The sequence below is a fragment of the Lagenorhynchus albirostris genome, chromosome 12, assembly GCF_949774975.1.
Source record: "Lagenorhynchus albirostris chromosome 12, mLagAlb1.1, whole genome shotgun sequence".
Lineage (NCBI taxonomy): Eukaryota > Metazoa > Chordata > Mammalia > Artiodactyla > Delphinidae > Lagenorhynchus > Lagenorhynchus albirostris.
In genome coordinates this window covers 69,719,893-69,791,981 of record NC_083106.1, presented here as the reverse complement: position 1 = coordinate 69,791,981, position 72,089 = coordinate 69,719,893, and the positions used below count along the sequence as shown (strand labels likewise).

At 41.4% G+C, this 72,089-nt stretch overlaps 1 protein-coding gene across 1 annotated transcript; it reads right to left on the bottom strand.

Annotated features, from left to right (window-relative positions):
- Nucleotides 1-19,291: 19,291 nt before the first annotated feature.
- Nucleotides 19,292-49,567, bottom strand: TBX18 (T-box transcription factor 18). The gene is made up of 8 exons (XM_060168153.1): nt 48,867-49,567; nt 47,448-47,652; nt 45,174-45,275; nt 41,983-42,154; nt 33,271-33,438; nt 29,954-30,018; nt 24,269-24,363; nt 19,292-22,201 (listed from the first exon to the last, which is right to left on the bottom strand). Exons 1-8 carry the CDS (start codon nt 49,171-49,173, stop codon nt 21,477-21,479), a joined length of 1,839 nt encoding a protein of 612 aa, XP_060024136.1. The 5' UTR covers nt 49,174-49,567; the 3' UTR covers nt 19,292-21,476.
- Nucleotides 49,568-72,089: the final 22,522 nt, after the last annotated feature.

Sequence of the window (72,089 nt, the reverse complement as noted above, 5' to 3'; positions counted from 1 at the left end):
ACACACACACACACACACACACACACGTGCACACACGCACACTTCCTTTCCTGAAATCTCCATATCATCTTAATCCCTTCAGGACCTAGTCAATCCCAGTGTCTTCTATGGGGTGGGGGGGTGGGCGGAGGGGAGACAGAGCAGTGGATTCAGGGCTTCCCAGCATGGTTTTTATTTTCCTGAATCCACAGAGACTTCCCTCCACAACTTTTTCCCAGCTGTACTTGGAAGCAGTAACAGATCCAGAGACCATTTTAGAACCTCATTTGTATTATCCTGACACTTAGGAATCCAGTTTCTCTTACAGGGATGTCATCAAAGTTGGTGGGCTCAAAACATGACCTACTTTTTAAAGCCCATCTGTTAGGAGCCTATAGATTTTCTTGGTTTGTTTGTTTCTGACTGTCTACAGAAAGGGCAACAAAAATGTTCTCACTTTCCAAGCCCACCCCCAAATAGCAATCAACTAAATGCTCACCATGAAGGGGATGAATGCCTTCCAAATATGCAGTAGGCCAAAAAAAAAATCCAGAAAACACTGATTTTCCTTAATCTGGAGGGAAATGGGTGAGGGCAGGAAGTAGTATTCAGTTTAATTTATGCACATGTAGACCATTTCCCATCAAAAATTCACTCCAGACCAAAGAGCAGTATTTGAAAGTAGAGCACGAGATCTACCAGTTAGCTTGCCAAGCTTTCACCACCGTGGGGTCATGAGGTTATGGTTGCAGCTAACAGTGAAGTTCCGAACATCATGGTGCCAAAGAAGGAAGATTTGGGGACTGTAAATTGATGTTAATGAACATAACATAACATAAACCACTAATGGCCTTGGATAGTATCTCTTCGGTGTGTCCTATCAATCGATTTTTACCCTAGTTCCATGGCTAAATGTACACATGTGTGAATACACACACACACACACACACACACACACACACACACGTGCATGCAATGAAATCTCTAAGTTCCCCAAAGTGATCATTCCTGGATTTGAATAAAGCTACAAATAAGGAGGGTAAAGAGGAAGTAGGGAGGGAGACAGAGAAGGAGGGGGAACACAAGAAGAAAAAACAGGACTTTCATATATAGTGACTATTCAGCTGAATTGTTCATCTCTACCTAAAAGTCAGGTTCCAGATTCTATTAACAATCAATTTTACATCAAGGGCACCCCAACCCAGTTTTAGTTAGTGATTCAGGCGTTCACCGTAATATGGTTCAGGATCCTAGTTTAGAGTCTTTTGATTAAAGCCCAGCCTCCTCACGTTCCTACCTCCGACCTGCAATTCTGTAGCATCTCCCCTCTCTACAGTTGACCCTACACGCCACTTTACCCTTACGACTCTTACGCTTAAAGCTGTCAGTGGTTCTGTCTGCCCCCCGGGAAATGTCCGCAGTTCTTGGTCTGACATACAAGACCTCTGCATCTTGCTCAGATCTTCCATTTTAAACTTATTTTTAGTATGCCTTGATTTTGATGTTCACAAAATGTCTCTTCTACCTCTGTGATTATATCTGTGTTTTAAGTGAGCAGAAGAATAAAAGTGGAAGGGAATAAGAAATCAATAAGAAATCAAATTTCCTTTGTGGCACAAAGGAAAGCAAAACTTTTTCAAGTTTTTTCAAGCACATCAGTTTATATCTTACTGGCCTAAAGTCTTCACATAGTCAGTAACAGCTGCAAAGGAGTCTGGCAAAGCAAATAATTCCCAAAAGAAAACTGAAGTTCTGATAATGAGGAAGAAAGACAGAATGGTTACTGGGTAGGCAACTTGCAGTGTCTCCCAAAGAGTCAAAGCCAATAGTGCAGAGAGGTTACAATATATTTTGGTAACAGAAATTAGGTAAATACATCAATCGAGCAGGGATAAGCTCTGCATAGCAGCCTGCGAAGTGACATAGGATTTTGTTATAACCAGTCAACTCTAGACAGATGGGATGTAAAAAAAATTATTACATCCAGATATAAATATTTTTACAATCTTTTTGTTCTCTTTTCTGAATTCTGAGACCAAATCATGAATTGCTAAGAAACGGAAGGTGGTATACCCAATGAGCTAAGTTACCAGAACATTGACTACTCAACTATTCTTCCTAATTAAAAGAAACCTAGTCCAGGAATAAAAATGAATGTCAAAATCACTCAGCATTGTAGCAAACTGTTTGAGCTCAGGCACATTGAGGTGATGGATATTTTTGCATTGAGTCAAGCAAAAATTGTATATTTACATAGCATCAGTCTGAAGGAAAAGAATCAGAACGACAATAAATCAGTTTCTATAGGAGAATTTGCATTAAAATGGAAAATAAATGCAAGTGCGGTATTAAAACAAAAAGTATCCTCCATCGCTTTCAGATAGGTCAACCCTAGATATGACGATGGGCAGAAGCAATTGTTTTTGTGATCTGGCCTGCAAGCTCAAGTGAGTCACATTCTCTAAGAACTCTGGTAGACGATGCTGAAATGTGACCTGGAGGGAAAAAAAAAATGGAGTTTTTTCATGACCACCTTGAACTATGCGTAAGCATTCCTTAAAGGAACTCTGGAGAAGTCTTTCCTGGGTATGGCAACAGCAGGAAACCTTCCCATCCTTCTTCCATTCTGTCACCAGTATCTGCTAATTTGGGCTGGGCTTTCTTGCTGGTACTCTTATTTTGGCCTCTGCACTATCTTCTCTTTAAAATATAAGCTCCCAGATGTCAGGGTTTTTTGCTTTGTTTTCATTTCAGCAAGCTTCTAAGCCAACCCCAAAGGTAAGTGTTCAATGCTCAGATCTGAAGAAACGCAGGCACAGCCCAGGGACTCAGCTTCCAAGCTGCACTTTGCGACTGACTCACCGTGTGGGCTTCAGGCAATTCATCTCTTTCGTTCCATTCACTCATCTTTGCAGTGGGAATAATAGCAGCCGTCCTCACTTACAGCGCTGTTTCCTTTGTCATTAAATATTTATTAAGCCTCCACATGCGTGACACAAAGTTGGAGCTGTACAGGCTATACCAGACAGACCCCGTCCCTGGCTTTAAAAAGCTTTCGTGATGCAAAACACAGGCGGAATCTGAGCACTTAAGTACAGGGCAGGAGTGTGCAGATTTGTGTGTGTGTGTGTGCGCGCACGCGCGCATGCTTGTGCACTAAAGAACAATACCTTTAGCTACGTCTCATTGGCCATCTTTCTAACTCCATGTGCTTGCCTTGATTTTAGGTTATCTTTGACCATTAATATATGGAAATATATTTGAATTTCCAAAGCCCTGGAGTTCACAGGAGAGCATAACCAGATTCTGCCTCCTTTTCTATTTGCCCAAAGGGCATTCCCAAAGATGTTCCCAGGAGGTATTCACATAGCAAGTTCGCAAGGTGACCCTCACAGAAGAATAAGGACAGACATTCACAGCACCAACGAGATTTCTCACGCGTTGGTGGCACCTAAGTGCATATGACCACAAGGGCATCATTCTGTATGATAGAGGTCAACATGAGACTGAACTATAACAGCCGTTTCTGCTAAGAAAATACTGTCTCTGGGCAGAAGTGGGCATTTAGGGGAGTGGAAACCAAGAGGGTGCAGAATGGTTGTTGCTATGTTAATAAGTCTCCAGCTACGAAGCTCCAGTCCTTCCCATTAACCTTGGGTCCATCTGTCTTAGCAAGAGACAGTCAATTACACGAGGTACGCTATCATTCTTTTTTTAAGCGAGTAGTTGGAAGTCTTCATCCGGGCCCTAGCTGCGTTTCCCCTGTTTGCTTAATCTGGGCTTCCGCTCTTCCCGAAAGATGAAAGCCTGCCATTTTAGCCTCCATGCCTCCTAATATGTGCGTTAAACCCAGCACCGCCTCATTATTTATTAATGTCAAGTTATGATACTTGAATGGAGGATGGGAGCTGAAGCCGCAATGGTGACAGATGTTCCAACAGATCAGCTTATATAATGAGAAGTTGGGCCAAATCTGAGGAAAGGGGTGTTTTTTAAAAAAACACACTGACTTCAAAGAAATGAGTTGTGGCATCTGTAACATCTAGGGCGCAGCGCCAGCGGAGGCGAACGGGGCTGCAGCCGGGGGGGAGCAACTAGTGCGCTGATTGGAGCTTGTGGCGGGGCTGGAACAACATCTGGGCTGCAGCACGCCGGCCAGGACGTTTTAAAAGAGCTCCTGTGGTGCCTCAAACTTTGATTTTACAGAGCTGCCAGGAAAGAAACAGGCTGCGTTCAAGAGCTCGTGTGTTTTGGCTCACACGTTTGTCCTCGGACGCTGGGACAGGCCAGTCCGCTGGGGAATCAGGGACGGGCTTGGACCGTCGTTCTCTGTCCACTCTGCTTGCTCTGCGGGTCTATGCCTGGGCCTGGGCAAGTGATCCCTGAAAAGGGTATAAAATAAGAAATACCTCTTGCCAATCCATGAAAATGACACTTATTCTTTCTCAGCAAGAAACTGCTCAAGGGATGCATTTGTGCAGGAACTTGACACCTATAGCTGGTTTCGGGTAGTGCGCCAGTTGGCAACGAAATAGGGTATTGTCCGTGTGTGTGTAGTGAGGGAATGAGGACCGTGTCCTGCAGCTGGGAATTAAGAATAGCCATCCATTCCCACAGTATACCTGTATCTATTCCCAGCATCACAATGTTCAAAAAAAAACTTTTTCCCTGCCTCCTTTCTAGAATATTCATTTATTCAACACATATTACTGTGAAAACAACCCAGTGTGACATAAAGTACACAGAGTCCTGGACAGGGACAAGACCTGGGACTGAATCGCAGCCTTGCAGCCCCCCCTGCTCTGCGAGCCTCGATCACTGCTCAGATGCTTTGGAAACCCTGACATTCTCTAACACAGCACAGGTGGTGGGATAGCACGGTGATGAAAAGCATCATTTCTCGGCTTCCCTGGTGGCGCAGTGGTTGAGAGTCGCCCTGCCAATGCAGGGGACACGGGTTCGTGCCCCGGTCCGGGAAGATCCCACATGCCGCGGAGTGGCTGGGCCCGTGAGCCATGGCCACTGAGCCTGCGCGTCCGGAGTCTGTGCTCCGCAACGGGAGAGGCCACAACAGTGAGAGGTCCGCGTAACGCAAAAAAAAAAAAAAAAAAAAAAAGCATCATTTCTGGAGCCAGAGTCCTTGGGTGCAAAACCTACAGGTTGTGTGACCTTGGGCACATTATTTGATCTCTCCTTGATACTCAGTGCACATCTATAAGATGAGGGTCATAGTGATAGTAATAACAGTAACCTATTCCAGAGGTTTATTCTTATGACCAAATGTGTTAATATGTATGATGCATTTAGAATTTTACTTGGCACGTAGAAAGCCTCATATAAGTGATTGCTCCTTTAAAACACACATCTGCACGCTCCTGTGCGCACACACACATACACACACACACACACACACACACACAAGAAAGGTGTTATTTCAGAGCTGAAGCCATCAGATGAGAACATCAAAACTTCCCTTTCTTGTTTCTGCATCCTTCTCTTTTCACCCCTCACTTGGCCCAATTCTGTCCTGGATTTCCTGATTGCCTAGTTTTTACAACTTTGTGTGTGTGTCTTTTAATCAATGTAAGCTTCCTTTGCCAACTTTTTATGCATTATAAATTTTGGAAGCTTTCCATTCCCAAAACACAAGCAGGAGCAGAACCCAAAGGGCAGGTTGTACGTATAAATTAGAGATGGAAAAGGAAGCACAGGAGCCTGGAGAGAAGGCAGTAGGTAGAGGAAGGGGCTGGGGCCAAGGAGACTGAAGTTTAAGACTCTCACTTACTATTCCCTCCTACATTTAAGAACCCTTGATAAAGTGGGCTTTGGAAAGAATCAGACCTGGTATGAGTCTTGTCTTGAATAGTCACTAGCTGTGTAACCTTGGTAAATTTTTTAATCTGGTTGAGTCTTAGTTTCCTCATCTGTAAAATGAGGGTAATGATATTTCCTCCCTCCTAGCACAGTTACATAGGTTATGTGATACAAAGTAGTGGAAGGACTTAAGAGAGTATCTGAAACATAGAAAGTATACAATTAAGAGCAGCTATGACTATTGCTGCTGGCTACCCCTCAGTCAGGGAGGAGTGTAGGGTAGGAATTGCCTCCACCAGGAAGAAGGAAGAGAAAGGAAACCTCCCAGGTCTCTGGCTTTCTTCCTTTCAGATACCGTTAAGCATCTGAAAAAGCCTTCTCCTCATGCTTGATAGAAAAGAAATGGGCTAAGGAGAAACCCCAGGCTGTTTGCTCAGGAAAAGAGACTTACCTTTAATAGAATCAACATGGAGACCAAATTTCAAAGAACTTAGGAAGAAAATCTTGTTTTGTAAAGGCCAGTGACCTCAGTTCTCTGTGCCTGAAACAAACAAGCAAGCAAAAAACCCAAGCCAAATAGCCAATAGAGCGGCAGAGCTGGGGGAATTCAAGAATGACTTTAATAGGATCATAATCTTCACGAGCTATTGCATTTGTTCCATTCTCAAAAAGTGACACTCATCAGGGTTGAATGGTTCAGCTTCACACGCTTCAAGGACTTACAGAATCCTCCCACTGTGGAAGCCCATAAATGAGTCACTTTGGGAACAGCACATTTTTCTCTTCTTCCTACAAATGCAGCAACAGCAGAAAGAGATCATAGTCTCTAGAAGCTACAGTGATAATCCTCCTTATCCCACCTATTTTCACTTCAGGAGGGAAGATGGTGTTGAGACCCAGCAGATTTTTCTTGAAGTTTATGATGGGTCAGCTAAACAGACATAAAGTCCAGCTTCCTCTATGATAGCTGCCTTTCCCCCCTTATCTAATGCCAACTCTACTTTTTATTGGATTTCCATTACTTCAGCGCTCTTCATGGAGACTCAGCTCCTGTAACTGTTACAGCTGAGGGTATTTTAGTACTTTAAACATCATTAATTAACTCTCTGCATCGTGCAGGCTGGACACATTTCCATCAAAAGTTATCATCTTGTCCTCCAGCCTTGTCTTGGCATGGTGCCCTCTCAGAAAGCCTGGATTACATCTAAAACCATGTGGCAGAGAGAGAAGCCAAAGATGGGCTATCCTGGGAAGATTCAGGCTGGGAACAAACCTCTACTGTCCAAACAATAGGGAATCAGAATCAACCACACTCAAAACAGCTCCACTGGCCAGCCCACAAATTTCCACATTTCTCTGAGCAATTTTACTTGCTTCCATACCAGCTGCCCCATCGTGACCCCCTCCACTTCTATTATAGTGGCAAATAAATCCAAAATCCAGTTTCAACTATGTCTTCTTTACAAAATACATACCACTTTAGCATACCAGGTATACCTAACACTTGTCATAAGCCAATAATCATTTTCATGGAGTATAAAAGAAATTCCTCTTTTCTGCAACACTCTTCCAATGGTTGTCTTTATGAGAGTCTATCCTGAGTCACAGCCATTAGTCACCATTGGGATAAATAAGCTTGTTTCTATCCTTTTACTGATTAAGTTATGCATGGCTACTACAATGGATATGAGAAAAGAAGTAAAGGGTATTAACACTTAGTAAGTACCTATTATGTGTCAGTCCCATTCTGTGACTTTAAGGATCTTACATTCATACTATTTATATAAGGCTAACAAATTCACAGTAATGGCTACTGCCTTTTTTTTTTTTTTTTTTTTGCGGTACGCGGGCCTCTCACTGTTGTGGCTTCTCCCGTTGCGCAGCACAGGCTCCGAACGCGCAGGCTCAGCAGCCATGGCTCACGGGCCCAGCCGCTCTGCGGCATGTGGGATCTTCCCGGACCGGGGCACGAACCCATGTCCCCTGCATCTACAGGCGGACTCTCAACCACTGCGCCACCAGGGAAGCCCGGCTCCTGCTTTTTAAGCCATCACTTGCAGTGATCCTGCTGTCTGCTTCTATGAGTTTCTCTTTTCAGCCTTTACTTCCTAAAGAAAAGATGCCCTTTTAGCTCCAAGTCCCATTCAAGCCCTCCTGGGGATCACAATGCTCATACTTCTCATTTTTCCAATAACTTGGGTATAAGACTGCATATGTTCAAGTGTTTAATAGAATGAAATTAAATTCCCAAATCACAGAGATCTGGCTCTCACCGAAGCTTGAGGATTATGCTGTCCAATATGGTAGCCACTAAACACTGGTGACTATTGAGCACTTGAAATACTGCTCATGTAATTACAGAACTAGATTTTAAATTTGACTCAATCTTAATTAATTTAAGCTTCAATTTCAAAACAGAAGCAATGTAAAATATTTTTCCATTAAACAAAAATTTAGTTTTGAAAGGGCTGCCCTGAAAATTTAGCATCCAAATTGAGATGCACTGTTAGTGTGAAATAGATACTGGCGTTCAAAGACTTAGTCCAAAAAAAACAGAATGTAAACTATCCCATTACTTGTTTTTATATTAATTCAATTTTAAATGATAATATTTAGAATATATTGGGCTAAATAGAATACTTAATTAAAATTAATTTCACCTGTTGATTTTTTTAATGTGTTCGCTAGAAAATTTAAATATCCACATGAGGCTCGTTTTATATTTCTATTGGGTAGTGGTGCTCTGGAAAAGAATTATAAAGAGAATTGAAAGAGTAGTTTCTACACTGAAATGTAAGGGGAGAAAGATAGAGGAGGGAAAAATGAGTAACTATTAATTTAGCCCATCTAACTTTATGAAAGGAAAGTAATTTTATTTGAGACAACACCACTGGCTCATAATTCCCTGTAGGGTTAATTTTCCATTCCATGTTCCTAACCAAAACCCTTCACTGGCCACTTCTGAGTGGTGAGATTGTTCTGTGTGACACTGACTAAATGCCTGGACATGACATGTCCCCTCCTCTTATCAAAGTGCTTCAAATGGTATAATAAACACACAGCTTACAGTAATGGCATGAAATGTTTCCCTACAGGGTATCTGTGTGGAGCTTGATTAGATGGAAGGATTACAGGAAAAGTTTGTGTCATAACGATTCTTTAAAGTGAAACCGTAGATCAAAGTTCACCACTGCCAAATATACAACTTGAGAACAAACTCAAGAGCTGCTATTAATCATGGTTTCTGGGGATTTGATGACACAGATTAAACTGCTGTAAAGAATACTGCTGTGCATCACGTTCTTGCAACTGTCATCAACGCTTCTGCCAAGTGTTCACAGAGCAGGAAGAAAAGCTGTTCAGCCTTTGCTGTAGGGGCCTCTCTCACTGAGATTAGTCAAAAATCGGCAGCAGGTTTAAGTTCATGACAACACCTCAAGGGTATCTGCAAAGCCTCTGCTTTCCTAGAAGGAGAGAAAAGTCTTGGACAGATTGAGAGACAAAGTGGAGGTGGAACACAGGGGGACAAGTCAATTGAGATCAGATAACACATTTAATTTCACTTCCATTGAACTTCCAGTCGGATATAAGACTTTCCATAGAGATTCTATAACGTGTTTTAAGTAACTTATAGTGGATCATATTTCAAAGATCTGAGGATATGTAACTTTTTTTCACATTTTGAACATCTTCCAAACAGAAATACTTCTTCGAATTGATGGCATCTTATAGTCGCTGTAGCCAGGCAGCAGCTACGATGAAATCATTGTTGCCTGCACGCCGTGGGCCCATTCAGTCATACTGGTCTTATTTTAATCACTTTCTTTGAGTTCTTTTTTTTTAAGAATTATTTTTTAAAACATTTATTTATTTATTTGGCTGCACCAGGTCTTTGTTGCGGCATGTGAGATGCTTCATTGTGGCACACGGGATCTTGCAGTTGCAGCATGCAGGCTGTTAGTTCTGGCATGTGGGATCTAGTTCCTTGTCCAGGGATCGAACCCAGGCCCCCGGCATTGGAAGCACAGAGTCTTAACCACTGACTGGACCACCAGGGGAGTCCCCCTTTGAGTTCTTTGCACTGTTGGTACAACAGGGGCTGAGTTTAACTGCAAAATAAAATGTCTCTAAGAAGACTACGTAAGGATACCGTGTTGAAACAAAAGGCTATTGCCTTTTTGTTGCCTCGCATTATGTTTTGTAACACAGGGATTACTGCGAAAACAAATCTGGGATCAGATGGATTTGAGTTCAAATCCTGATTTTGTTCCTTTCCAGCTGGGTGGCCCTGACTAGGTGAAACCCTTATTTTGCTTCAGTTTGCTTATTTATAAAATTGTACTAAATAATACTTGTTAGGATTTTTTTTTGTTTTTTTTTGCGGTACGCGGGCCTCTCACTGTTGCGGCCTCTCCCGTTGCAGAGCACAGGCTCCGGATGCGCAGGCTCAGCAGCCATGGCTCACGGGCCCAGCCGCTCTGCGGCATGTGGGATCTTCCCGGACCGGGGCACGAACCCGTGTCCCCTGCATCGGCAGGCGGACTCTCAGCCACTGCGCCACCAGGGAAGCCCCTTGTTAGGATTTTAAAAATTAAAACACGTAAAGGAGCTTTGGGATCATAACTCATGTTAAAAGATTTTCAGGCAATGACACCAACCATCATAATATTTAAATTTGAAGTTGGTGCACTTTTCCTTGAGCCAATACAGCAAGATCAGTGAACTTTGGCATGAGGTCAACTTTTCCATCAAGAAACAAATTGATACAATTCTCCTCCACTCTATCTTCACTATCTCCACATATTTGCTCCCTTTTTTAAGAGATGTAGAGAAAAGACATTTCTCAGATGAAGGCTTGACTTCAGAAATAATGTCCCATAGCATTTTGACATTTTGTACACATATTTCCAGGGGGATCATAAGAGGAAAAGCTGATCATTTCATTTTTCCTCTTTTCAATCCCTTGAATTGAAGTAAACTTAAATTAATTACACAATGAGGCCATTAGACTGCTGTGGCTCTAAGTTCACCTATGTAAGCAAACCCAAATCTAAGCCTGCAAAGTCTTCAAGGTTCCAAAATCAAACTCCTAGGGACAGCCAATCAAACAGCTGACTAGGCTGGGCTGTGAGCTAATAGTCAAGCCATAATTCCCTCCCTTTGCTTTGCTTTGGAGTTTATAAAAGTCTGACCCCGAGGTCCTGTCTGTGGAGTTCTCCTAACCACTTCGGTTTAGCACTGCCAGGTTAGAACTGATTTTCGCTCAGATAAACTCTTAAGACACTTAGTATGCCTCAGTTTATCTTTTAACAACTCTAAATTTAACCAGGACTTTCCCACTGGCTTCGAGCCAGCTCTGAATCCCTTAGCTACCCATCCAAGGTAGGGACTGTTCCCGGGAAGCTGGTGAAAAGAGGGAGGAAAGCTGTGGTGAAGGGTTTGTTTTGGGGATTATTCCTGCCAACCAATTGCTTCCCCTGGCAGGAGTTTCGGTCATGCGGAATCAGCAAGGAGCACTTTCTTTCCCTTTTTTCTCTTCCCTTCCCTCCCAGTCAGGCTTTCCCCTCAGTCATTATTTTTGCCCCAATCTCCTTCCTTCCACGCTGTCAGACGCTCTTCAGGCAACAGCAAACAGGCTGAACCCCAGTTTGTCACCTGATGGCCCGGTGATTGTGGGCAAGTCCTTAACTTTTGTGAGCTCCAGTTTCCTCACTTATAAATTGAGGATCGAAACATCTCACAGGAGTGTTGTAAAGACTAAATGGAATAATGTGTGTGATTATGCAGTATGTTCTATAAAATGCTATGCAAACGCTAGTCATTTTTTAATATCTCCTATGAGGAACATTTTGCATTAATTTTTCCCCATCTTCCGCTAAGAGGAATTGTCTTCTTAATTCATTTAATGGGGGTAAGGCGAGAGAAAGAATCACATTCACTAATAAATGATTATCTGGGCTTTAATCAAGGGAAGAGGATGACAACCTTTCATCCTGTAATTCACCAGTGGGTACTGCACAGAGAGAGTAAAGAGCAGAGCAAGGAGAAAGGGGCCAGGGCACCCAAGTCTCCTCAGCCAGGAAGAGAACCACCGATACCAGAAACTGTCTTTCCTGCTTCAGAATTAATAACCGCTCTCCCCAAAACAAGCCTTGTCAAAGAGAATTACAATGTGTAAATGCCCCCGAAAGGACTCTCTTGGCTTCTTCCTGATAGAAGGGAAATGACCTGAGGCCTGGGTCGTCACCAAATGACTATGCAACCAGCCCAGCCATGTGGAGGACAGAGGAGAACTGTATAGATGCTCAATAAACATGTACATCATGGATGGGTTGCCAGGCAGAGTCTTGTAGCCTACTCAGTTTTCAGTGATGGCACAGTCACCACCTACTGGTAGTAACCCTCCAGAAGTATCATCCACACAGTGGGGTGAACTGCGTATTGAGGAAGATTTATTCTCTCCATTGCCCGGTATCCACACTTCTCTTAGGACGTGCATTGCTTTCTGTTTCACAGAGTTTTCTAGAGCTTCGCTGTTCAACGTGATAGCCACTAGCCGCGTGTGGTTTTTTTTTTAATTTAAATTCGAAATAACTAATATTCAATAAAGTTAAAAATTCATTCCCTGAATCACACTAGCCTCATTTTGAAGTACTCAGTAGCCACAGGTGGCTACTGTATTGGTTGGTGCAGCCAGAGAATATCGTCACTGTTGCAGAAAGTTCTTTTGGACTATTGGAGTATTCTGTTTCAGAATACTCACTCCTCACTTCCACCACCCTTCCCTGGCCTTTATCAAATGGTGCCTCAGCTTCACGGCTTTTCTTGATCCCTTCCTTGTGCCCCGCATAACCTTAGTCACACCCTCCAATGTTCCCACAGCTCTTGGTACTACCTCTATTTTAACATTTACCACCTTGTGTCAGGACTCTGTGTTTAACACGTGGGACCCTCTGATGAGGCTCTGAGCATCCCCCCAAAGAGCAAATTCTTCTTGCTAATCACATCTCCAGCCACAGAATCTGGCATGTGGCAAGTGTTCCACAAACACTAAATGCAGGGATGAATTAATGATTGAACCACATGTAAATAAGCAAACACATGTATTAGGAGGGCAGGGTGTCATTCACAGTCTTCTCCCTGGGGTTCTGACAGATGCATCATACACACACAGGAAATTAGAAAAAACACAGAAACAAAGTACAATTTTATCAATCTGGGCAGATAGCTGGTACCCCCAAAGCACAGCTATGGTAGAAGTTACTTTGTGGACACAGTGGGGCTGCCTGCTTTATGGTTGCTCCCTTCCCCTAGTCTCTGCTTATGTCAACCTCTCAGGTAGATCTTACTACTAGAATCAGAAGAAATACCAAGCCAAGTTCTCTCCTGTATACCAGAAAAAAGGAACGGGCAGAGAGCAAGAAAGGGCATGTGTGCCCCGATATGCAGTGCCTCACTCATCTAAGCTGTTCACCCCTGTATACCAGAGAAAAAGGAACAGGCAGAGAGCAAGAAGGGGCATGTGTGCCCCGATATGCAGTGCTATTAGGTCAACAGTCATTGTTACAGGTTTCCTCACAGCAAAGAAGTTTTTCTCCAAGGTGTCTTGGGTCTCCACCAACAGAGAAAACATTTTTATCCTGACGAGCACCCCCTAATCCATGTGAGTTGGAGAGATCTCTAGGTACTCTTCTGTAATTTTATTTTTTAATCTTACAAAATAGGTGCTTTTTCTAGATGAAATGATATTTATTGTAATATCAACTCACTTGCACAGATGTACAACTAATAACCTACAAGTAACTATGTTAATAACCTCATATGGCAATCCCTTTAGAGCCACTGGGCCCATAGCTCCCAGGATACAATACATCCATCACCTGTGAAGCCTGGACTTCTCTACCCATCTCACTTCAATCAACAACACATCTGTGTCCAGCTGGGTGTCCTAGGATGTAGAAAGCCCCACTTTCCTCCTCTTATTGCTAGACTCTAGGGATGCCTGCAACTCTAGGGATGCCTGCAACAGAAACAGTCAATTCCTGAAAATATAGCTTTGCCTGCTGAAGCTCCCTAGAATGAATGATCTCCATGCTGCATATAATACATTCTCCCCTTAGGAGTATTTCCCCTTTGAATTCATATAGTATCCTAATAGCTTTTGAAGACAGTCATGATAAAATACATAGAATATGGGGAGGAGTATCTTATGTAGGTGTCAGCCACAATGCTAACAGGAAGGAAGGAACAAAGGAACGAAGGAAGGAAGGAACAAAGGAAGGAACGAAGAAACGAAGGAAGAAACAAAGGAAGGAATGAAGGAAGGAAAGAAGAGAGAAAGTCTTTCCTTTCCTGTCCTTTTGTGAGGAACTACTGACCTCTGTGTCTCTGCTGATAATGGCAAATTGGCAGCTCACCAAGCAAAACCTCCAGACCTATCAAATTTTAGGTTCCTTTGTAGGCCTACAAAATTTATTCAATTTTTTATTAATTTATTCACATATTTACTCATGTATCCGCTCCTTCATTAATCACTTTTTTATCTTCACTGTACGCTGTGGCGAAAACAAACGAGATACAGCTCTCTCTCTTATGGATCTCCCATTGTAGCTGGGCTGGTTGGCCTACATGAAGAGCATATATTGAGTTATTTTCTTTTGAGAGAGGTATGCATGGAGTGCTGTGGTAACATTCTAGAGGGCGAGTTTATTTCTCCTGGGGAAAGGAATATGGAAAGAATGGTAATTGGGAAAGGCTTCACTGAAGAAAGAGTAAGTAATTCCTTAAAAAATGAGAATGTAGGCTTGAAGGACATTCAGGGCTGAGAGAAAACCATGAAGAAAGACAAGGAAGCTTGAAAGTGTTTAATGTCATTGATGGAGGCTATCACTGAAATTTTCTGAATATCTTGTCTGAAGCTTGTAGATGGTCAACATTGTTACCTCTGAAGGTCAGTTGCTTCTCCACATAGAACTCTCTTACTTGACCACTCAGGCTCTTCTAGCTCTAATTTTTATATTTCTGTCTCCGCATCGTGCCCTCCCAAGGTAAAATTGAGTGGACAGCAGACATTTAAACATAGGCAATTGCTATTTCCTCTCTTCTCCACACACCAAGGTCATCAAATGCAGAAAAAAAAAAAAAAAATGAACAGAAGCTACAAGGGACCTGCCATGATGTTCATTCATTCCTTAGTCCCTAAAGCCAGGGACTACTGGAACTTTGTAACATTCCTTGATAGAAATGACTTTTAAAATTTTCTTTATCATTGATGAGTGAGAGCTTCTATTCTCTTTGAAAAATATACGGTTCAACTAATTTTCCCTTGAAATTCATTTAGGCAAATTAAGAAAAAGAAATCTGCAAATCTCTGCAATCCATTTCACCAAACACCTTTAAGAACAATATGCAGGAGTTTTCCAAAACCCTAAACAAGTAAGGTTTCCCCTTCCTGTTATTAATAGGGAAATATTTACTACAGTTCTGTAAACAGAGCCAAACTGAAACAATTTAAATGATGTTAGGGTTTCCAAAGAAAACCACGGAACACACTCAGAATTAAGGCGATAATGCATCCCTGTTGTACCTTGGCATAGGAGCAAGCATTTTGCAGTGACCATCTGGGATATGTAATATCATGATAAGGGCGAGGGCACCAGCTCACAGAGAAGCCAAGAGGCAACATTTTTTTCCTGCCAACTGTGATATGTTACAGTATGAAGTTTTCTTCCGTAGGAAACCAGCATTTCAACTTTTACAGGGCATTTGAAGACACCAAAATTTTTTTCACTGCAATACCTCAAATGTCTAAGATAATGCCAATGTAGATGCTCAATAAATATTTATTGATTGAATAAATACTGAAAGTGCCAACCTTTTTCTATGGTAATAAAAACTTCATGATGCTTTGGGATCTTTTCACTCTCCTTTTAAGGCACTTAAGGACGTAAAATTATTTACCCAACGACAACATTTCAGGTGTGTTGGGAGGAGGTGTAATTATCAAGTACTATTAAGTTTATTCACCCAAAAAGCACGCTAAAATGCACTTCTGTTACTACTACTTCTACTAAGAATGTGAAAAGGCAGATCTTAAAAGTTCATCAAAATGTCTTGGCCCACATAATGAAAGTACAAGCAACAAAAGAAAGAAATAGATAAATTGAGTCTCTTCAAAATTAACAACTTTTGTGAGGCAAAGGACATGAACAATAAAGTTAAAACACAGCCCACCAAATGGGAGAAAATATTTGCAAGAAATATATCTGATGAGACTTGTATCCAGAATATATAAAGAACTCTTACACCTCAATAATTAAAGGACAACCCAATTAAAGATGGGTGATGGATCTGAACAGACATTTCTGTAAAGAAGATATACAGGAAAAGATGCTCAACATCTTCAGTCATCAGGGAAATGAAAATCAAAACCACAATGAGATATCACTCACACCCACTAGGATGGCTATACCCAAAAAGACTGATAATAACAACTGTTAGTAAGGATATGGAAAAAATCAGAACCTTCACACATTGCTGGTAAAAATGTGTAATGGTGCAATGACTTGGGAAGACAGTCTGGAAGTTCCACAAAATATTACGACAGGATCCAGTAATTTCGTTCCTAGGCATATACTCAACAGAAATGAAAACATATGTCCACACAAAAACATGTATGCCAGTGTTTTTACCAGCATTACTCCTAACAACCAAAAAATGAAAACAATCCAAATGTCCATCAATGAGTGGATAAATAAAATGTAGTGTATACCTACAATGGACTATTATTCAGAAAGAAAATGAAATTAAATACCGATACGTGCTACAACATGAATGAACCTTGAAAGCATTATGCTAAGTGAAAGAAGCCAGTCACAAATGACCACATATTGTATGATTCCACTTACATGAGAAACACAAAATAGGCAAATCTATAGACAGAAAGTAGATTAGTGATTGCCTAGGACTTTGGGTTAAAGAAAGAGCAGAGGGAAAAGGGGTGACTTAATGGGCATGGAGTTTTCTGCAGGGTAATGAAAATGCTCTAAAATTGATTGTGGTGATGGTTACACAACTCTTATTACACGAAAAACCACTGAATTGTTCACTTTAAACAGGTGAATTGTACAGTTTGTGAATTATATCTCAATAAAGCTGTTATTTAGAAAAATGTCTTTGCTTTATTATTAAGTTATTCTAGTGACCTGATTAATATAATTTTAAAATTATCAAATATTTTAAAATGAATATAGTTTTAAAATATTATTTTAAAATTAATATAATTTTTTAAATGAACAAAGGATTGGTATGTTGATCCAGCCTTGTGCAAACTCAATGAATTGCAGAGTAATCAACTTTTTTATATTTTGTATCTGAGTCTCAGCATGAATAAAACCCTTCAAAAAGACAAATTCATGTTTTTTTCTCAGTGAAGATTTAAATGAATTTTGAATGGCTTGGAATGATCTCTAAATATTTTACTAGATTCCATAATTATTTCACTTATTTCCAAAGTGAAACAATTTTACGCCATGCCACTAAGAGCATCATGAAAAGGAAATTTTATTAACGTCTTTTTCTGTTCACTATAAAGTAGCAAATACATAATTAAGTGCAGCTTCCTTCAAATACTAATATACAAAAGTACGTCTTATATATTATAACTAAATAAAGCACAGCTCCATTTTTTAAAAACTCTAAGTAATCCAATAAATTTTAAATAATCCTGGTGATGTAATGTTCTTTATAAAGATAGATATATATCTAAAATAGTTTTATAAAAACATACCTTTTGGAAATATATATATCCAAATATATGTACATATCTCCCAAAGATATATTTTTATAAAGCTATTTTCCTACTATCAAGCTGAATATTTTTTATGCACTAAGGTCATATGAATTTGAAACTGAAAGGAATAGTACAGATTCTCATCCCAGACACTTCCTTCACATATAAAAAAACTGAGCTCTAAAGTGGTTAACTTTTGTCCAAAATCCTGATTGGGAAACCCATTGTTTGAAACCAAGTTCCCTATTCTCAAGGAAGTGATGATCTCACCATAGCAAAATTCCAAAAACAGAAAATTCACCATTTGAAAATCTATCAGCATGCAGATGGATACTAAGGTTATAAACATCTGTTGGACGTTTCTATACTTGAAAAAAATATATACATATATATATTTGTTCATTTCCATCACTGATACTGTTTTCAAGTTTTAAGCTCCTAGAAGGCTGTAATCACATATGTCTACTTCACTGTTCACATGTTCAACCTCACCTACTGTTTATCTGAGCACATATTTTAAGGAATGGTGATCAATGAGATTAAAACACAATATGGTAATAATTTAATAAAATGACTTAATTACCAATGGAAGGCTTAAGAAAATCTCCATGCAGATGAGTCAATAAACTCCCCATGAGGAAACCCAGCAGAGTTACACTTTGAAATAAAGGATTCTTTACAAACCTGTCTAATTAAAGACAGCATTCGCATAGCATCCGCCAACTCTACCATGACCCCTGAAAGAAACTCATGAAATTAAATAATGGCTGGTATAATGGCTTTACACCAGGCTTGGTTAGTGATCACTTTTCTTGCACCTTCTTCTTCGCATTCATATTTTCCCAGAACTTCCCTACTCCAAAAATTACTCCTTTCTCTTAATCAAACCTCCAGCTATCTCTAAAACGTCTGTTTATCTATTTCATACTAAGGTGTGAGTTGCTAATAGGTTTAAATCTAGGGAGTGAGGTCTCAAGAGGAATTCACATTTTAAAAGTGAGGTGCATTTTGCTCAAAATTCCACTAATATAAAGAGTGAGTGTGATCCTTTGCTATATCAGCAACACTGTGCCCCAACCTTCTCTGGGGGCCACCAAAGTCTCCTGACCCCCTACATTCCAGAAATCAGGGGTCAGCAAGTGGGTGCCCTGCTTGTGAAAAGCTGGTGACCTCTGGGAGGGAGCTTGTATGGAAGCAAGTGTTAATTTTCAAAATGTGACTGGTCGTGCTAGCAGCAACCTCACCTCATCACAATGTCCCTTGGAATGTTTTCTGAGTAAGGGGTCTAAAAGTGATCTGTCATCGCTGGTCAGTGGTACAAGCAGCTCATTCTTATGTCCTTGCCCTTCCCCCCCCACCCCGGACCCGAAACAAAACATCCCACTCTGCCCTCCTCTTCTCACATGTGAATTTTCATGTGTTCAACATTTGTCAGGTCTTCACCTTCAATGAAATGGTCAAGGCACCAAGAAATTATATCGAACACATCAAAAGTGAATACCAGGCCCATTTCCCCGTGCCTTGTAATCATAAGCTACAAAATCTGTGTTTGGAGCATGCGTGTGTGGGCCTGTTCTTGGAACAACATTTATAGACACTTCAAATGATTCCCCTCCAAAGCCATGAAAGGGTTTAGTAACACACTTTAATATATAATTTCTTAAGCATTTTTTAATAAAATACAGATATATAATTATCAATGCCTGTATGTCATTTAATATAATGATAAAAGGCTAGTCTTTGAAGTGACATGATGATTAATATTTACAGTAAAGCCTAAAGGAAACAGCATTTGTACAATATTGCTAAATTGAAAAGAAAAGATTAATTAAAAATGCTACTTGTATTGTGGTGTCATCTCAAATCACAAAGAGCAAAAAGGAAAATTCTCATCGTATTAATGCATATAGGTATAGATCATTACTTTCTATGTTTTCTCCAGATGGAAAACTCTCTTGTTCTCCTTAAATTATACCAAGCACTGAGGCTGGGATGTACTCATAATAAGGACGTTTCCCAAATCTTTGTCAAGTTATTAATACCATACACAAACATCTTATGTAGATCTACCTATTGGATATATGTCATGTGCCTTCATGCTAATTTTAAATTTAAAGATCAATACTAATTGGACAAACTGTTAGAGAACCCATGAGGAAATTTATCAGTATATATAAACAGAGTCACATTCTGTGCAAATACTGTTTAAATAGTAATCTCCCTCAATATGTAACAGCCATGCTGTTTTAAAGTAAAGAAGCAAACCAGGAGCTTCGCCCTAGCCCCATCTAACCTAGGGATCGGTTAAAGCCATTCTGGTTAGCACTGAAACACACTGCTTTTGCTTGGCAAATATATGAAATGTAGTGAGTCAATGAACAGACACATGATTTTATCCTCAATAGACATTCGGTAATCCTCTTCACCTTGCATTCTTAGCCTTTCCTATTCATCTCATTATGTGCTATCAAAGTTACTACATGCTTCGAAACCCTGTATACATTGTTTTAGGGGTCTTTAAAAAATAATACTGCTTTCATTTTCTTTTTTTCAGTTTTGAGGTTAAAAATGATGTTGAGGTTAAAAGTTTTACAGCTCCTTTATCATAATTGGTATCTTCCTCCTTAGTCTTCCAAGAGGAACTTTATAGTAATGGGCTTTGGCCTTTGCACTGCAACCCCCAAAAGACAGATTGCTGGAGATAACCCCCTGAAATTCCTTACAGCGTTATTTAACACCATGAAGGCCTAGAATCTATCTGTTTTGAGAAAGACTTCAGACAAAGGGACAAGGTTCAGGAGGGGGGAAGGTTTCAATTTGTAGGAGTTATGAGATATAAATAAGTAGCATAAATGCCTTTTTCCCTTACTTATAGACCATGGGTCAGGAATCTCAAAGCAAGGTGGAAAAAAATCCTGAATTAAAAAAAAAAAACCACTATAAAAACCTAAGGGATAGCTAACAATATAATTCTTCTTGATTTAAAAAGCTAGACATTTCTCATTGGAATCAAAGAATTTGAGGTGGATTTATTTTCTTTTTGCCATTCCAGTCATATCATATATTCCTTCCCTGGTGAAAACTGGAATTTAAAATGTCTATAGGACATTCTTTAATAGTCTACTTGATACTAAATAAAATGAGCAAAAAATCCAAAATACTGGAAATTTATTCTCTGCAGATGAATAAATACCTCTTACATGTCCAATAGAAAGTGAAAAAAATCACAAGCTTTTCCATTTTCCTTAAGAAAGTAATTACTATGGATTATGAATTTTTATAGGACCAAAGTCACCTAATACCTGTGATAAATAAGAGCAAATAGGAACACAAAAGCTAATCCTTCATGATTACAGATACCTCAGTACTATTACTAAGACTTCTACTGACTTAGGTTCTCACATTGTGCCCAAGAATAGCAGAATTCACAAGACTCTGTGTGCTGGTTACTGCTGGTTATCAACCCTCAAGTAGGAAACTGTGTAGAGCATTTTCCTGATAAATTAAGTTATATGTCTTAGTCTGGTTAGTGTCATTGCCAAGTTTTAAGTTTGCTGTTTGGTTTTTTAAAAAGTATGAGAACTTTGGTTAAACATACTACATTTATGCCAATACTCTGTGTAACTGGGGGGAAAAATAGAGGGAGGATGTGGTTTTGTAGGCTGCAAAACCCCACATGCCATATACAGTATACATATGTACCAAAGATAATTACAATCTCACCATGAGAAAGTCAAAAAAACTCAGTGAGCCTTCATTTTCTATTATATGTACATTTTACAAACTACTGATAAGTTTCTTTTCATATTGCTTTCCAAAAAGAAAAGACAAGGAAAACGAAGAAAGAATATACATTAGCCAGATTCCAATGTAGTTTAACTTAAAGGCTTCATCAGACCATATGTGCAGACACTTGAGATGATGAGAGAGTTAAGCTTCCTAGGGTCCTAGAATCAAAGAAACTCTGCTGACCCCCACTGCTAAGCAGGTGCACTCCTTCCACGGGGGGCAACATCTGCCGATCCGTCATGGTCCCACTCGGTGAGGACCCCAAGAAACTTCCTTGGGAAGAAACAATTTTCTCAGGACTGGCAGCCAGTTTGGGGGATGTGGAGAAGTTATATCCATACAAGGCACAGGGGCTGTGTAACCTGAACGTGTTATAGGAACCCTGGTGTGTCTGGTTAGCAGCAAAGGCGTTGCTGGGGGGTGAAGGCATGATGTACTGGAGCTGGGGGGACATCCCGGAAATCTGCATGGACAAGCTGGTCTGTGGGCAGCTGAAGGTGTCCCCATCCGTGCCGCCCATGGACATGTTCACCGAGGCGCTGCCGCTGACGCCCACGTAGGAGGGAGTCCTGGGCGGGGCGAAGGTTTCGCCCGTCTGATTGGTGAGCCTGTTGTAGGTCTCGGCCAAGGACGTGCTGTATCGGTTGAGGGTTAGGCTAGAGCGGGCGCATGCGGAGTAGTCAGCCGGGGCCAGACTACACAGCTGGCTGGTGTTGGGTCCCAGGTGGAAGGCTGGAGACGAGCAAGGGGAGCCGGACAGAAGATGAGGGTGGGTGGCCGCAACGCCATTCCCAGAACCTTGGAGTAAGGTGGAGGAACCTGCATTTCCTACAAAAGAAATTGAAATGTAAAGAGCATCTTTTCCTTTCAACTGTGTACACATGAGCTAGACGGACTTGTTACAAGGGGCGGGTACAAAGACGAAAAGGAGATGGTCTCCACTCTCAGGAATTGTAATTTAATTGAATTCAGACTGAAATATTTTAAACATAAATCCTCTCAATATTTTCAAGGAAATTATCTCCCCAAGGAGTGACTATTTTTTTTTCCAGAAGATATTAGGACACTATCACATAGAATTTTCACATTTTCTCCCTCAATTAGCTTTCTCAGAGTTTTCTCATTTTTTAATAATAAACACTACAAATACTGACTTTCCTGGCAACTTTAGAAAATATAAATTTCATCTTACCCTGTATCTTGTTCCAAAAGTTCCATCACCTCACTTCTACCCAACTTTTTTTTTTTTTTTTTTTTTGGCTGTACGCGGGCCTCTCACTGTTGTGGCCTCTCCCGTTGTGGAACACAGGCTCTGGACGCACAGGCTCAGCGGCCATGGCTCACGGACTCAGCTGCTCCGCGGCATGTGGGATCTTCCCGGACCGGGGCACAAACCCGTGTCCCCTGCATCGGCAGGCGGACTCTCAACCACTGCGCCACCAGGGAAGCCCCTACCCAACTTTTACTCTTTCTTTCGGCAGAGCTTCCTCTGGAGCAATATATTTTCTTGCCAAAAAAGAAGGAATTCAAAGAAAAGAGCCAAATTGGTCAAAGACACATCCTGCCTCAAACAAACTTGCAACTTCCCACTGCAAGCTTGTGTGCATCAATGACTGTACCACTCAGGGCTACTGAAATAAGGCAACCATCTAGAACTTTATTTTCTTTTTAATTGGAGTATAGTTGCTTTACAATGTTGTGTTAGTTTCTGCTGTACAACGAAGTGAATCAGCTACAGGTATACATATCTCATTTCCAAACAGAAAATGGTTTGGTGAATCACATGCTAACACAAGAGCAGAGGTCCAGCAAGTAAACAGCCCTGTGAAATAGAGAGGGGGGTTAACCCTGCATCCAATCAATAACAGTGGTGGCGGCTGACTCCCCCCTCTGGATTTGCTGACAGATTGATGTTTGCAACTTGACGGAACTTAGGGAGAGAAGAGAATTCCAATGGGCTGGATAGGTTGTAAAACCTTCATTGCTCTAGTGACAGTGTTTTATACAGCTTCTTAAAATAATCTAAAAGCCCAATCTGCCCAATGATAATTATCTAAAACCCAGCAATGCTAAATTCTCAACGGGGTGCTGGGCAGGATCAGATGTAAAATGCCTGAGTGCAGGAGTGAGCCGCGAGTCCTACCTACCAAGTACAGAAGGAAGTGTCATCCCTTTCCATGCTGCTCCCTCTGAGGAAACACCAGCCCTGGGCTCGCAGGAAATACTCAAAGGGGAGCTCAGGGAAGGTTGCCTCAGTGTGCCTGACCTTCTCATCATAAATACAAGAGAACCCTGCCTAGAGGCAATTCTGCTGAAGGAAGAGGAAGCTGGCAAGAAAGGGTAAACCGGGACCAGCATGGGCAATTATCTGTGAAGTACACCTGGTACCAGGGCCAACTAGTCTACCTCTAATTTTAAGAAGAGATTTAGGGTAAAGGTTATGAAATATATAAACAGCCTAAAACATCCAAGACTTAACCTTTGACCACAACGGCCATTTTCCTGGCCCATCCCCATACCAGACAGAAAAGAGAGGGATCCTGTAATGGGAGGATGTTGGTAATGAGGTCGCCATTATAGAGCACAAGCAATGACTTGTGCAGTTTTCAGTGCCTGAGCATCTAGGCAGGACCTGGCTGTATACATGAGCCAGGAGACTTCTTTTTTTTTTTTTCGTTTTTAAGTCTTTTTTTTTTGATGTGGACCATTTTTAAAGTCTTTATTGAATTTGTTACACTATTGCTTCTGTTTTATGTTTTGGTTTTTTGGCCGGGAGGCATGTGGGATCTTAGCTCCCAGACCAGGGATCGAACCTGCACCCCCTGCATTGGAAGGTGAAGTCTTAACCACTGGACCACCAGGGAAGTCCCTGACCCAAGAGACTTTGTGATTTACCTTGCTTGGGAATTCCAGGGATATCTTCAAAGGTGAGGGTCCGTAGTGAAGGTCTCCAGAATGCATATGACTCCACAAGGGCTTCCAAACCCATTCTAAATGGAAGGGTCAGGATGGGGGTGAACACAAGAAGCTCAGTTAGGAGCAGTTGGAGTTTGCAGCCACAATAAGCAGCTCAGAAAACACCGCTGCTGTTGACAGTGGCCCCCCACATTGGCAGGTGAGGAGCTTGGCACAAACAGAAAAAGAAATGGTTCAGAGATGAGCTACCATTCTGTCACCAGGAGCACAAGAGGATGGAATCCACCCAGGATGTCCTGTTAACGTTCTCAGAAAACTTAGCTGATCTCAGGGGATAAAAAGCTGTACCCTTGTACCAGGAAGTTGGGGTGGAGAGAGTCCATCCTAGCTGCTGTGAGTCCACGGCTTTGCTGTGATCTGGAGCTCAGACTCTCTCCCTGTTACACCACTCTCCCTCTGATGTGGAGAGCTCTGCCACAAAAGCACGCCCTGTAGAGGCATTTCTATCCAGCATCCGGTGCCTCGGCAGCCAGCTGAGAAGAGCACTCATCCTAAGAAAACTGACTTCTCTCTCAGAGGCATGATCACCACACGCAGGGCAGCCAGGGCGGGCTCTGGGGAAGAGGGGGCAGCCCTGGCTTCTCAGCCCAGCCTGGAGGATGATCCCAGGAAGGTGACCTCACAGGGCGCTACGGTATATGGAGCTAGTATCAGCACCAGACATTATTTTAAAGCCCCTACACACACTTAATGAATGGACACTTAGAGAGACAGGATAACTTCATTATGGGCTACTTACGTGGATACATGCATGTTTTAAAACAAGGGTGACTACTCTAAATACATAATAAATGTATGTACCTCCTACTGTAAGTGATTCAGATATCACTTCCATACATCAGATAACTAAGTCCTCTAGGTCATAGAAATGAGGCCCTTCACTCAACTAGCACATTCTCAAGGCCTCACCAACTATTTCCTCAATCATCTCAGTGCTAAGCAATTTGTTAATCTAGGTAACATTGTGCTTTTCATGAAATATATAGCTCCACTGTAGGAAATGTCTGATTCCCGAGTGTCAAACAGCACACGAACACCTCTTGTGATTGTCAGATGCAGTTTTATTTAATACAGATAATCTGTATTTAATGCTGATATTAAAGACAGGGTCTATCTTTAATAGCTTAGACTCCACGTGCTACTTTCCCTCCATCCCCAAGTCATGAGCTATGAACTAAGACTAGAGAAAACCGCCTCACAGAGTCACACCCCCTGTACAACATGGCGAGAGCTCTCTAAAGACCCATGGTAAGTGACCTGTGCGTGCAGCTAAAACCATCTTCCGCTGCTTGCCCTGGGCTGCCCTGAGCATGAAGGACAGAGTCTGTCTTCGGATGGAATCAGTGTGCCCCAGAGAGAGGACTATTTTGTGGTAAGGACACTGGACTGGAGATCAGGAGAACTGGGTTGTAACTACAACCCACTAACCTTGAGTAAATGTTTGAAGCTCCCTGGACTGCAGTTTCCCACAAAGTGAGGATTGGAATACAAAGCTTTAAACCCTCTCCTAGCTCTCAAGTTGTTCACCACGAAGTGATTTTTTTCCAAACAAGACATGCTATCTGTGGCTGACTACAAACCAGATCCAAGACCACTCTACTCAGCAATATTTTATGTACATTAAAGTATGGATTGGGGAGAAGGTTGGCAGCCTGGTCAGTCCCAAAGCCCCACATGACCTGCAGGTTTCATTTAATACTCAACTTATGAACGCTGGGTGCTGTTGAGCTGATTGCTCTATTTTTAGCTTGTACTAATACTCAATTTTTATGACTTTCTAGAAAGAAGCTTTTTTAAGCTAAAGAAGTTAGGACACAGTTTTGTATAAACTGCTTTGTGAAACCGCAGAGATGAGTTTTCGTAATTGTAGTTTTAAATATTCAGGATACCAAGGTAGTCCTGGAGTGATCTCAAGGGGAATTTACAAAGAGGTAAGTCCTGAGCATCGATGGGACCTAGAAATTTATTAGCTGTGGAGATGACCATCAGTGCATTATTTGCTTTAGCAGTGTAAACTGTATGATGCTTCAAATACAAACCCACAGACCAAATTTTTAGGGAGAAGTTATTGATCCTCACAAATATATAACCCTAAGCTGTAAAGGGATGCTCTGAAGGTGACAGATCGACATGTGATCTGATTTGGACCTATTGATATTTTTCTTGAAGCTGTTGTTTCACACTGCAAGTTCTAGAAAGGATTTCAGATATTTTGCAGGAAACAGTTATAAAATATTTATTAGCTGAATCTGGACTTTTTTTAAAAAAAAAGCCTTCATTTTCTCCAGTAATGGAGACTTTTTCCCATCTAGTTAAAGAAAAGATAAAAGACACCTCCTGCAGGAGTGTAGCCAAGACGGTAATTTATACAAGATGCTTTTGAACAATTTCCACATTTTATCACCTCGCTAATTTATGCTATCAAATGGCCAAGTTTATTTAGTAAAATGGTTATGTTTTTCCTGAAGTATTTAAAGAGAAGAAATTTTTGTACCTTCCTGAGTAAAACATTTTATAGGGTCAACCGTAAGGCCTAACTGAAGAATGAAACTATTCTCAGCACATAAATTCTCCTTCACGTAACAAATGTCTTGCAGGAGAGCTTTTAAGGGCTGAAGCTACTGATTCCTATAAAATAGGCTGCAGAACCATAAATAGCCAGGAGGGTATAATTTTTAATTCAGTTGTTTTATAAAGTTTAAAAAAATCACAAGTCCAAGTTTCTTGTCCTGCATAATTTGTTTATTTCATGTCTAGGGAAAAATAAAAACAGAATGTGTATTAAAAAGCAGTAACAACAGTGCAAGAAAACTGGGGGTATTAAAGAAATATTTTGAATTTTTTCTCATGGGCTTTTTTCTCTATCAATATATGAAAACATATCACCCCTCCCCCAAGTCCTCAGCAGCAACGCACCTTCCTGGTCTTACAGATAACTTTCTTTTTAAAGGAAAATAATACATAAGTTAGAAATCTTTAAAGCTGACCAAATTCTCTCTTTTCATTATAAGTGTCTTTTGCATTTATCAGTGGAAAATGTTAAAATCAGATTTTTTTAAAACTGTGAATACTGATCCATAGATATTTAGCATTCCAAAATGGGCACTGAAGAGCTTTTCTATGATAAGCAGAAGTCATTTAAATGAGAAAAAAAGTGAAACTCTTCATTTCACTAACAAGAAAGCTATGTATAAGTTCAACATGTTTTTCCTATACTAAGATATTGTTTAAACATTTGGAGTAAAATAAAAATTTAAAATTTTAACAACCTTTAAAAAGTGTTAAAACATAATTTATTATTTTTTGCGTGTCCATTAAAAACTTTAAAAGGTTTAGAGTCAGGCAATAAACAGTACCAAGCACCATGGATGCCATGCTTATATACTCCTGAAACAGCCAAAGGGAAGAAAAAATTTCTATCAAACCTAGCATTTGACCTCATGGTACCAAACAAGAGACTTAGTGGTTTATTTTCACCAATGCCTCTGAGTTTTTTTCACTGATTAAATTTTTAAAAACTAACATCTTTTCATTGTGCTGACTTATCTAGAATTCTTCCTGAAACCTTGTAATATGTATCTTATCATCTCACTTCTACTTATAGGCTTATCCACTATGACTACTACCCAAAATATACCTTTAAAAATATGTTTAAAGTTATTGCTTCAAAAACAAACTGACAGTAATGTGCAACATGATAAATATAGTGAACACTGCTGTATATTATAGAGGAAAGTTATTAAGAGAGGAAATCTTAAGAGTTCTCATCACAAGGAAAAAAAATTGTTTTTCTATTTCTTTAATTTTGTATCTATATGAGATGATGGATGTTCACTAAACTTATAGAGGTCATCATTTCATGATGTATGTAAGTCAAATCATTATGCTGGACACCTTAAACTTAGGCATGCTGTATGTCAATTGCATCTCAATAAAAGTGGAAGAAAAAAAAAAGACTGCGTACAAGCCATGTGACCCCCCCCCCCCCAATGTCAACAGCAGTGAGGTCTTTGCTAGAGCCATCCTACAGGAGAGCCTGGACTTAGTTCCTGGATGTATAGTCTCAAGCCTAAATGCTGCCCTCCTGGAGTTTCAGTGAGTTTTAATAAATTTATTCTCTGCTTTAAAAAAAAAAGAACTGAAAGAAATGCAAGGGTCATAAATAGATAAATACTCTTCGGCTATAACCAAAACCACAAGAAGATTCCATCAAAGTATTTGGCAAGGTAGAAAAGGAGTCATCCCAGGGGCTTCCTTCAGTCACCTTACCAGTGACCACCCCAGTTACTAGATTATTCAACTTTCAGAAACTCCTCTGAAAAGCGAAGTTAACCACGAGCTAATGCAACATAACAAAAGCCAAGCAAAGTTTTTCTGCACATGGAAAGAGACATCTAAAATGACAGAATCATCTCAATACAGCAGACAATGTATAGTAGGAATACCTGCAAATCTTCCTACAGAGTGAAGCCCTGTTATTAGTCGGTCTTGTTGATCTGCCTGCGCTAAGTTTAAGGCTTAGGGCAGGTGTTTAAATGAATCATTGCATATGAAGATGAAATCAAGTCTTTCTGCAAGCATTGGAGTTTATTCTGAGAAAAGGTCTCTGTCTACACTACCTTGCCCAGCTAATCAGCTGAAAGAACTAAAAGTCTGCACTACTGCTTGATTGTTTTCTCTCTACAATTTTAAGTGAAATTGTTCCTAAAATAAGATAATCGGGGATTTTGACCTCATGTAGACACCGCCTATCAATACCAAGTTTTCAAGAAGTATTTCTGGAGTAAAGTGATAAAAAAATGTCTCAAATACTTTTTAAAAACAAAGTGCTTTTAAAAACATTTAAGTCCAAGTCTTACCCTGAAAGGGCATCTGGAGAACGTTAGTCTATTCTTACTATCAACAGTTATTTTAGAAAACGTTGCACCGAACTGTATTGGGATAGAATCATATCAATAAATTCAAAAACTCTTGGCACACAGACTAGGGTGGTCTGCTTTTTGATAAAAAATAATAGAGTGGAATTCATTATTGTAGCTCTCCCACTTAGTACAAACACCATAAAACACGACACAGAAAAAATAAACAAGTGTGTGGCTGTCAGTAGAGCCAAGACAAATTTGGAAACCAAAGAACATCAGCTGTCTTGGCAGTGAGGAGTAGTCTCATATTCTAGTTGGAAATCTGAGTGAACAAGAGTCTGTCCTATTTCGAAGACAGATCAATACATAATTGTGACATCACTAAGCAAATTCTAAACCAAGAGCAGATGCAGAGAGTATTTTGATTTGGGATATTAAAGCCCCTGGATCTTGAGGGGCAGGTTTCCACAAGGCCCCTTCAGAGGCAGCATGCACTGTACACCCTGAGAACTTCCGTTTTCACCCCAGCATTTCACATCAATATTAATCTTAGAAATGGGCAAAATGCCACACCCAAAATAAGTTACATCCAAGGCTCAATGATATTAGTAAATTTAAATCCTCATCAGAAGTGATTTCAAAACCATGTCAGTAAATTTAATTGTTTACTTTGTAATGGAAAGTTCACAATAAAAAATCAAATATATTTATCACAGCCAGAATGTTTTTCACTAAGGCTCACCTGTTACGCCCAGAGTCTCGGAAGCCTTTGGCAAAGGGATTCCTATCTATCTTCAGGCGAGTAATCTGCAGAGCAGAAAAAAAAATCACATCAAGTCTTATTATAAATGCCAAGGAAGGTTATTAAAAATGGAAATGATGGAAGAACGATAAGTAACTCCAAAATTAACTGTCAGAGGATGTACTGTGTTCTTCCCTGTTTCTCAGGTATTTTATTATATTAGTAGCAAAGCTACATGAAAATTTCAGAAATCATCTAGACATTCATTTGCTATGAAAAGGACATTCCCCCGCCTCTGTTCAAGCTCTGTAATAGATAAAGTTTGCTTTGCTTTTAATATCCCTGGAGAAGGAGATTCTGAATCATCTGTTGATAATTTGCCCTTTGTTTGACAATCTCTCTAAACTAAAGTTCTTCCCTTTATTAACGCTGTGACATGTGTCTGTTTCTCTTGCAGTAGTGGTGATGCAGAGCAGCTAATATCCAGCTTCTATTTAACAGACATTTATACGCTCGAATGTTGTTAACCTTCTTCAGAAATAGGCAATATACATTCCTTTAACTTTGTCTCTCCTTGAATCATCTTTATGGCTCTCATCTCCTCTTTTATCTATGGATTCGTGACCTGGTCAGAGCACTACAGTGAATGTCTAACCAGAGGTAACCATGACTTGAAGGTTCTAATGGGATTCAATCTTATATATGTAGGAGAAATAAATAATGGCTTCATTTTAACTACAGTTGTAATTTGTTGACTCACAACCAGATTTTTGCCCAGGAAGACCCCAAGATTTGAGGGAAACATTTTTGCAAGTGGTCTAATCGTCTCCATTAAAAACAACTTTTTGTAGTCATACCATCCTGAAATCCTGAAACCAAACTGACACTAGTAAACAATGTCCCATTTGTTTCTTACCAGATCTCCACTTTGCCCAAAGGAGTTAACAGCCTATTCTAAGAAGCACATCGTGCTTTGTTTTCTGTGTTCCCTGGTTTAGTGGAATCTCCAAAGTTAATGAACATCCTTCTTTCTTATTGTGCCATTTTGGCCAAGGACAAATGAACACTGCTGGACGACACTAAGGCAAAGAAAGGCACCCTTGGAAAGTCGTCCGCAATCCCCCTATATTATGCCGTGTATGCTCTCAACCATCTGCCAATCAGCCATGCAACACCTGAGGTAGGTGTACTCCATATGCTGCTGTCTTAGTTTGTGGATAAAACTACATTATAAACGAGATAATGTAAGAGTCTGCTAAGTAATTCACCATGTCTGCCACTCTGCCATTGAAAGAATTCTTTATAATTCATTATAGCTCAATTATCTGTTCATTTAAATCATGTTTAAAGAACATTTAATAACTTAAGTGTTCATTTAAAATAGTATTTTAAAAAAGAGTACATATTTATATAATGGTGCCTTGTCTAAATATAGGTTTTTCGCAATTACTATTATAATGATTTTTTATTGCTGACATCACATCTGTTGAGTGCATACCATGTATGCTGTAATATGAGTTTTGTGCATATTATTTTATTGAGTTCTCATAGCAACTTAGATGTAGTTATTATCCCAATTTTATGTTTCTTTTAGACTGGGTTAAGTTTCCTATGATCATAAGGTTAACTGGCCGTAGAACTGGGCTAGCACCCCAGGCTTTAGAGCCCACGCTGGTAGCCACCAAGCATGGGCTGCTTACCAATTCTCCAAAAGTTCTTCAAAATAGCAGCCAGGAAGTTTAAAAAAATGAACATGGTTTTTCATCATCAATTTTCTTTTCTTCTAATTTTTCCATCCTCTTAATCGATTTGTCAACATTTGTGAATTGGTGTTAGTCACCAACATGTACCAAAAGCCCACTGCAGCTCGTTTATTGTATCACAGAGGCTAGTAGAAAATACACTTTTAACACAGTTAATTGGGTGCGTTGGAGAGAGACTGACAGACAGACAGACAGACAGAGAAAAAAGATGAACTGGGTAACAAATGCCTCTGCTCTTTTCTCCCCATGCATTATATTTTTCCTTTAATAAAAAACATTTTCTACACCTGACATATTTTAAGAATATCTTCCTAATTATCTCCAGCCCTTGCGGGCCTGTCACTGTTGCGGCCTCTACCGCTGCGGAGCCCAGGCTCCAGACGTGCAGGCTCAGCGGCCATGGCTCCCGGGCCCAGCTGCTCCGCGGCATGTGGGATCTCCCCGGACCGGGGCACGAACCTGTGTCCCCTGCATCGGCAGGCGGACTCTCAACCACTGCGCCACCAGGGAAGCCCTCTCCAGCCCTTTTAAAGGTTAATTTCATGTTCCCTCCCAAAAACCTGTATAGAAGTGTGACAACTTGAGTATGAGAGGACAGGACAGCCTGGGCTGTGGGACAGGTGTCACCACATGGACGAGAACAGATGAGCCTCTCAGCCCTAAAGGAGGACGCACAGGACAGGGTCCAAATCTCCTAAGAAGCTTTAAAACAACAGAAAACACAACAGAGAGTTTATAAAGCCTAAAATTGTTAACTGAGATGTATATAAATGTAAAGAGAAGTGGAAACCTAAAATAATTCTGCTGACCGTTGAAATTTTAAAAAAATCTACCACAGACCACATCAGCCTCAACTCCTTCGCTATTTCTTATGAAAACTGTCCAGAATTACATGGATCAAATAATTGCCTCAATTCAGTTATCCACCTGTTTGACACAGCCTTAAAGAAGTACATATACTTACTCATATAGAAAAGAAGTTTTTCACTTTTCAAATTATTTCCAATTTTATGAAACGATTACTCCACAATCGCTCATCTCTCAGACTATATAAGCATATGCATCACCCTCTATCACAATTAAAGCATATCTTGAAAGAAATAGCCCTTTTGTATATATATATACTAAAATGACTGCATAGGATAAATGCTTCTGAAATATTTCCCATAATATATGGATGGTAGCTTTAAAATAAAGTGAGCTGTCAAATCCCATGCCCTGTGACGCAACTCACTTTCATATCCTACATGTCTATTTCCTAGTCAATACACATGCTTTCTAATTTTAATTACGACATCAGGATTCAATGTCTCAAAATGGAAAGTAAACCTACACTGCCAGTCATGAGACACACTCTGGTCTAAAGAAATCCTCATTAGAGTAGCTTTACATGAGGAATAATGGATAAATAATTGTTATTACAATACATATATATTCTGGATGGCAAATGCTTTATGACAATTCATAACATTTAGATACAGTGAAAAGAAGAGTAGCTTTCAATCTGCACATGAAATTAAACGGCTAGAAAGATCCCAATTCTAAGAACAGTACCTGCTGGTTCTGATAGGCGGTGACAGTGGTGAAAACAGTTTCTGGAAAGGAGAATGCCTTCACTCCCTCCCCACATGGAACAGGCTTGATGGGAGAAAGATCATCCCCACAGTCTTTACGGATGACATGGACTCGCGGTTGGTATTTGTGCATAGAATGAAGAATAATCTATGTCAAGGAAAGAGAAGCCAAATTTGTCAGCAACTTCTGCCTTGACTAAATCTTTAACGTGCAAAATGAATCCCAGTTGGAAATAAAAATATCCAAGGCTCTGAAAGTGCCAATTTAATAAAGTATATCAAAATTGGACTGAGACTGCTAGGAAGCTGTTTGCAAAGTGTGCATAAAAATACAAATGAAAAAAAGTAATCACTATTTTGGCGGAACCCTGTGTATAAACATACGAATGTAACATCAAATTTTCTGTTTCTAAAAACACAAGAATAAATTCATAAGCCTTTTATTTATAATGAGCCTAATGGAACACAGAGTCCAAGACAATAAAACTAAGAGTGAGACTGAAATGATTATTTGAATTCTACCACACCCATCCCCTAAAAATAAATATTTGCACACCAAGGTTTTCTTCAGAAACATTTTTTCCCTTGTTGGTGACCACAACATGTCTATTCAAGGGCAAAGGGATTTTAAGGATACCCCAGGGTGTGACTTATGCGTGGCTCACAAAGTCTCTGGTTTGCCTGGAGAGCCCAGCGTCCGTGCTCCCATCATAACAAGGCTTCCAAAACCCAGATGCCTGGCGATGCAAAAGCTCTCAGACTCAGCTAGGGGAATCTGATGATACGGTTCAACTGCCTTCTGCCCAAAGACTCCACTTCTGAGAATTTATCCTAAGTAAATATTCCAAATCCAGAAAAGCGTTTCATATACAAAGATGTGCAGCGCACCATTTATAACAGTGGAAAAACTATAAACCACTGACATGAGTAGACTGGTTAGGTAAATGAAAGTCCACACAGTGGGATACAACATTATTCAGCCATTACTAACGCTTTTAGGACATTTTTAACCACATAATGAAACGCTTCTTTTTAAATCTTAAATTACAATAAAGGATCCAAGTTGTTTTTCAACTTATCATAACTACATAAAAGTAGATAGTAAAAAGGACCCATACAAAGATATGAAGAGTGGTCACAGCTCTGGATGATGGAATTGTGCGTGAATGCTTTCTTCTTCTTTATACGTTTTATACTGTCAAGGTTGAGCAGGTGGGGTAAAGAAATAGCCCTAACCCTCTATGCCTACTTTCTGGAGATCAGCACGGTGCTTTGTGACCACCTAGAGGGGTGTGATAGGGACCAGGTGGAGGGAGACGCAAGAGGGAGGGGATATGGGGGGATATATGTATACATTTAGCTGATTCACTTTGTTATACAGCAGAAAGTAACACAACATTGTAAAGCCATTATACTCCAATAGAGACGTTAATAAATAAATAAATAAATGCAGTGCGTGATTCTGGATTGGAACCCAGACAGGAAAAAACCGTACTCAAAAGATATTATTGCGACAGCTGGAAATTTTTGAATATGGACTGTGTATTAAAAATAGTATATGTCGGGCTTCCCTGGTGGCACAGTGGTTGAGGGTCCGCCTGCCGATGCAGGGGACACGGGTTTGTGCCCCGGTCCGGGAGGATCCCACATGCTGCGGAGTGGCTCGGCCCGCCCGTGAGCCATGGCCGCTGAGCCTGCGCGTCCGGAGCCTGTGCTCCGCAACGGGAGAGGCCACAACAGTGAGAGGCCCGCGTACCGCAAAAAAAAAAAAAAAAAAAAAAAAAAATTGTATATGTCAATGATTAAAAAAAAAAAGAAACAGCTCTATCCAATGGGATTTTCTATTTGCTGCCAGGAATCCAAATTAATATATTCACTAATGAGTTTAGTTAATGAATCTATATGTTTCCTGAGCTATACAATTTGAATTCCGGTTTTGAGGAGTTAGGAGTTTGGAGAAATGCTTAAACAAAGGTCTGGGAAAAACACAGTGGTTGGTTGACCTGCCTCATGTTTTTCAGGATGTGCGCAGTTTAAATAAGCCACATTCAGAATCACTGGTCCGCCCAAACACAAATAGCCCTCTACCTGTAGAGTGTGTTTGCTGCCCCCAAAGGATGTCTTTACACTCTGTTATTAACCAACAGTTTTGGGGGTTTTTTAACCCTAAAATTTTCTTTCTATCAGTGGAGGAAATGCCTGGATAGCAGATCTAATGATGGGACCCACCAGACCTTCCTGATGGAACAATAGCATGAGTCTGAGGAAAGGACAAGAGGGGACAAGAGCTTTCATCATCACCCAGGGACACACAACGCAAATCAGCAACCTCTGGAAAAGTCTGTTTCCAGGTTTAAAAAAGGACAGAATTTCAACTAACTCATTCATGGCTCACAAAATCAGTTTAAAGTGTTGCAACTGGAAATTTTTAAAATAAGTAAAATTAGCAAATAAAGCAGAAAAATAGAGTGTGCTGCTTGTAGTAAGAATAGATACTGTTTTCCAAAACACTGTCTGCTTTCTGTGTGTGTGTGTGTGTGTGTGTGTGTGTGTGTGTGTGTGTGTGTGTACACTAAGTCTAACATGAAATGTATGTCTGGCTGTGAGTCAGGTAAAAAGTATGAAAAAGCAAGATTTAATTCCAATGATTAGCAAATTCCAGAGCAGACTAAAAATTGGAAAAAGCCACTTTACATTAAACAAACAAAAATACAGTGCATGGCCAAGAAGACGAGAGTGAACTGGCTTGTAGTGAAGGAAACAAAAATTCATTTGGGTTTCTGTTTACTAGTCAATGAAAAGTGGGTTCTTGTTTTATAAAGTCTTTGTTCTCTCAAGCAGATTTCTCTGTATAGCTATATACACTTTAATTTCATTTATTTGTTTATATCCTTACGAAATCTCCAAAATGACTTAAGGTGGGGTATACTGGGGTAGGGTACAGAAATAGATGAGGCATGCCTATGTTTGCACATTAAAGGGTAACTGCCAATAGCAACCTGAAAATTATTCAAGGAAAATAATATACTTTCAATATGATCTATAGGAATATAGTATATCCCTGGAAATTTTAAGAGAATGCTAAACGAGCCTTAGTTATTCTCATAAAATAGCATGATTTGCTTTTTTTTTTCCATTATTTGCTTTTTAATGAACTATCAAAGTTATAATGACAAGTGTTCAAGAATATTTTTTAACATCTTTATTGGAGTATAATTGATTTACAGTGGTGTGTTAGTTTCTGCTTTATAACAAAATGAATCAGTTATACATATACATATGTTCCCATATCTCTTCCCTCTTGCATCTCCCTCCCTCCCACCCCCCCATCCCACCCCTCTAGGTGGTCACAAACCACCTAGCTGATCTCCCTGTGCTATGTGGCTGCTTCCCACTAGCTATCTACCTTACGTTTGGTAGTGTATAAATGTCCATGCCACTCTCTCACTTTGTCACAGCTTACCCTTCCCCCTCCCCATATCCTCAAGTCCATGCTCTAGTAGGTCTGTGTCTTTATTCCCATCTTACCCCTAGGTTCTTCATGACATTTTTTTTTCTTAGATTCCATATATATGTGTTAGCATACGGTATTTGTTTTGCTCTTTCTGACTTACTTCACTCTGTATGACAGACTCCAGATCCATCCACCTCACTACAAATAACTCAGTTTTGTTTCTTTTAATGGCTGAGTAATATTCCATTGTATATATGTGCCACATCTTCTTTATCCATTCATCAAGAATATTTTGCTTATTTAATAGAACAAGTAGAACAAGGAGAACCACTGGCCTTATAAACAAGGAGACCACAATGATAGTGCCCATTTCTGAAACTCAAATAATTATAACTGATCTGCATGTTCCGTGCTCTCTGTTCTGTTCAGATGGAGGCTGTTTTTTCTTTGGGGCATTACCTAGTAGCATAGATAGTCACATGGACCTCTGTCCATAAACACGGGGTGCTTTCCCACGTGAAGGTTAATACAGTTTTTTCCCACATTAAAGATACTAGGTTTGAGTCAAAAGAAGCACGATGTTACGTATTTCTGATCTGATGGGCCTTAAGTGCCTGTAGTTTGACAGATACACCACCTGTCCCTCACAAAACAGCTCAACAGGGAAACACTACCTGCTGACTCTGGAAATTTTCTACATGACCTAAATGCCAGTGTTGGAACAAGTCAAGCAAAGGACCAAGAAGGAGCAGATAACAAAAACCTGGCTCCCTGCATTTTTGGTGATACCAGATGCAGACTTGCTTTCAATGGTAGGGATCAGGGTAGGTACACAGGGTCGCAAGCTCCATAGCAAAGTGGCCTGGGTTTTGTTTCAAGTGTGATGCTGTGCCCTTACAAATATGGACTTTCAAATTCATCAGCTCATTTGAGTCACTCAAAATTCTCTGGTTCCGATATAACCCGTGAGAGAACCAAGGCCCAGAGAGTCAAAGTTTTTTTGCTTATGAACCTTAGCCCTCTAAGCCATGGCAAGTTCCTTCCATCAGGGAGATCTAGCAATCTCCCCTGTGACCTCTTGCTTCCCCATCTGATTCTCGAGCAGAAATGGGAAGAGGGTGAGGACAAACTCAGAGCTAGGGTGACTGTATCAGTGAATCCTCAGCAGCTGGAAGAACAGACCCTCCGACAAGTTTCCTGGCTGTAGATGCCTGACTGTGCTTCCTTCCAAAGTACACCAGCACTGTGGGTACAAGTCCTGCCCTGGTTAAAGGTGCACCATTACCTTAGATATAGAATTACCTTAGATATAGAATTATCTAATTCTGCAGGGAAATGTTCACCTGAATGTTTCCCTCCAGACAGCAAATTCCAAGTGGAACATGCACATAATGAGAAGGAAATACCCCACCCAAGCATGCTGACCATCTGCTCCCAGGTAATCCAAGAATCAGTCTTGGTTTGTATATAATCCAAGACAAAGCTGACTACGGTCTCCCCAAAGGACAAGTAGGGATTATAAAGTCTTCACAACATTCAAGATTAGCTGTGGAGATTGAAGTAGGTCAGAAAGAGAAAAACAAATACCGTATGTTAACACATATATATATGGAATCTAAAAAAAAAAAAAAGGTCTGAAGAACCTAGGGGCAGGACAGGAATAAAGACACAGACGTAGAGAATGGACTTGAGGACACGGGGAGGGGGAAGCGTAAACTGGGACGAAGTGAGAGAGTGGCATGGGTATATATACACTACCAAATGTAAAATAGATAGCTAGTGGGAAGCAGCCGCATAGCACAGGGAGATCAGCTCGGTGCTTTGTGACCACCTAGAGGGGTGGGATAAGGAGGGTGGGAGGGAGACGCAAGAGGGAGGAGATATGGGGATATATGTATATGTATAGCTGATTCACTTTGTCATAAAGCACAAACTAACACATTGTAAAGCAATTATACTCCAATAAAGATGTTAAAAAAAGACATACATGTGTAGTCCTAAAAATTATAAGATTAATTTTTCTTTAATAAAAAGTTGACACGCTAAACAGAAAAAAAAAAAAAACAGATTAGCTCTGGAGTGGTGGGACGTTTCTACATCTCTAGATTCTCACCAGTATTCCTCTCTAAACAATTCTTGGTGTTTGGAAAGATGAAAAATCACTTTGGGGAAAATCACAACGGCACATAATCTCATGTGCAGCCCCAGGTCCACTCACAGCCCTGTGACAATTTGTTTCCTCCAATCTCTCTGTGTTTAATAAAAGTCCCAGGTCTACATGGAGTTCTCAAGTCACCATGTTGAACACTTGTACATCTTTAGCCGAATAAAACTGGGAACTGAGAGGACAAAAAGTAGGAAACCAATTTAGAAAACAAATTACCTCGCATTTGAATCTACAGCTTGATTGGTTAGAGATTAGTGTCACTTCCTTCAGAATTGGGGGGTGGGGAGACTCAACTGTATGAGGGCAGAGAGGTGAGAGTCCCTGAGAGGTCTCTGCATCAGGAAAGGGACTGCTGAGTTAGTCCCATCACAATGGTACTGCTGTCTTCTCAGACGCTGAATCACATCAGCAATAGAATAAGAAATGACTTCCTAATCTCTAATCTAACCTTATTTAGGGTCACCAAACTGAGCAAAGAATCACAGCAGACACCTTCTTCACAGGGCCTTCCCAATGTCTCCTGGCTGGAACAATATGGTAGCAGCACTGCTGTGCGCTGACATCACGATCACCTGTGTGCCTGTCCTCTCTCCCCATCTAGGCTAGAAGCTCACTGAAGGCAGAGACTATGGCTTCTTATCTCTTACTACATTTTACAAAGTCTTCAAAACTTTGTTTTTAAATAAAGAACAGAAAAGAGCATTTTCCCTCCTACCTTCTCCTCTAGTATCAAGCAATATGTACATTTTTACTATTTGCAAAGGCAATTTCCTCGCTTCCAAAATGCACAGGTACATATTATTCTCTCCCTATTCCCTGCGCACACTAATTACTTTCCTTTATTAAAGTATTACATCCTGTCACAACCTTAAAAGAATTTTACTGGAAAATGACACACTTCTATAGATTGTGTCTGTTTTCTGCTATGTTTTTATTTTTTTTAAGAGTGAAATGTTATAATTATTTAGGTATAAACAATTGTGGCTCAAGTTGCAATCTATTCTTTTGTATTTAAAACAAATGCTGTGTGATAATTAATGTTATGTATCAACTTGGCTAGACCATGGTACCTAGATGTTTGGCCAAACACCAGTCTTGATGTCGTTGTGAAGGTACTTTTCAGTTGAGATTAACATTTAAGTCAGTAGAGTAAATCAGATACCCTCCATAATGTGGGTGGGCCTTAACCAATCAGTTGAAAGACTTAAGAGAAAAAAGGTGGAGGTCCCCTGAGGAAGAGGAGATTCTGCTTCCAAACTGCCTCGAGGCTCAAGCTGCAACATCAGCTCTTCCCTGGGTCTTCAGCCTGCCCACCCACCCTGCAAATTTCACACCTACCAGCCACCACAATTGTGTGAGCCAGTTCCCTAAAACAAATTCCTCCTCTATCTCTATCTCTATTTCTATCTATATCTATCTATATACCTATAACTATATCTATACAGTCTGTGGGTTCTGTTTCTCTAGAGAATGCTGTTTTAAATAAAGTCTAGTGAAATTATGAAGTTAAAATCAGATGGATAAATTACTAGATCTATATCTAATTTTGTAGATATGGTAGATATTAGATATAAAGCCAGTAATTTGACCTGAAAGAATTTGAATTATAGAATGACTATATTTATTTAAATTATTTAAAGGAGTTTGTCCCTTATATATGACAGTGTATAGCTTTTAGACCCACTTATCTCTTTAAAAGATATATTCTCAAACTATAGAACTCAGAAAAGCAGGGTATGTTTAAGCTTTGAAAACAGGTAACACTTAGTGCCATTTATTTTAAAATTTTTTACTGTAAAAAATATTAAAGACTCCTCAATGGATGCACTGGCAAAATTTCACAGTTGGCTCCCTCAATGAGACAGAAGAAACTAGTGTTCTTTCATTGAAATCAAATGAAAAATAACTGTTACAACCTGACTGTGTATATACAGAAAAAATAGAAGAGAAGCAAAGTAATGCACTGAAGTACAGGGCATGAAGTGGGATTCAGAAATAAACTGTACACTGTTACTTTTCTGATTCTGGTTTAGAATATGAAAGGCAACAAATAAACAAAAGTACTGGCAGTTTGAGAGAGATGAGTCTTAAAAATCCAGATGCTGCATCTGTACCACAATGAAATTTGTACTTGAATGTCTTCATTAAGGTCAATTTGCTTAAGATATTATCTAGCAACTTACAAATCACATCCTGTCATCGCTGTATTACTAGCTTATGACAGTTTGCATTTTTGTTTGAAAAGATTGGCCCATAAATATGCTATCTTCATGTCACCCCTTTGAGAAATGAACTAGTTGGTATTCCTTTTACATACCATATATGCTCTTAAAAAGGCATTTCAATCCTGCTTCAGTCAAAATCCTCTCAAATAACAGAAACCTAATAGAAATGCTAGCATTGAGTGGAAATCAGCATGTATCCAGAGTTACTTATTTATTAAAATAATAAGGGTAGTCTTCCCTAGGAACAATACTGTGTAAAAATTAATAAAGTGTTAAAAATGACTATATTATTGAAATGGCTGGCTTTAGCATATATATCTTTTTCAGCAGTTTTAAGACGAAAAGGAATTATTACAACGTATTTGACACCTTAGATGTCATTACAAAACAATTGGGAGCTTGCAGGTGGAACACGCAAACAGCATAAGCCTGGGCTGTTACTGAGAAGCATGAGCTTCACTGGAGAAAGAACTGGATGCAGGCAGGACACAATAAATCATTATCACTGTTCACCCAAGTGCCAAGAATTCATATTCAGAGTATAATAATTGGCACCTCACGGGATTTCAAACAAATGTTTTGGCTAAAAATGGCTGCCTGAGGTTCTTTCATTCCAATACAAATGCAATATCTAGTTTTCCCTATTAAATGCTTCATAGAATACTCGAGCCACAGGCATAATCTCTGATGCAACTATAACCTAGATTTTGCGCAGACTGTGCACAGGCTAGTCAACCAGGAGAGGAATTTCATGATCTTAGAAAAGTTCATTTCCTTCAGGCAGGAGCAGTACAGATACAGCCCACGCCATCCAATGGAGGCAAATTAGGGAGGCCATGTACTTACATGGCCTTGGTCATCCAGTTCGTTGTTGGTGAGCTTCAGCTTGTCGAAACTGATCACTTGTCTCATCCAAGTCTCCCCTGAGGCAGGCGAGTCTGGATGAATGTACACCCGGGGTGGCACAGGGGAATCAGCGTTGCCCGCCACCATCCATTTAGAGCTGTGGTAAACATACCTAGAAGGCAATGACAAGGCTCAGTTTGTGAACTGTTGCTTTCTTGGAATTTCCAACTCAGTAGACTCAGACAAAATCTGCACCCTTTAAAAAGTCTAAAATTTGACGATTTGCTCTTTACATTCAATGCATATAAAATAAGAATTCAAGCACTTTTTAAAAACTCTCTGAAGTAGTGATAACCTACTGACCACTCAAAGTGGTATGTTAAGGATTTAGTGAAAAATATGCACACTATTCCCACCATAAATACAAGTGTTTTAATTTGGATGAATCACACTTAAAGACATTAGACATTCTGTCTGTATTCTGATGTTTTCCATTTTTCATCTGGATGTTCAATTGACATGAAGAAACTAAGTTCTCAATCTCTCCTTTAACGAAATCTCAAAAATACTTGAGAGTTATACCTTAAAGTGTCCCACTTTCTTTATCACTTCCCATTTTATGCTTATGTTCAAACTGATGAGATAGATGGTAGAAAGGCAAGGGGGGATTGTCAGAACTTTCAGTAAATTTATTTTCATAGGGAAAAAAGTTCCATCTATTATCATTTATAATTATTTTTTCTAACTCTATTACACTATAAACTGAGGATATTCTGTTTAATTTTAAAAGTTTGTAAAATCATAAAACATAGGCCTTTATCTCCTATATTTCTCTTTGTTTTGACTATTGTAAGAAAATTCTTTCAATTTTTTATACCACTAATTAAAATACACATCAAACTTTAAAAATTATGATATATCTAATTAACATTACCTTTCTAACTAAGAGACAAAACATCTTATTCTATTTGTGTATGTCAACTATATTGACTCTATAAAAATAATCATTTAAATAACAATGTTTCAAGTAGTATATAAGACAATAATGTTTAATCTTATATTCAGACCATAATTTATTAATGTTCATTTAAAATACACTAATTCAAAAACTAGAAACTAGTATATGGATGATTGACTTAGAAAAGGGTAGAAAATGAAATTATATACTTCGATGTTTTTCTTCCATTTGTTTTAAAATATGGCATACAATTTAAAGCAACAATTTACAAATAGTCTCAGAGAATTCTACCAGTATATATGCAAATTTCTTTTTAAAATAGCATGAAACAGTTTCATAATATCTCTGGTGAGGCTCACTGTTTCAATATGGTCACACATTTCATTCTCTTTTGAGTTCAATATGCCTTCTATTCTTTAATTCCTTTTCTTGGGAAAAAATACACTATCACAAAATAAAGAATAATAATAAAAACAATTCCCCTTAATTGATATAGTGCAATTTCAATAAATAAGCTCCTAAGTGCATGGCCTTTTGTGAATATTAATTTTACATTCTAATAAATCACAATCACTTTTCATTTCACCAAATACCATTCTTTGATAGCAGAGAATAAGCCAAAAATATTTGTTTCTACCATTGTTGAAAAAGTTGGAAAATAAAATGCAAATCTTAGAAATGCAAGAAAAGCAGCACAATGAATATAGAGCTATTGCCAAAATAAATAGAGTGATATGCTCTGTCAAAACCTTGAAAAAGTATGCATATTGAATAGTTCAAAAATCCACACCCACTAAGAGAATAAATGCTACATGTTACATATTCTTTGTGAAACATTCTCAACACAAATGCTAAAAACAATTTTTTTCTTGAGAAGCAATATAAGTGAAAGCAAATTTATGTTTTATAATTTGACCTTTTATAATATGGCATCTTAATACTTGAAATTTTTCTTGCTTTATGTGTGAATAATAAGGATCAATTAAGTAAAATAAAGCATCCAAAATATATGGAAGAGATCTGGAGAAAGAAATAGAAGACAAACTTAGAAGAAAAAGGAATAATTTCTAAGCTCATTAGAATTACATTGTCTTCCTAAGGGCAAAACCCAAATTAGAATATGGATTTTAAACCAAGTAAACTTAAAGAATAAACTTCAATGCCTTCTAGCTTCTATCATGTAGTAGATAATTTTAGCAAAGCTCCCTAATGAATTATTTAATTAAAATAAGGGATACAACTTTAAAGAGTAATAAAAACCAAATCTGATTTCATTTAAAAACTTACCAAATGCTCTAGCTGTTTATTTAAAAGACAGAAACAAAGAAATTTAAAGCAGCATCTTCCGATTTTCCACTCAGAATTTCCTTTTTTAAATGTTAGCATTTTTTTAAACATCTTTATTGGCGTATAATTGCTTTACAATGGTGTGTTAGTTTCTGCTTTATAACAAAGTGAATCAGTTCAGCCCCTCAGTAAAATAAAAAGAATTGCCATTGACGACTGTTGATTTGCTTACTTGCAGAAGGAAAAGCAAAGGTTGGTTTGATACCGAAGAAAGTATCTTTTCCAACTTTACTTGATATCTAGATAAATATATTCTCTCAAAATCCAAACACTACAAAACTTTTTAAAAATTACTGTGTTAACTACCAGCCAAAACAACAACAGTGAGGTAACAAATTCATTGCCAGCTTAAAGATGTCTTAATATAGTAATGAATTGAGAATTTTTTTTCTAAATTGTAAAATATCTTCAATAATTTTCTCAAATTAAAGGGAAAAAAGCCTGTGAAGAAGCCTATGATTTTGTATGTAACACAATAAAGGGAAATTATTTAAATGTCCAAAAAATCACAAAGAAAATGAAACAATCTGTTAACTATTATGTATATCTACAAACTTGACTCAACATTTTGTCTCAAAATCCTAATCAAAATGTAAATCAACATTAAAGTCACATTTAGTTTAGCAACACTAAACTGACTCCTTATTAAAATTCCTCAACACTTAAAGACATTTCTGTATCTACTAAAAGCAAAACAAAATTTTTTTTCACATTTATTGTAAGAGAAGGCACCATCTAGACTACTGGAAGTGACAGGGTTTGGATTATGGATCTGATAAGTCTACAGGCTTCTGGAAACAAATATCATAATCAGCACAGATTAAATAGGCGTATCCTGTAAAATCCCAGCGTTTTCTTATCCTCTGTATCCATCTGATCACTGTACCTGTATCTTTTGTTGTCCACTGGCACAATATCCATGGCAATGTAATATTGCTGGTGAGGATCTAATCCTGATATCTTCACTCTCATTGCTGGAAACATGCGCCTATGTATAAGGGAGGGGAGGAAAGATGGTTTGGGTTCTGTTTTTGTTTATGATTACACTTGGAGAATGAATAAGCAAAGAAAACTCTCGAATCTGTATTTTTCACAGGGAAAAACTTATAACATTCACTTTGGTAATGTAATTCAAAGAATCTGAACACAGGACGTATCAAAACTGAATCATTTAAATGTCATTTGTCCCTGTACTTTATTCCATGTTTACTGAAATGTCAGTATAGCTAAAAGCCAAAAAAAAAAAAAAATTGTACACTGAAGAAATAATGGCACAGAAAGCACTTTATTTTTTAAACAAAATTTGGTAAGCAGATTAACTTTAATAATACAAATAATAAAGTGTTCCAAATGGTAGAAATAGAAATTTTGAATTTCTAAAAGTGATAAAATATATTATAATGTGAAATTTTAAAAGGGTTATAAAAAAAAAAAGCACAAGGAGCCAATGTGCCACGCCATAACCAAACAATATGTTCTTTATTGAGACAGGACTTCCTGTCTGCAGCATGGTAAAGGTGAAGTGCAAAAGTTGCTCTAAATTTGAAAGGTATAGTAAAACTTCTTTATTGAAAGCAGAAACTAAACACAATGTATATTTGCCAAATCATTCCTTCCCCCACCATACCCTGAAAACACTTTCTTATTTAACCACACTTACTCAAAATTTGCTAATTAAAATAATGAAAATCCACATTTCTCTTGGCTTCCCAGAGATGCATATAAAAGGAGATGCTGAAATAAACGCACCTATCTTTTAAAAAGGGCACAGCTGCAAGGAATACAGCAGCAAATTATTGTATATAAAAAAACAAAGCAGTTCTCTTAAAAAAAAAACTTTCATCAAATGATTTATGTCTAGGACCCTTCCGGTTAATCTAATTTTTGCTAATTTAACCTTCTAACACAAATTTTAGTACTGTTATTTACCAGAAATGTTTCCTATAACAATAAAGCCATTAAAGACCACTTCCAGAGAAAAGAAAGTCCATTATTCCTAACTAGGCATGAGAACAGTTTAATACGCTGGCTGTTTTAGTGTTATTTCAGTGCACCTGTAAGATAAAGAGTAAAGGTCTTTAACTACATCCTTTATGAGACAACTGTTGCTTTGTGTTGTTGAAGACTGAATTTGGATCATTAATAAAAAGCTCTGTGAAAATGTAGAAGGTAGCATATGGATTCAATAAAATATGTTTTTGTAATTTCTAATAAGTTTGGATACTTTTATGCTATCCAGGTTTTTGCCATGGGTACTCCCTGAAAGAGTTGTGTGTGCTTTTTAAAGTTTCTTTTAAGGAAGATAGTATTCACCGATTTCACTGCACTAAATGAACTGAAAACTCTAAAACGCAAATATTTCTGTCCCTCCCTCACATTAACATGATTTGTGCAACAAATCAATTTATTTTACTAACTGACGGATGTGCAAATTTCACACTTTCAAAAAAATAGATATAACTTACAAATTTTTTTGGTATTCCTCAGCAAATTTAGGCTAATTTGTTGGAATTCATTTAGAAAAAAAAAGTAATCACGTAACTGTGAATCTATAAAAAGAATGGTTTTTAAAAATCGGGGCAATTGTTTTTGCAGGGATTAAGCATGTATTACTGGTGATTCCACTAATTTTCATCCTAATCTAATATCAAAATAGCATAACACATCACGTTCTCATACTGCCTGCAAATCTTTTGATAAAGATCCAACTGGAAGTTTCGAATCTAAAAAAGCAAACGATAGTTTGCTAAAGAGTAAACTGCGTTTTTTTAAAAACGGGGGGAGGGGTGGATAATCTGTTCCTTAATTTCAGAAACATAACTAAAGCCTAAATAAATGCCTGAACAGATATGAAGTATGATCACGAATCTATAACTACCCTGCATGCGGATTATCAACAGTAACCGTTACCGCCTCCGCGGCGACAGCGATTTTCTCCTTAGCATCCAACGAGAGGACAGCCGGGCTGTGTCCCTCGCCGGCCGACTGCACTCCAGGTTAGGTAGGCAAAGCCAGTCTCAAAAATGAACCACTACCCAGGGCCTTGTCTGCAGAAACTGCTAACGAGAGACCCCACCGCTCTGGCAGGTCCTTCTTCCCAACCCACCAAGAGGTGCGGTGAGGCCAGAGCCGGGGCCGTTCGCGCCAGCGTGCCCTTTACCTGCCGGCCTTGGTGATGATCATCTCCGTGCCGATCTCGTGAAAGCGCTTCCAGAGCTCAGCTCCCTGCAGATCCACCCGTGGGGCCTGCGGCGAGGGCAGCGGGGTCACGGGCCGGGCCAGGGCGGGCACCGGGGACCCCTTCGGGGAGTCTCCTGGGGATGCCAGTGGGGAAGCGCCCTGCAGGAAGCCGTCCTCACAGCCGCCTGGGCAGCAAAGGGCAGAGAGGGGTAACCGGTGAGGGCTCGAAATGGGAAACCTGGTGGGGAGATGAACCCCCGAGGGCGGCTGGGGAGAGGAAAAGGACCGCGAGGAAAGAGGAAGCTTTCTTGCCATCCGGCCCTTACAACAAACAGGCCCATGGGTGGGTAAATACGCGCTCCGCCAGCCAAAGGGACGGACACTCGACTTTCAAGTAGAGCCCTCTCGGTCCCCAAGTCTCAAGTCCCGCAGAGGCGTGCGGCCAGCGTCCACCCCACCCTCCCTGCTTCCGCCCGGTCAAGGCCCCAAAATAAGTTTTGTGCCGCAGCCGGAGTCTGGGATGCATGCCCAACGGAGCCTGAGATGGGTTCCCGAGTCCAGATCCGCAGTGCAGGCCCCGACACACCCCACGCCATGGAGAGCACGGAGCAAAAGCGCCTGGCGCCCCGGCTCCTGGTCCCAAGCCCTTGGGCCTCCCTTCGTAATAGGCGTCCGAGGCGCCTTGCTTCGGGCCCGGCCGGAGGCATCCTCTAGAAAGCTCTTCAAACACCGCTCTCGCCAAACTCCCCGGCCGCCCGGAGCTTCTTAGCAAAGCAGCAGCGGGAAGAGAAGAGCACGAAAAACAAGCCCACGATCGCCGTCGGCCTTGGCAGCGGGAATCAAGAGAGGAAGGCAAGGGAACCGCTCAGCTACCCCTCGGGAAACCACGTTTGCAAATATGCCGCCCTCTTCCTGGTTTGCCCAAACCGTTTAGGCATTCGTTTCGGTTTCGGGGGTGTGGGTATGCCGTCGCTCCCCCCACTCCCATGCTTTTAAAAGTTAGGAAAGAAAAAAGAGCACCCAGGGGCTGGAAGCCCAAGGGAGGCAGATGCGGAAAGCACAGATGTGCACCGCCGAGCGCCGCAAACTGCAGCTGCTGAGGGCGCGGTGTGAGTGGGCGGTGGTGGCAGCAGCAGCCTGAGAAACCAGGCTGAAAGCGGCATTTTACTGTCTGGAGGGTGACCGGAGTTGCGCGGCGAGAGCGTCCAGGGCAGCGCGAGCTCTGCGCCCTGACACCCAGGCTAGCGCTCTGATGGCTGAGTTGCCCCGGGCGCATAGGGACACCGCGCGCGCGCACGCCCACAACTCGCAGTAGTTCAGGTTCTCCGCGGCGGTACTGGCCCGTGGGACCGGGAGAGGACGTCTAAGGAAGAAGTTAGGCGGGAAGGGGCTGACTCACCCCCGGCTCCGCGGGAACCGCAGCTCCGCTCCAGGTCTGCACAGCTCCGGATGGGCCCGGATGCCGCCCCAGCCGGCGGCGAGAGCGCAGTGCCTTCGTCTCCCTCAGAGGAGCCCTTTTCTCCGGCGGCGCTGCCGCGGCTGCAGCCTCCGTCATCTAAGGCCCCGGCCGCCTCCTCTGCGCCCAGCTTTCGCCTCTTCTTCTGAAGCTGTTGCTGCTTCTCGGCGCCGATCAGTGCCTCCACGGAGAAGGCGTGCGCCTTAAGGCTTAGCATGCTGCACGGCGAGCCCCTCCGTTTCTCGGCCATCCCCGCCGCCCGGCGCCCGCCCCTCGCTCATATACACAAGCGCAGGCACACGCACACACTCGCTCTCCTTCCCCTACCAAAATCTGAACGACTCTCGGGGCCTCCCGCAGGCCCAGATCTGCCCTCTTCCCCGCCCGGGCAAAAACAAATTTGGCGTTTCCTCTCTCGTGCTTGTGTTGGGATCCCAGGAACCAGCGACGCGCCCGCCAAGTTTCCTTCCCTCGGTCTCTCGCGCGCTCTCTCAGTGATGGACTCTTTCGCTCCCACCCTCTCCACCTCTTCCTGCAGCTCCAAGATCTGCCTCGACTGATGCGCCAGAGAGGACTAACATGGGTAAAAAACACTCTGCGGACACAAATTAGGGATTGTAATTGAAATTTGTTGCCTTGATCTGTCAGCACTTCCAGGCAGGAGAGCGGTGGGAAGAACTTGCTCATTAGTGTCAATAAAGGGGCGGGGGCGGAGTCCGGGGCCCTGTCAATCACCGAGACGGCCAGCCAATCAGGAGGCGCCGACTCCGCTCCGCCCGCGCCCACTTCCTTACAAGGTCGCAAAAAACCTAGAGTGGAAAGCGCCGCCGTCTGGCTTGGAAGTGCCAGCCCGGGCCCTGAACCGGGTCAGTCTCCCTGCCTCCCACAGCCAGTCCAGTCCGGGAGTCTCCAGCTTTCCCCACCGGGACCTGGAAAGGCTGAGGCTCCTGGCTTTAAACCGAAATGATCACCACATTAGAATATCAAGAATTTTTCAAGAAACCTTAAGTTCCAGTCCCATTCCCTTATCACTTAATATTGCTACAACTCAGAACATTTTGAGGAGTGGGGAGAATTCACATCCACCAGGCCCGTCTTTTCTCTTGGACACATTCTGCATTTAGTAACACCCACTCTGCGCCGGGCGTGGCACTAGACTTATTTGTTTTACTCCGTGGATTTTTCTTGGGGAGGGAGGGGGAATTCAAGATACGTTTAAATCCTTTATATTTAGGAGAGCAAAATTTTACCCCATTATTGCTCAGTCCTTTATATGAACCTGTCAAAAAAAAGCACGCTCTTTCCTGAGTCTCCCATTTCTTTCGAACAATGATCGCTAATTTAAACCTGGTATTTTAATTTTTATGTCTTTAATGATAAGGACTTAACTTTAAGACCCCTAAACACTTCGCAGAGTGAAATAAGTTTTAAGATGCAATAAAATTTCCATTGCAGTTTTAGAAAATTTCTCTGTGATTTAACGTAATTTCATGTTTGCCCTGTTTTTGCCAGGTAGCTACTTCTTTTCTCGGGCTTTTAAAGAGCCAACATGTTTCTTTAAAACAATTTTTTAAAACCTCTTTTTAATTGAATAACACTTAACATGTATCTGTACAGTTTGTTTTGTAGTTTCAACTCGACTTTTGCTCTGGATTAACAAAAATAATGGATGTGATGTAAATAGAGCAAGTCTCTTTGTAGAATAAAACTCATCATGGATATTACTCTTAAATCTCTGGTATAAAATACACGACAAAGGATTGAGGGTTTTTTGTTTGTTTTTTGTTTTCTCTCCCTCGCTCTGTTTAACCTCCACACTGTTGGCTGCCCCATTATCTCTTACTTCTCTGTTAGTTTCCAGTACAGTGATTCAGGCAGTAGCTTCGCCACTGCGATCTTTTTACCGTAGCTCCAGGGGGAACTCGCGGTTCCTCCAAGGAAACCAGAAGAGCGGGAACCAGAGCGGGCGGTGCTCAGAGGAGTCTCCGCACGCGCCGCCCGGCGGGCCCAGCAGCCTCAGGGTCAAACACGACTCCCTAACTACCTGAAGAGGAGGCCTCTTTTAAAAGATTGAGAACCAGACTCAACTAGGAGGAGGTGTTTTGCATTTGCAAAAAATGGCTTTGCGAACGGTCTGGAGCGGTCCGGACCTTGGTGGACCTCCAGAGTCTGCGGCGACCTAGGCGGGTAGTACAGCCTTAAAAGTAAGCGCAAACCTGGTTTCTGAAGCCTGCCCGAAGACGGGCGCAAGCCCGGCAGAGCGAAGAGGCCGCCTGGAGGGCTGGGGCAGGGAGTGGGGAGGGATGCGCTAGAGGGAGGGCCGCAGACCTGGCAGGAGGCTGCCCACCGAGCTCCGCGCGTCCGGGGCATCTGAAGCCAGCATCCATCCGCAGCCTGCGGGGACCGAGCGCCCCGCTCCACGCCCAGGCTTTCAGTGGCCCCAAGGAGGAGCGACCCGAGGCTCCTCTGAGCTGCCCTTGCGGACTTGGAGAGGTGGATGCGCTGAGGCCCAAGGGTGGAGTCGCCGGGGCCCTGAGGCCTACTCCGGGAGAACGGCTCCTCTGGAGAAACCCCAGGCCGCCAGGGACGACCGCGGTTTTCCAGACGCGAAGCCTGCTTTGTAGACGGGTTCTTGTCCGTTTACAGGCCCCGCTGCTCAAAACTGATTTAGAAGGGACTACACGGGCCTGCAGGGCCCCAAGGCCTCCGATATCCCTACACCGCTTCTTTCTCCTTTACCCCAGGCAGCGAGGGGCTCAGCCCTCGGGACGCCGGGGACTTGCACCCTACAGACAAGCTGGAAAGCCGGGCCTCACACACATCCACTATGTCAGATAGAACGTGGCCCTTAAAAATAATCCAGATGTGCCCTGGGCGCCCGGGACAGGACCAACTCTGGTCTCCTTAGTCCAAATCCAGGCTGGGCTTTGGGAACCACAGCGACAGAGCCGCACCGCCGCTCTCCACCTTGGGCTCGCATGGAATCCAGCTCAGACTCCGGGACCCAGCGGGACCAGCTGCCCCCGACCCCACGAAGCAGAAGGTCGCAGACCTCAGCTCACCCCCGACCTTCGCTCCCGAGAGGGGAAGCCGAGCTTCTCCAGGAGCCTGAGGGGAGGAAGGCGGGTTTGGCAGGCTGGCGGAGTCTCGGCCTTCGAAGCGCTGGCGAAGCCACCACACTAATCGGGCGTTTTCTCAAAAGCATGGCCAGGGTGCGCCCGTGCACGTGCCTGTATGTGCGTGGATGCGCGTGTGTGCACCTGCGAGGGTGTAAACATGGGTGGGCATGTGTGCCAGGGAGCGTGTGCCTCTCGTCACTTTAAGAGAGAAAATGTCTGTTCCCAGTATGAGCTATGTTAAGGAAACGATTAAAACTGAATTAAACTGTCAGGCCTCTGGCATGACTAGCACGGCTCTATTTCAAATAAAAGTCATCCAGGGAAGAACGTTATCAGAGTGGGCTTCTCTCAGGAACTTGGGCGGGGAGAGAGGGAAGGACACAAGAGCCTTGCGAATGGTACCTAGTGGAATCTGTGTTCAGCCAGTTAGCAAAACTATCGCGGGAGGGGGGTGGGCGTTGAAAAGCGTAGTCAGTTCCTCTTCCTTATTTTTCTCTGTGCATTTTCAAATTAGACAGTTCCAAAAGATTTTTTTTAAACGCATTCTGTCGGTTTCCGCTGTGCTTTCTCAGCCTAGAGCCTGTTCACCCTATATATAGTGTAACATATATATGTTTGGAGAGAGCTTGCTATTTCCACTTACCTGACGTAGCTACTTGTATTTATAAACAGTTACTTATTTTTAAATTCTGAATTTAAAAATTCTATGCATTAGGATTTCATTCTCTAGATAGACTTCTTTTTTCTTTTACACTTGACGTTGGCCATAAGAGTTTCTAACCCTTACGATTAATTTCCCACACTCAAGACATGACACAGGAGGTGAGCCCTGGCACACAAGACAGTCTGTTCTTGGCCCTTGAGTGGGAGTTGCTTCAGGTGGTCCCCAAGTTTCCGAACAGGCATGATCCGGACTTCCTTCCCATGCGCTAAAAAGTAAAAATTAAAAAAAACTTTATTATTAGCTAGAAGATTAACCTAGCGAGAAGTACAGAAATAGACGGGAGAGTGGGGGTGAGCAAGGGCCCAATCCTAGCACCAAGGGGGGTACTTATTTGGCTGCCTTAATTTGTAACAGTTTGGGAAGAAGGTACATCCTAATTGGGGGCGTGGACGTCAGAGCCGCCGAGTCACCAGGCAGCACCTTACTCGCTGGCTGGGGCTCCCTCTCTCCTCCCTTCCTTCCCTTACCATCTTCCACTCTCTTCGTTATCTGCCCTGCTATTCTTCTCGCCTCTCCCTCTGATCTGGGTTAATAAAAACAATAAATTATAACCTGTATAAGTTTACAAAGAGTAATTTACGGGAGTAAATTCAGTCAGCCAGGGGCTGGACCGCTGCGCTCTCGAGGGCTTCCTTCCTGCCGGGTCTCCGGCTGCAGCTGCAAACCCAGGCCCCGTGGAGAAAGCGATCCCGAACCGCGATTCCTCGCGGCTTGCTTCTGTCGTGGATTTGCACACACACACACACACACACAGCACTATCCCACATGTTGGCGATTGTTTACCATTCTCCTCCTCCAACAAGTCTCTTAAGTATTCTCATCAGCTGAGACCAAGTCTCGATAGCAAAGAAATCGCGCAGCCCACCGAAGTGCTCTTCGGGGCTCCCGAGCGCCCAAACTCAGTTTGGGGTCCGGAGAGATTCCTTTTAGTGCTGGTTTTTCAATCAATGCTCAATTCTCGGTGAGGTTTAGGGGAGGTGCGCTGTTTGGAGAGAGCAAAAGGCGTGTACTCTAATGGTAAGCTTGTCGTCATTACTCCCTCCCTCCCTCCACTTCCAGTTCTCCAGGGAAAGGTAAAGGAAGGGAGAAGTGAGGCCCCTGACCCACCAAGTCGAGGGGCTGTGAGGACGTAATAAACCTGTAATGTATCCGGAAGAAAACTCACTCGGCTGGACGAATGAGCTTCGCCACTCATGTCCAATTTCCAGCAGTATCTGCTCTACCTCCAGATGATGCTGGAATTATTTTTCACCCTGTGCATGAAAAACCGCCCCCTTCACTTCCTCATTCATTGACCTATACTCCTCTGACGACACTACTACAGTAAGGGGTTAGTAACAGAAATGTCCAAGAAGGAAACACTTGTCTCTATCACTAATACCTGATCCAAATACAAGCTGGCTTCAAGGAGGTAATGAAATTAACACCTAGATGTAAATGGATACCCAAAGATGGGTAGATGGACATTGCTGAATTGCAACAGGTCAATTTGGACATAAATCAAACTGAGACAATGAATGGAGAAATTAATATTCTCTAAATAGTTAATGGGCATTTTAATAGTTTATGCTTTATAAAATGATGTTTAAATTGATATTTAAGATATGCAGCTTCATATTCTTTGAATTAAAAATTTAATGCTATTTTTCCCCATAAACAAAGATTTTTTTGAGTCTGCTGGTTTAATTAAATGAATTGAAAAGGGAACTGAGTGCCTGTTTAGGCTCCAATAACTAGGTAGGATGTCTAGCTTTTTATACAAATTATTACGCCCTCTAATTGGCTGTAAATTGGGCCCTGTTCTCCTATTTCACATCTGTAGATACCCACAGTTATTAAACAGTGAAAATTCTGTGGGCATTTATATAATCTGCTGAAAGTACGAACAATAAAGAATGTGGCTGAAATTTATTCATATTTTTGTACTGACAGATGAGGCATTTCAGTTTCAGCTGAATGAAAAGACTTTTAACAGATTAATTTAAGGCTAGCACTGGAACTGCACAAAAAGAAGTGAGCTATTGAAAAATTCTATTAAGAATGATCCCTGAATTTGAACACATGGGCAAAAAATTTGAGAACAAGTTCTGACTTTTCTACATTTGGTTTTGCTTTGTTTTCACTTTTAATTGTGTAAACTTCTCCATCCTTTAACGAGTGTAAGATGAACAATTAAGATAGCTGAAAAATGAACGAGTTTAAGGTTTTCCCCGTTTTTGATATAAAAATATTAAAATTTTTCTCAAACAAAATAATCTTACTGGAATACACTTCCAACCTGGGTTTTCAGGAAGAGCCAAATTAGAATCTTCAAGCAAAAGAACAGTAATAACAAGAGGATCTTTACCAAAACATTTAGAAATTTTGGAAGTGTTGCTTGTAAAGAATTCTCAGCATATATAACACTGCATTTCCAAATTCAGTCTCAAGAAGAAAGAGAGGAAAAAAGCTATCCAGGCCAAGCACGATAGGTGATGTAAATTTTGAATAACTAGCATTTCTAGAAAGACTTGTGCTTTTTTCTGTTAACCTTTACTCTTTGGTGCAGGTTCCTTCTCAAATTACATAAAATGTACTTTAAGAAGCACTCACTACCTGCTACAGATGTCCAGGAAAAACTGAATTATGGAAGTCGGAAACATATGGCAGTTGCCTATTGCAAAAGGAAGGTACATATGAAAGTTATAAATTTCTTTCTTTAAGACCACATTGTAAATGCATTTTATAGGGTTCACAGTATGTATTACACCTGTAGATTTAATTTTTGAAATACACGTTTTTAGGAGAAATTTGTGGCTTGGGATTCTAAGAGAAAGAACTCATCTTGATGTGTTAGAAATAAAGAAAAAACAACAAATAAAAATAAATATGTGGAGAGGCAAACATTTTTCTTTTAATTTCCCAGTTGGTTACAGTGAAAAGGACATCAGACCATCTATTGGCAAAGGATTACTCACAACACAGAAGTTGCCCGTCAGCAGAGCACGCTGCATTTACTGAGTTCCAGCTCTGAAGAAGCAGAGATGTCAACCTGAGCAAAACCAGTTTGGGGTCGATATAAAAAACACCAGATTAAGAATTGGATCACACAAATGTCAAAACCACACCAATATAATTTGTTTTTGAGAAAAATTTCCAACTACTTGCTGATCGTTTTCCCCATCAAAATATTAGATTTAATTTAATTTTATTTAATGCCTTTGAAACGTTTTTTTGAAGTCATAATTTAATATTATATATTCGGTATGGATACCAAGCACTATCAACTACCAAGATATCTTCTCTTAAACCTTCAAAGTTATTTGAAAATAATCCCTCCAACTTTCTACCTGAAGCCCCCTTTGGTATCTTTAAATTTAATTTTAATTTGTGGATCTTAAGAGTCACAGTCTCCTGTTCCATTTTATTTGGAGAAATGTTAGAAGCATGTTGTGTGAATGGTCTTGGTCAAAAAGAAGTTTAAACAAATATATACTTGTTTAATACCCTAAGACTGGGGCAGGTGCCTAAATTTAAGGTCGCTGTGGTTTCACGTCAAGAAAACCGTCTTCAGATTCCCCTTGTGGAAGCCAGGGAAACGCTCCTGCCTGATCTCCGTTTTGCTGTGTTAGAATGAAATTTACTTGCTGGGGTGCGGGTTGTGTGAAATAATGCCAAAATAATAGCAGATGCTCTCCACCCTGGCAGAACTTTTATTTGGTTGCGTTTTGAATTCCCCTAAGTGATCAATTGTTGAGTGGTCGCCTGAGTAGGTTTTCTCTTCCAGATCCTGCCTTACTGAAGGCCAGTCCTGCCCAGGCTTTAGACCATTCGATCTATGTGCGGCGGTAAGATATCGAGCTTTCATTATTAGGGGCTTCCAGACAGGTGGAGGAGAAGAATGCCTGAGGCGCAGAAAAGACTATCAGATTCTTTTCTGCTTATTCACAGAAATTTGGGGACATGGAAAGTGCCAAGAAATTTCTGGTTTCCTTCTCCAAGTCGTAGGTCGTTTCCAGAGCTCCCACCCTGTCCTGCCCAGACGGTTCTCGTTAACTTTTACAATTGGAGCTCTTCAAGGGGACCCCCCCAAGATAGCATATATTATTTAATAACAAAAACAGCAGTAACGGTAAAAAGAAATAAAGAAATCAGTCCAGTTTCCAGGGTACCCTAGAAACCCCAAGGCAGATCCGACTGGTAAAACATTTACGAATTCACATTCTCGATGAGGTTCCACGCCTAAAATTAAAATCCAGTCTGGGTGTCTGAAGCTCGTTTTGCTTTGGTCAATACCTGCGTTTTCTTTCATTTTGTTTCCGTTCCCTCCTGGGTTTCGTGCTTTTTTTTTCCCCCCCCATTTGCAAAGACAATCTGATTTACAGTTTGACTGAGAGTTGCATTTCTGTTTAGAAGGTGAAACGTCCAAGTCAGTTAGCCAAATTATTCCCCGACGGCTCCAGTATTGCGCCAGAGTCCCAGAGTCAGTTATTTTTATGTCTGACTGTATTTCAAATGTGCAAGGTGATAAATAAAACACGCCTCAAGCTGCAAACTATCTCAGTGTGATGAGGAACAATTGACAAAAATTAACTCAGCCAAAGCGTTGGGGTTCTCGCGAGCGGCTGGAGCATAAATCAGTATCCTGGCAGCTTCGGGAAGCAGCGCGCTTGAAGCCGCGCGCCCGCTGCAGCCGCGATTTTCCAGCAGCCGCTCGGCTCGCCTGGCTTGAGTGAGCGAGGCTCGGCCACGGGGATCCGAGAGGGAATCGGATTCCACTCCGAGTTCAGAGTCATCCGAGGAAGGGACATGTTAGGGGAGAAAGGCATGGCCACGCCTAAGCGACTCCGTAATTTATCACTGAGACTTCTCCAGTGGGTTGTGTGCGAGTGAAGTCAAAAGGACTAGGAAGGCAAACTCGGGGGTGGGGGGTTGAGCAGGGAGTAACAACCCCCAACTTCCTCTGGATCCCAGAGGAGCGTCTTTGATTGCTCAAGTCACTTGAAAAGGAGATTCGTCTCAGCTATTAATTAAACCTATTTTACGGAAAATCAAGGAAGGCGCCTGGAAAGCTCTCTGCGTTAGCGCTGTTACTGCTTGGAGTCCGGAGCCCGCCTGCATATTCACTCCCCAGTGCACACGCCGAGTCCTCGCCCCCTTCTCCATAGCGAGGTGGCTGGCCGCGACACCCAGGAGACATGGGTCAGGCAGGGCGGAAAGTGTTCGGGTCGGTTGCCGCCGGCCCTCGCCACCTGTTGGAGAGACCAAGCCTAAGATCCCGCGCCCCCGGGCGGACTCGCGCTCAGCAGCCACAGGGAGTCAAGGCTGACGAGCCGCGGGTTTCTGTTGCTAAGAGCAAAGAACAGCCCTTTCGGTGCTAAGTACACAGTAAGTGCGAAGAATAAATACATCATCTCCCGGGGCTGCTCTCTCGGAAAGGCCTCTCAGCCCCCTGCAGTTCAGAGCCCGCTGAGGGTTATTGATTAGAGCCGGCGCCCGCGCCGCGCCGCGCCTGCGCCTCTGCTCGCTGGCTGAGAAGGGCGCGCTGCCCCGGCCACAGCGCACCACTCGCCTGGCGCGGCGCTAGCTCCTCCGAGGGGAACCAAAAATAAGGCTCATCAAAACCCTCAGAGACGTCCCCAGACCCAGGAGACCGCACAACCACGCTGACGACGTCCCAGGCCTCGCCCCACCCTGCCTGGGGAGCCTGAGGTGCACCGCAGAGCCCGGGCACAGCGTGCGCGGCGTGTGCGCATGTGTGCATGCGTGAGCGTGCGTGTGCGTGCGGATTCGCCGCGGGCCGTCAGTCCCAGTCGCCGTGGGAGACGGGCAGTGTCTGGAGGAGGGGGCAGGAGGCCATTTTTGTCTTCTATAGCTTCGAATCAAGACTCTCCTTTTAAAAATGGGTTAAAGAACAAAGTGAGTGAAAACCTAAGCGCCCCCCCTCCCTCCGCAGGAAGCTCTAGTTCCGGGGCTGCGCAGGCCCCGTTTCTCCGGGGGTTAGCGCACGGGAGTTGGGCGCCCACCGCGTCTGCTGCTGAGGTCGGGCGGCCGCATCCCGGGGCACCTGGGCCTCTTCGTGGCTCCTGGACTCCACAGCGCAGGCCTCCTCTCGCGCTCGGCTCGGCAATCCCGGGCCCCTGACCTCTGTAGCCGAGCCGCCCACCGCTTCCTCCCCCGAGGGCGTAAACCCGAATCCACTCTGGCCTCGGGCCTCGGCCTGCGCCTTGGCCGGCGGACCGCCCGGCTCTGAGGATTCTGGGCGATGGGGAGGCGGGCTGAGCTCCCCTCCTGACGGGATTCCGCACGCATCTGTTTTGGGACCCTGGCCGTGTCCCGGCCTTAACCTCCTCAGCGTTACAACAGGGATAATAAACCTTGCTGGCTCGCCCGCCAGGTGGTGGCTGGATAATATATTCCGGTGGAGGACTGAGGAGGGTTGGCAAAGACTGTCGACTATTCCGCTGGGTGGCCGTTCACAGCCCTCCCAGATTGGAGGGTGGAGGGCGGGGGTAGTTCAGCCCCCGGCCTGCGACCTCCCGGAAGAAAGGGGCTCGTGGTCGTTTAGGTTGCGCAGAGCCCGCCACGCTTCCGGCTGGGGCACGTGGCGCCCTTGGGGACCTTCGGCCTCACTGTCCCGAGCTCGGCCTGGGGCGGAGCAGCCTTCTCGGCACCCTGTACTCGGCTCTGCGCGGACCCCACCGTCTCGCCGAGGGCAGCAGCCGTAGGAGACTCCGGAACTTCTGGCCAGAGCAGGAGCTGAGCGTCCCCGACTGAACCCAGGCAGAAAGGGAAGCCCTGTAGGTTGTCCTGATCTGCGGACGCAGTGGAGGCGACCCTGAGTCTTGCAGGGAAACCAACCCCAGAGAAGACATTGGCCTCTGATGGTCAGACCTCCGCGGAGAGTATCAAAGAAGGAAGTCCCACCAACTCTTCACAAAACTATAAAACCATCTAAAAAAAGTAAGCGTCCATATGGATTGAGGGAAACAGTTGAGAATTAAAAGGTAAATAGAAGGAGAAACTTGAAAGGAATATTAATGTACATTTTGTTTGCACCTGAGTTCAGGTTAACCCTCAAACAAAAAAGGACTTAAATTTCCCCAGGCCCTGGGCCTGCTAGCGCGTAGTTGCCAGGCCAGTTCCCGTGACCTGTTACCATTATCAGTGCGCCAGATAAGAGGGCGAGGAATGAACTTCTCGTTGTCATTTCCATTTATAACTGCAGGGCACGCTACTGATGAACTTTCTTGACTTTTCTCATTAGTGAGGTTCTCTTGGGTTTTTTGTTGCTGTTTGTTTTGTTGTTTAGAAAGGCACATTTCACAAGTTTGTAAGTAGGTCAGCTGTTGCAAACTGTCCCATCTTGAATCATATAGCAGAGGAAAAAATGAATACAAAATAACCTGTATATGGGGGTAGTGAGCTAAGATGGCTATGGGCTTTCAGTTGCATAGTTATTTCTAAGAAGACTTCATTTGAAAAAATGAAAAACATTTTGGGGCAGTTACAGTTACATTAGTACATGTTGTGGAAATAAGCTTGCAGTTAGAGAAAAATTATTAGAAACAGCTGTGATGTTAATGTTTCAAAACCCAAAGTGCTCAGTACGCTCAGTATCTACTTTTCATAATTTTTTCTTGTGCATCCAAATAGTGCACTACTCTGTGTGTAATATAAGACACTTGTTTAATAAAGCAAATGATTGTCTGTGTCAGGGAGATTTGGTCCTCTTTCCCTCTCCCAGTCCATGTGCAGAGCAGATCAAAGACCTGATTACCTCTGTCTTTCCAAAGGCACCAGATGGTATCTAGATTTTTTTTCAGATATTTTAGCAATATAATTCAAAGGACTAAAGAATGTGTGTGATGCTACAGATGAAAGCTGTACCCAGGTAAATTATTTTTTAAATTAATGTCATGCCTACTAAATGTTATTCCACTCAAGTTTTGAGGAGTCTCATGAGAATATATATAATGAGTAAATATATAAATGGCAAGTAAAGATTAGAACCAAGTAAAATAGAAATCACAATCCAGAATCAAGATAAGAAGACAATAACTCTGATATGCATGTGGAGTACTACACAGTTATTAAACAGGAACTTTGGATTTGTCTCCAAGCTTCCTAGCAGCAAGAGTAAAGAGCAAAACAAGATCCTTATAGTGCACAGGGAGAAATCTAATCAGTTCCTTATAGTAAGCAATAGTTCCCTAAAATGATAATGATGATGATAGTAACGATGTTAGCAGCAGCAGCTGTTCCATTTGGGAGATCAACTGCCCTTCCCCTCCCTGCCTCCCAACACATTCAGATACTCTTCTTGGGTTGTTTTTACTTTGTTACAGTTAGGCTAAAAGCTGCTTCTCTGCATAGAGGCAGTTTAGCATCTGGAAGGAACTTTGGAATCAGAGACAGCTGAATTCAGTACTGGCTTTTGCACTTAGGGTTCTGCTGTAACCCTTGGCAAGGCATTTAATCTCTCTCTCTGAGACCCAGTTTTCTTTATAAAGTGGAGACAGTTTATCCCATCGGCTTATAGGAGATAGTTTTCTACATCCTGACACTAAGAAACTCTTGGTGTGAGGCTGTTGCTGTTTTTATTTTCCTTCACATAACACAAATGTTAGTTTCCTTTCTCCTTTTCCACAGCTACACAGCATTCAATGCCACTTCTACTTTTGGGCCTCAGAGCAAATGAGAATGCCAGGCTTTAGACTTGAAGACCTGTCAGTACAGTTATATGAGCAAGGTCCCTGAGGTCCTTTACTCTCCCTACTTACCTGTAGTATTTTTCTGGGGAGAGAAGGGGGTATTGGTAAGATGGACAGCAAGTGTAAAAGGGCGTCAGTCCCTGCGGCTGCAGGTGGGTTCTATACAGCAGCTGCACTCCTAGTCACCAGTGGGGATGGCAACTGTCTGGATGACCTTGATAATGACCTTTACTCTCCCTACTTACCTGTAGTATTTTTCTGGGGAGAGAAGGGGGTATTGGTAAGATGGACAGCAAGTGTAAAAGGGCGTCAGTCCCTGCGGCTGCAGGTGGGTTCTATACAGCAGCTGCACTTCTAGTCACCAGTGGGGATGGCAACTGTCTGGATGACCTTGATAATGAGGTGAGTCATTCCATGAATGAGTTCCAGGAGAAGGCAGGTAGATCTCTTGAGTATTTTTTTGGAGGGAAAAAGAGCACTACAGTTGTGCAGGCGACTATAGAAAGTCAGTAATCTTGTAAGTATTGAGGATTTGGTGCAGGAGCGAAATACAAGGTGAGCCTCCCCTTTCCCCCATCCTCCCTCACCCTGCCTCTTACTGTGTAGAGCTTCTAAACTGAGTACTTGCGAAGAATCCAGTAGTGGCTCTAGGTTTTATGGAGACAGGTTCTCTGTCCTGGATCCACCACCTAAGACTATCCAGGCAGTTGGAAACTCTCACCTTTCTCCTGCTAAAGCTTGCAGGTTGATAACGGGTTAAATATCAATCTAGTGTATCTAAGTCTTTGTATTTTCCAAGTTAGTTGTATCTTAGAAAAGAATGAAGGTGTATATGTGCATGTGTGACCTGTTCTACAAGATTGTAAGCCTCCCAAGGTCAAAAACGTCATGGTGTTTGTGCATTGACTGAATTTGGAACAGCAGATCATTTGTTTCAGGTTGAGGTGGCCCCAAGACTAAGATGCCAAGAAGCACACTTGTGCTTGTTGTTTGTGGAGTACAGGCCAAATGATCCAGAATAAATCTCCAGCTTCTGTCCTTAGCAAATGCACAGAATGTGGCAGAAGGGAAGCAGCCTTATGATGGCTTTTTGGATTTTTTCCCAGCTAATTAGGTGCATAGTGGGTATCGAGCAGTGTGGTGTGCAGCCAGTAGTGGGGTCCACCTGGCCCTGGGAAGGGGTTTAGAGAGGCCTACCTGTTCCTGTGGCATGGATTTCGTGGCCACGTTTGCCCACTCTCTGAAGCTCTCTCAGGGGAAGGGAAAGAAGGAGTGAGAAGACAGCTATACTCTGTTAAAGTATATGAATCTGAATTCCTCTGCTGGTTTTAATGGATTCCAGAATTAAGGCTGAAGGCAGAACCAGTAGACTGTTTTCTAGAACAATGCTGTGAGAGAAGGATACAGTAAGTTCTCACAATAAGGCATTTCCTTGCTTCCTCTATCAATTGGGTCATTGAGCCTACAGCCCAGCCCATCCCTCCGTCCTCTATGCTTACCTTTAACTGGAGCTCCTCCGAGCAGCCCTTCATGCTGTGGCCCACCCAGAGCCTCAGCCTGGGCCAGCTGGTACAGCACTCCTGCATTTCCTCCCTGGAAAACTGGTGCTTCTAGAGCTTCTGCTACTATTGCTTGCAGCCACCAAGTTGCTAAACTTGCCTGTTGCCTTGGTTACTGATACTATCTCCACAGTCACCCCAGCTTCCCATCGCTGGGCCTGCATACATGCTTGGGTGTTAGATGTTGGAAGCCCTGCTAAAGTGCTTCCTTCTTGCCTGTGTCAGATTGGGCTGGGATGGTCCAGATCACTTGTCTTTTCTTCCTGCTGTGGATTCTTCTGGTTCTTCCTTCGCTCCCTTCACCCACACAGCCGTAAAAGTGAGCTAATGCACTCTGGCCATTCCTTCTAAAGGTCCCCTCTTTGACTGGCAGGCCCAAAGGTATGGAATGGTACTTCCTGTGCACCTCTCCTTGTAGCTGCAGGAAGTACCCATGTACCCACATGTGAAGGCTGGTTGCTGGTCCCCTTCAGGCCAGTTAGGTTTCCTTGAGTTCAGTTGAACGCACATTCATCCCCATCCGTTTGTGGTGTATTTATCATATAAGTTTCAGGCTTATTTATTTTAGAAAATTTCAACATTGTAGAAGTTACGTATTAGTCATGGAAAGTAATGCTAACTGCTATATCATACAATCCTTGAATAACAGTGGAATAACCCAATACTAGTTTACTTCTCACTTACTTAAGAGGCCCACGTGGGTCAGGTGGCATCTTTCCTCCAGTTGGTGACTCAGGCACCCAGGCTGACTCCTTGTAGCTATGCTATTTGCAACTTGACTTCCAAGTTTGCCGTGGAAACAGAAGAATGTATGGGGGAAGCACACCTATTCTTAATGACCTCAGCTTTGAAGTGACACTTATGACCTCTGTTCACACCGGAAGGCAATCCCAAAGCCCCTTGTACCTGCAAAGGAATCTGGAGAATATAGTATTTTTTCCCCAGGAAAATAGAAGTAAATTTGATTTTTCTCTGTTACAAGTTTTGAAGGGAAACCCCACTCTTTTCTGTATAAGGGAATGTCCAAGGCTAGTATGCTCCAGACTCAAAAGGACAGAGAAAATAGAATGCACTGTTTAATCAGGTATAAAAACTAAGATGAGTACTATAGGCCAATATTTGGTTTTTGCTTTTACGGAGCTGATTCAAGGACAAAGTTCTCTTTGAGGTCAGGGAGAATTACATTCCATGGAATTGAAACAAGGTGTCTGGAGGAAAATGAGGATGTGACGAGCCAAAGGATCTCCACTTATTGTGGAAACAGCTGTATCAGTGTTAAAAGCCCTAAATCCATCTATTACAGATCTCCATAGTGTTTTTATTGCCAGAGTAGTTTCCAGTGACTTGGAACTTGGGAAGGTTTAGCCAACAAGCTATAGTGATATTCCAAAATCCAGGAATTAATCATGTCTTTTCTGGCCTTTTACTTTTAGTCCTAATAGATGCTATCAGCACTCTCCCTTCCTTCTCTGTCTTGGTTAACATTTTATTTGTACCTTTAATGATTTAACAGATGTCAAACTTTGTTAGGGGTTTGACAAGGGTTGTGCTTGAACGTCCTTGCCCGGGGCCGGTTCGTTTATGAGGGGATAACAGACCACTGATGTCATTTTCATGTGCTTTGATGGAAGTTTTAGTGTCCCAACTCCCCTTTGGACAGAGTTTTACACTTCTAAAGTGGTTGCAGCCTTCTTGTTAAGTTCTTTTCCCAACACACTCTTGCATTTTACTTTCTCACTGAACAGTATATTGTAATACCATTTAGGATAGTTGGTTCAACACCAGTACGCTCAAATTTTCCAGATGAGAAGTATAGTTAAGAGAAGAAAACTCTAAATCTCCTCTTTTTTAAGAGAGGTGATGGACATCACACATTGATGTGTAGTTCTGGTCTTCGAAGAGACTAGAAAAACCTTTGTGCTGTCTGTTCTTAGAATAGTTGCATTTATTGTTTAAAATAGCCTGCCTTATTATTTTCATTCCTGAACTTATGTGTGAGGAGGTCTTAGAAGTCTTGCCAGAACTTTAGAAGCCACTTGGTTAATGCTCACTGGACAGATTCAAAGCACCTAAGGAAGGCTCTGGCCAAAGAGAGAAGCTAAATGGGGATCCCTTGAGTGCTAGGAGACATAAGTCATGAACTATACTGATCGTGGAGAAGACCTGGCCTTTACCTTCAGTAGTTTATAGCTAAATGAACTGTGTGAAAAATCAAAAATAAATTAACTGTATTAATAGGGCAGGAAAAGCATGGTCAGAGGCAAACCAATGATAATACCTAAAGGAAATGAAGGTGAAAATATTTGGCTGGTATTCTTTCATGCAGAAATATTTTTAAAAAATGCCCAAATAGGAGTCAGGGTCAAGTGAAGGAATAAGAGTTGAGAGGTTGTTTCTGGTGCAGATCCTTTAACTTACTGCCTATATGACTTTGAGGGAAGTTCTTTAACTTTTAGGCGCCTCTGTTTCCTCATCCAAGAAATAGAGTAATGTGGACCCTGGCAAACACATTAACTGATTGTGGATCAGATGAGACAGTATATTTGAAAGTGCTTTAAAACGGTAAAGTGCTGTGCAGGTAGCTTCCCAACCCCACATCCACACACAAACTGTTGTGGCTCTTCATTGCGGCACAAGGAAAGAATTCCACAGGAAACAGCATTTCTGGGTGGAGGTGGTGTGGAGGTGATTGTTTTTTTGGTATGTTGTTTGGCACCATAAGTACATGTAAAAACAGTAATGTTGGTAGAGACCATTTTTTCCCCCAAAGTTCACTTCCAGCTGCTAAAATCATTTGCTACGTGAATGGAAACATAAGTACGGTAGTATGTGGCACTTGGTGATGGCTCCAGATCAATTCTTTGACAATCAATTTGCCAAATTACCAATTGCTGGAAACCGTCAGGTATGTATCTTTTCCCAGGGTGGAGAAGGTTTGTAAAGAGCCTTTTCACCAGCAGAAGTAGAGGCAGGGCCAGGGCATACACCTGCAGAAATAGAAAAGGCTGTAAAGAGTGTTTAAAGGAAAGCTCGTCCATCCACATCTTCAATGCTGAGTGCTGGAGAATTGCTTCAGCATCTGAAGTGTGAATCACATGGGAAATTGATAACTGAGCTGTCCTTTCCAGTCATTTGTGAAAACTACTGGTGCGAACAATCACCAAAACTCATCTTTTGAAAAAATTCAACAATAACTCAGTGAATCGGTCATTCAGAAACTTTGTCAGACCAGTAAGGGGTGACCATTGATCACTGATTCAAGTGAGAGTGGGTTGGATCTAAATTGCTTTCCGTATCCGTGTGCGTGTGCGTGCGTGTGTGTGCGTGTGTGTGTGTTTTGAGGAAGGGGGGAGCACTGCAGTAGTGGCATTTAGGTAATGGAGATTTTCAGAGCTCGATGAGAGATAGACTCATAGTTTTCTATAGTTTATTCAGTTCGGAGCAGGATCCAGAATAGTATTGAGGGTAAGGTAGGAGCGGAGGCAAATGCTGGGGGTGAAACGGCTCTTGGAACCCATGTGTACAGGGCCCGTCCCATGAACACTGGAGTTCAGACACAAAGAAGCCAATCAGATTTCAGAAGCACCTACAGTTGGTTTAGAGCTGTGGTTAGGGAATGGCTCTGGAGCCCTTCAGGTGGTCGGAGATGTGGGCTGGTGACATCAGTGTCAGCATCTGAGAGCAACAAAGGACCAAAGCAGCCAGTGCTGAGCCAGAGGTCAGGAACCCCAAGTTCTGGCCCCAGTGTTTCAGACTCTTTGTGCAGGATTATTTTTTTGAATGTCAACCCATTTTGGATTGACATATGGTCCTGGTGTACATGACATGCACTCAGCTTGTGCCACATGTGACTTACCAGGTGAATTAGATGACACCCAAACTGGTTTACACTCTGTTCAACGAGATGAGTATACTACTGATCGTGCGCTTGCATGTCACAGAAATATCAAATTACTGTAAGTTTATAAGTGTTTATTTTGTTTTTGATCTTATTTTTGTGAACTGATAACAGACTTTCAATGGAGTGCATGGTCTCCAAGTTGTTGTCTGTTTTGACACTTTGTAAATGCAGGTGTGGGAGGGGCACTAACCTTTCAAGTACAGTGCTGCTTCCTTTATGGGTCATTATTGGAGAATGAGAATGTGAAACTTAATATAGGTGAATGCTTCAGAAAATAGAAGCTTAAAATACTGGTTAAAAGGAGACTGGTTGTTCTGCAACCTCCATTTCTTCTTCTCCTTGGTATTAGAACCCATAATCTTTGGTTGGACCCATGACCCTTGGAATAAAAACTACATTTCGCAGCTTCCTTGTAGCAAGGTGTGGTCATTTGCTAAATTCTGGACAGTAGCATGTAAGCAGAGGTGGTGTGGCAACTTCTGGGAAGCCTGAAAGGGAAAGCCCTGGAATGTGGACCTAATTGCTGGGGCTCCAACACTGCTATGCTTGGCTGCTTTGGGAGTGCAGGCCCTGTAAAGCACAGCAACAGGACAGATGGAGCCTCAGCCCCTCTCTCCGTGGACTCAGTGTGGCACATCAGCCCCAGCTGCAGTGTCAGACGGATGTGAGACAAGGAAATTAGATTCCATAGTTTTCAGTGGTGTTTTATTTATTTGCTGAACCCAGTCCTTAATGATACAAGTATAATTTTAAAATCCTGATATTTGTATTAAAATATTTATTTAACAAAACACAGTTTATTTCCCTAATCCTTAAACAGTTCAAAATGTGATTTAATCTCTTTATGATTAACAGGCATCACGACACAGGGCTATGATTATATATGCCATCATCCAGGAGACCGCAACTACTTGCTTATGAGGACTGTGCTTGTAAGATTGTTTTCCTCGTCAGCTCTACCACTTCTTACTTTCAGTGTGCCTGCATCTACAAGGTAGGACTATATTCCTTTAAATTTTTTCTGCTTCCAGATGGCTGCAACATGGAAACCAAAAGTATTAAAGTTGGGTTAGATCAATTCCACCTCTATTTATTAAACACCTACTTACGTGCCAAGCACTGAGCTGGATGCCAGGCATCCACATATGAACTAATATAATCCTCAGTCTCAAGTTGTTTAAAATCCAGTGGGGCGTTATTAGTGCCATCAACAAAGTATTCTAGGAGCATTAAAGAGGAAGCTATTACTTTTGTCTGGTTTGGGAGCAAGGTTGTTAGGAGGGGTGGGAGATGTGCCCAGAAAAGGTAACATTGGAGCTGGGTGCTGATGTGGGATGTTACCCGAGGAAGAAGTTGTTGATAAAGTCACTCCACATAGGGACATAGCTCAGGAGAGCCATAGCAGAGTGACAGTGGATGCCACATTGGTGAAGTAGCCCAAGGAGGTGGAGGCATGTAGTTGGAAAGGGAAGTTGAAGGCACATTTAGATGGATTTTGAATGGTTTATTTAAGAGTTTGGTCTTTGTGGGCAATTGGGAGCCATTGAAGTGTGTTGTTTGTTATTTGTGTGTTTTTAAGCAGGGCAGGGATGTGACAGAATATCTAATCTTAGGGAAATAATGTCAGACAACTCTGTGAAAGAAAAATTCAATGGGAAAAAGAATAGGAAAAAAAGGAATCTACTGCAGTATAATTTATACTACGATCTATTACATTATAGATCAGAACAGGACCCAAGACATTGGCTACGAGGAAGGGGGATGCTTGTGAGACACGTTTTTAAAGAAGCAAAAGACTTGCTGGGGGAAGGTTGGTTGTATCTATGTATGTGGGATAAGGAAAGGGAGTCAGTTACAGTTTCAGTGAGACTGACGACACTTTTAACTGCGATGAGACGAGGAAGGTGATTTTAATCAATCAGATTGTGTTGAGATAAAATCTAAAGAACATCAAGTTTTACATCATTTACAAATTTTAATTATCTGCTCCCTAGGGCAAGGGCTGTGTTTATCTCTTTTCCTGTGGTGTCCCCAACAAACGGTGTTTGACTATGACCACTGCACAGTATCAAATATATATTGAGATAATGACTAAATAATTCAACTGATGGAAAGGTCTAGGGAATAGATAGGTATTTGGAAGTCAGCAGTATATGTGTGATGTTTGGGTCTGTGGGAATTGAAGAAATGAACAATCAAAAGCTTAAAGAGAGGTGAAAAGAGAATTTAGGAACCTTAGGAAATCTCATATAGGAATAAAGAGGAGAGGTAGTGAGGATGTATCAGAATGGGTGATCAGATAACAACATGTTCTAGAAAACAATACAGTTTTAAGATTGAGACAGTGGTGAATTCTATTAAATGCCACCACAGAGTAAAGTTTCATGAGGACTAAGCTCACTGGTAGATTTGGAATTAAGAATGACAGAGACCATTTAGAGAGCAATTTCTGTAGAGTGACGATTCTCAAACTTCAGTGTGCGTCCGAATCATCAGGAGGGCTTGTTTGGTAGGTCTGGGATATTTGCATTTTTAACAAGTTGCCAGGTAATTCTACACTGTTGCTGATCCAGGATCATGCTTGAAGAACTACTGCTGTAGTACTTAAGAGAGAAAATGATCAGATTATTTGGGGATGAAAGAGACTTTCCTAAAGGAAGAAGTCCTGGAAAGATGGAAAAAAAAAAAAGCCCACTCTCCTCACTAATTAAGACTTCATCACCTCCTGGTGGAAAAGCAATAGAATAGATTTTTCTTAAATATTTAAAGCTGAAGAACTTTTGTCAAGACATGCAACCTCTTTGAACTTCTGTTTCCTATTCTGTATAAATAGGAGTAATAATAAAACCTACCTCTATGCATTGTTCTTAGGAATAAATGAAGTATCAGTGTTGTGATAGCATTCACCTATGTTTAGTGCTCAAAAGCATATACACTGTTTATCAAAGGCCAAAAAGCCTATACATAAATGCATCTGTTAACAATAAAAACTGCCTTTACAAACTTCCAGCAGTCCTCCAAAATATTTTTTTATAATTGGCACTCCAGTGCCATCTATAAATTATAAATTGAGCAAATATAAAAGGCTTGATGACTGTTTTCAGGGACAGTGGAATTTAATACCACAAAGCTTTTTCCTTCTTTCTCTTTAAATATGTGCTGTTCCAAAATTTCCATCTCCCGAAATTTTTTCCTCTGGTCACTTTTAAAAATAAACATTTAAATTAACCATTCAACATTTCTTTCATTAATGTGATGAGTGAATATAAATCATTAAAACATGTTTGAGGAAAGACTACAAAAATCTATTCAAATAAAGATGTGAATGTTTGCTAAAGAATTTAATAGGAAGCCAAAACAAACTCTGTCAATATTCTTTATTAAACAAGTGAAGTATTCCTTTAAGTCACACTATATTTAAATAATGAATCCACAAGATTAGGTAAACAAACCGGGACTTTGAGAATTAAAATTTAAATTTGTCTTACAAATATTCTAATCCAGTAATTATACTTAGGTAGGCAGTAGTTACCAAGTGTGGTGTTTTATGGCTATATAATAATAATATTTTAAGATTGTGTCTGTATATTAAGAAAAGGAAAATATTTATGATAATATCAACTTCATATAATTGTTCTGAGCATTAAATTAAATGATATACATAAAATCTTTAGATTACTTGGAATAGATTAAACACAATAATAACAGCAATAATATACATAATAGCTACCACTATTTTTGTCTGAAATTATGGTCAAGTTGTTACCACATTAGCCTAGTTTAATCACTATTACATTATTATGTAGTATATATTATCATTAGCCTCATTTTACAGATGAGGAAATTAAACCTTAGTGAGGAAGTAATATCCCAAGTACCACAGCTAGTAAGTGGTGGAGGCAGTGTTAGAACCCAGGCTCTCTACCTCTAGAGCTCTCCCTCTCCCCTGCAAAACCACTACTATACAACACCTCCATGTGTTGGTGCATATAGTATTGTGAATCTAATAGAAATGTTGATGAGGGAAGGCATGATACTGAATGTGTATCCAATGCATTTAATTTGCAGGATTTAATTATAAAGCATGTTGACGTTAACTTGAATGCAGGAAATGTGTCTAAAAGAAGACTGTGATCGTGTAGAGAGTTACCAAAACATGCAAATAAAATGCTATACACGTTTAGCAAATCACATCTCTGATAAAGGGCTTGTATCTAGAATAGGTAAAGAACTCTTACTACTCAGTAACAAAAAGACAAATAACCCAATTAAAAACTGAGCAAATAATCTGAATAGACATTTCTCCAAAGAAGTTATATAAATGGCCAATAAGCACAAGAAACAGTGCTGGATATCATTGGCCATGAGGGAAATGCAAATCAAAAACACGAGATACCATTTCACACCTACTAGGATGGCTAGAATAAAGAAGTCAGATACACTCATACACTGCTAGTGGGAATGTAAAATAGTATGCAGCCATTTTGGAAAATAGTCTGGCAGTTCCTTAAATGAGTAAACATAGAGTTACCACATGACCCAGCAATTCCACTCCTAGATATATACCCAAGAGAAATGAAAACATGTGCCCATCCAGAAACTTGCATATAAATGTTTGTAGCAGCATTATTGATAATAGCCAAAAGGTGAAAACAACCCAAATATTCATCAACTGATGAATAGATAAATAAAATGTGGTATATCCATATAATGGAATGTTATTTGGCCATAAAAAGGAATGAAGTATTGATATATGCTACAACATGAATGAACCTTAAAAACATTATGCCAAGTGAAAGAAGCCATACAAAAATCAATGGCATTTCTGTATGGTAACAACAAACTGTCTGAAAAAGAAGTAATGAAAACTATCTCACTTGCATAGCATAAAAAACAAGAAAATACTTAAGAATAAATTTAGCAAAGGAGGTGAAAGATCTGTGTGCTGAAAACTATAAGACTGTGATGAAAGAAATTGAAGAAGACACAAGTAAATGGAAAGATATCCCATGTTTATGGATTGGAGGAATTAATATTGCTAAAATGTCCACAATACCCAAAGCCATCTATAGATTCAATGCAATCTCCATCAAAATTCCAATGGCATTTTTCAGAGAAATAGAAAAAAACTATCCTAAAATTTGTATGGAACCATAAAAGACCCCAAAGA

Coding starts and splice junctions, on each gene's coding strand:
- TBX18 (XM_060168153.1), bottom strand. CDS start 49,173: ATGGCCGAGAAACGGAGGGGCTCGCCGTGCAGCATGCTAAGCCTTAAG. Junction 33,439..41,982: donor AACTGGATGACCAAGGCCAT/GTAAGTACATGG, acceptor TCCTTGACATAG/ATTATTCTTCATTCTATGCA. Junction 24,364..29,953: donor CGAGACTCTGGGCGTAACAG/GTGAGCCTTAGT, acceptor CCTTCCATTTAG/AATGGGTTTGGAAGCCCTTG.